Source organism: Cibotium barometz, chromosome 37, assembly GCF_041138505.1.
Source record: "Cibotium barometz isolate CiBa-2024 chromosome 37, ASM4113850v1, whole genome shotgun sequence".
NCBI classification, from domain to species: Eukaryota; Viridiplantae; Streptophyta; class Polypodiopsida; order Cyatheales; family Cibotiaceae; genus Cibotium; species Cibotium barometz.
In genome coordinates this window covers 43,200,431-43,272,519 of record NC_141082.1, presented here as the reverse complement: position 1 = coordinate 43,272,519, position 72,089 = coordinate 43,200,431, and the positions used below count along the sequence as shown (strand labels likewise).

At 42.6% G+C, this 72,089-nt stretch overlaps 1 protein-coding gene and 1 pseudogene across 3 annotated transcripts; both read right to left on the bottom strand.

Moving 5' to 3' along the window:
* Positions 1-15,953: 15,953 nt before the first annotated feature.
* Positions 15,954-21,018, bottom strand: LOC147617292 (zinc knuckle (CCHC-type) family protein). 2 transcript variants are annotated; one of them, XM_086776923.1, is made up of 5 exons: positions 20,606-21,018; positions 19,496-19,618; positions 19,325-19,400; positions 16,590-16,741; positions 15,954-16,430 (listed from the first exon to the last, which is right to left on the bottom strand). In XM_086776923.1, exons 1-5 carry the CDS (start codon positions 20,966-20,968, stop codon positions 16,236-16,238), a joined length of 909 nt encoding a protein of 302 aa, XP_086633049.1. In that variant the 5' UTR covers positions 20,969-21,018; the 3' UTR covers positions 15,954-16,235. The 2 variants fall into 2 exon arrangements, with proteins under 2 accessions (XP_086633049.1, XP_086633050.1); XM_086776924.1 differs by having other exon boundaries at positions 16,590-16,729.
* Positions 21,019-62,707: 41,689 nt separating this feature from the next.
* On the bottom strand, positions 62,708-68,665 carry LOC147617291 (callose synthase 11 pseudogene; annotated as a pseudogene). The gene has a single exon (XR_015262335.1). The product of XR_015262335.1 is annotated as a callose synthase 11 pseudogene (transcript).
* Between the last annotated feature and the right edge of the window lie 3,424 nt (positions 68,666-72,089).

Here is a 72,089-nt window from a genome sequence, read left to right as displayed (position 1 = left end):
AAAATCCTTTTATGCATCTATTTATGCATAAAATCAATTTAATAGGAATAACACTTTTAAAATAAAAAGAATTTCTTTATGCATCTTTTTATGCATAGAAATTAAATTCAATGAAAATAACACTTTTATAATAATAAAAAATTCTATTATGCATCTTTCCATGCGTAGAAATTAAATTCAATGAAAATAATTTATAATAAAAAAATTATATTATGCATCTTTCCATGCATAGAAATTAAATTCAATGAAAATAACACTTTTATAATTAAAAAAATCTATTATGCATCTTTCCATGCATAGAAATTAAATTCAATGAAAATAACACTTTTATAATATAAAGGTATAGATGTGGATGAGTAGGAAGAAATTCTTAACCAAAATCTGGATTTAGTATCACTCTTTGAAGTGGAAGAATATCTTACAAGGGCATGGGTACTAAGGCCATCGCTTGGATATTTTTGGCTTCTAGGTTTATGCGGACGGTAAGGTTTTTGGGACCCAAATAGATAAGTTCCCTTCATAGAAGCTCTGGGCTCTAGCAACTTTTGAGGGAATCCAATAGGATCCAATGGGACTTAGGGTTTAGGTAAAACTTAGTTACTTGGGATCCTCATTTTGTAGATCTCTTCTCAAGCTTGCTCAAGTAGTTGGTCTTTGGGCTAAATGGTGCACGTCTTTACATGGGCATCATACTTTCCTTGGCTAGCCGTGGTACTCTTGGGTACCTATGTCTTCTTGGTCACTTCCTTGAGGGGTTTCTGAGGTTGAGGTTTGGGAGGTGGTCTTCATCTTTGCCAGTGAGGTTTTAGACCTTCATACTAGTTTGAGGCATGGCTCGACACCGGGGAGGCGAGAATGAGGTATAACGTTAGGGGCCCACCTTACTCTATGCTGGTTTTTATAAGTAGAGGTCGAGGCTTGGGACGTTGATGGGTTTGGGTACCCTCATCCACCCATCAAGGGTACAATAAACATTCCAATGGGGAGCTCGAGCGTTGCAGTCCTCCTTCACCAGTGTTGTTGCGGTGCAAATGATGTAATCCATGGCGACAATCCATCCCCTCACAAGGATTCTCTTTCAATGTACCCATGGTGCGGGTTTCACATAAAACTTGCATGATGCAAGTTTAGATCCAATAATTAATTTCACTTCAAAACAATCGGTAAATTGGGAGTTATCTACCACAATAACGGTCACACAACAAAAGCTGTGAGGGTGGGTGACTTAGTTTTTGACACTATACATTAGCACCATGTCTCCTACCTCCATACACTTATCCTTGAGTTGGTGGTCAAACCACTGCTTGCACCTTAGTTTTTCAACCATTAATCCATAATAAGAAGATTGTAGTCTTTATTCACTAAGTTTCTCTAAGGCGGCAACAAATCTCTCTATGAGAGGGTTTCCCTTAAGGTTATGTCTAGCCGCAATTCGAAGGCTTGGAACCAAGTGTTCCATTGGCATGACTACGTCAAGACCGAATGTGAGCTAGAAAGAAGTTCTATTGTGAAATTACACCTTGTATGCCATGCAGTAGGCCCATAGACCCGAGTGCAGCTTATGCTCCCAATCACTCCACGATGCTGTCTTTAAAGTCTCACTTGGAGAAGCTTACGTGTAGTCGTGTCCCTGGTAAAGTGTCCTCAACCTATGCCAGAATGGGTTTGTTCAAAGAATAAAAACAAAGTCATCTTCATGAATGTGACTCGCATGGAGATGGTTAAACGTATGGTTAAAGGTCAACACCTTCCACACAAGTTTTGGATGGAAAAAGCAGTTCTTTGTGCTACCTATGTGCTAAACAATTACCCCACACTAAAGCTTTGAAAACTATCACTCCTTATGAGGCTTGGTTCAATCAAAAACCTAAGATTGAACACATGCATGTTTTTGGTTGTTTAGCATATGCACAGGTGCCAATACAAAGCAAAACTAAGCTTGATGAGACAAGACAGTGAAATACATTTTTATTGGTTATAGTGCTAAAAGCAAAGGTTATCGTCTCTACTATTCTCTCACAAAGAAGATTATTGTCAATAGGGATGTCATTCGTATATAAGTGACTAGTTTTCACACTTGTATATAGAATAAGTCTCGTTCAAACACCCCTACTTCTATTCTCACTAACAATCTCAGAGCACAAAGAATAAGTCTCGTTCAAACACCCCTACTTCTATTCTCACTAACAATCTCAGAGCACAAAGAATCATGTCTTTCATGCCAGGACCAAGAACATTGAAGTGTATACCACTATGTCGAAGAGAGGATCCATGCAGCTGAGATCAATCTAATCTATTGTAATAGACATGACATGTGGCAGATCTTTTCACTAAGACTTTCAAGCCTCTTCCCTAATCTATAATCTTTGTAAAACCTCATATTTGTACTACACAGGGTTAGATAGATATATGGTAGTATTGCACCGTGAGGTCATGTACTTATGCCATGGGCACTTTTGACCCATTAGGTTTTTCCCCATGGTTATCCAGGTGTGAACAAACAGCTTAGTATAAAAGCAATCTCATCTACAATTTAGGGTCACTGCTCATTTATATACTGTCCTTTGTACTTGTAGAGAGCTTCATCTCTCTCTTTTAAGCTTACCAATCTTCCTCACACTCTATACCTCTATGTTCTTATCTTTGAACATTGTGTGTGTATGAGTCCAGGTCCATTCTATGAGCTATCACTAATGCAAAATAACCCTCAAATAGAAATCAAAAGCACTAAACAAACACATCCAAGGCTCCAAAACCATATGTTTTTTGGAGTGTGACCTCCTAAATGGACACTGGGCAACATTGGGTGATCCCAATAGCTTGGAACGAAAAAATAGAGCTACACCTAGGCTCCTACCCGAAACGACACCAAATATATTCAAGTCAAGAGCTTATCTTAGCCTTGCCGAAGCATGTGTCATTGGGTCTTGTATTCAAGCTACAAATGCAACTTCCCAGTGTGGGTGCGGTAGCTCATCCGTCCTAGCTTCGTTGTCACATCACATTGGAATGCTCTTTGGTCAAATAGTGGGTGAAGAGAGAGCTCTCAATGCCTAGATGGAGGCAAGAAGAGGTAATCCTTTGCGATGGTTCTCTCTCACAAAAAGAGGAGGGGAAAAGAAGTTAATTAAAGAGAGAAGCCTATAATCAAACCTATTCAAACATACATCCATCTAGAAAGCATGAATTCAAAAGCATACAAACAAGTAAGAAGAGGAAAGGAAGAGATCTCGCAAGAAAAATATTACAAGGGAGTGATTATGTATTGTTTATTATCAAAAATGACTTATATACAAGTAACTAGTTTTTACACTAGGCTGACCAAACTTAAAAATGGCCCGACCTCTATTACTAGTCTTAAGCAACTATGTACACTAAGTCCATAGGCTTTTGCTATTTAACATTAAGCTCCCGTTTTATATGTTCCAGCGCCGTCTTACAATAGTTAAGTTCATGATAAGGCTATTTTATATGTTCTAGTCTCGTCTTATAATAGTTAAGTGTCTGTTGTCATACAGGTAACATGGCAAAGTGCCTTACAGTAGGTCAGGCACGTGAGATGATGTTAACCAATAGAGTGGTTAACAATGCTTTCACCCTAATCTTGGCTATGGTGGCTTCTCTCACTTGAGAAGAAGAGTGTGCCCTCTTCCATTGAGTGCAACCATGCAAACTTTGATAAATGGGTGTACTAGTGTGTTTCAAGCCTGTAAAGCGCCTCATTCCACCGATACCCCCAAGCACCAACCTCATTCAACGGACACCATCCCTTAATAGTCCATTTGTTTCTTCCCCAAGGCCCACAATGGGAACCTTCAACCGGCCCCCTCCAGGGTTGGCTCCAACCCAACCGCAACCTCAACCTCATGTTGCCACCTTATATTTTCCCCTATCCACCCCAATTGAAGAAGCTCCTCTTGGCTCTGTTGGATAAGTTTGAGCGTCATGACTTTTTCACCCCTAGGGGAGATGTGTGGAGTCTAAGATGCCCAACACCTAGCAAGAGAGTCACCCATTGACCCATGAAACAGCTCCCACCACCCTCCCCAAATCCATCACCCATTCTCACTTCTTCCCAAACTTCACCACATTCTCTTCAGTTGGGCTTCCACCCATGGACGCATCACATATCCACCATCATGACACCCTCAACGATGCAATTGATTGGTCTCTCATGGACCATCACTTTCCCCTGGAACCAGCCTAGGATTTCACAGCTCCCCTAAGTACGTTTGATGTTGACACTCACCGGTGGTGGGTCAGGTTTCGACCATGTCGCTGAAACCTCCAAGCACCACATCCTCTGATAAATAACAACAAGAGCTTAAGAGCCAGGATACCTACATCCGGGAATAGGACCGGAAACTTACCCATGCCCAACAACTACTTCAAGCTATCCATGAGAAGAGTGCCATGCTTGAAGTTGAACTCAAGAAGGCCAGGCGTGAAATCCATCAAATTATGGTGGCAACCGAAGCCACCCAAGAGGAGCTCGCCCACACACACAAGCAGGACAAGAATGTCACCCGCCATCAATGCTAAGCCCTAAGTTGCGATAGCCCAGGCACATGAAGCTGAAAGAGACCAACTGTCACGTTCATCCCGCAATGCCACGTGGACATGTCATCTAAACAAGAAGGTGCAAGACGTGGGGTGGAAAACTGGTCCCATGTGAGCCCAGTTCGGGACGAGTCAGTCAGGGTTCCACTCCATGCGTTCGAGGTCAGGTGTGCATTGTCCTGTACATGAAGTAGTGCCAGTCCGCCCTGTGAGTCTCACTTTGGAATGATGTCAGTGGTTCTGTGTATCTGGTATGATACTGGATGCCATATCTCTGTGTAGACATGTAGGTTTGCATGTAGAATAGGGGCTAGCCCATAGGGCTACCCCAGATGCCATATCTCTGTGTAGACATGTAGGTTTGCATGTAGAATAGGGGCTAGCCCATAGGGCTACCCCAGAGCCAAGCCTAAGGCTCATGTAGTGGGCATGGGGAGGTTTAGAACCACCCCCAAGGGGCCAAGAGGGCACCATGTTGTGCCCACATGCCCTAGCTTTGGGCTAGACAGGCTGTCGGCCAGCCCAAGGGGCCTGGCCAAGCAGCTCACAAGGCCTACAGGCCCAGCCAATCGGCCAAGTATGGGGACTGCCCAAACAGATTGCGCAAGGCTGCCTAACAACCAAGTTCATGTGCAGGGTGGCCGGCCAGGGGTAGTAGTGTGAAACACTGAATATAATAGCATGTAATTGCTATAAGACTAGGTCATGGAAACCAGGACTAGAAGGGGGTATAAATACCCAAGCCATGAATTCGGTACATTTTATCTCATATTTCACCAAGTGCTTAAAGATACTCAAGGGGCCAGGACAGCCAAGGAGGAGTTAATGCAAGGGTGCATTCTGAAGGTCAAGGGCAGAGGATTATCCTCAGCTAAGAAGGTTCAGGTTCAGTCTTTTATTTTCAAAATTTGCATCATTCTAATAAAAGCAAATACACCATTCGTGGTGGGGGCAAGGGTGCATTTTGAAGGTCAAGGGCAGAGGATTATCCTCAGCTAAGAAGGTTCAGGTTCTCAGTCTTTTATTTTCAAAATTTGCATCATTCTAATAAAAGCAAATACACCATTCGTGGTGGGGGCCCTCCTACAGAGGATATTCGGGACCCAATACTGTGTCCTCTTCTCCCTCTTTCTCTCTCTCTATTTTCTCCACATTTATTTTCAGTTTTGTGCATTATTCTCGTCATGAAACGTTTGCTGATTTGTGAGCATTGAAGCTACCGATCTCCCCCGAAGCTTCTGCATGTTACAGTGGTATCAGAGCCTACTTCAAGTGTAAATATTCAACAAGAAACCAGAATTTTTTTCTCGCTCGTGCGGTTGGTTTTCAGACTCCGGTGGACCACCCCTTTCGGAGTGACTCCTGTCCCTCGAAGGACGGTTGGTTTCATCCTTCGAAAGTCTCACACACACATAGTGGATGGTCAGATTGCGCTCCAGAAAGGTAGTGCATTTTCTTGCTATGGCGAGCTACAACCACGAGAGAGAACAAGAACCTTGGGAGACCAAGCAGTTTATCTAGGGCATCACGCATGAGTGTACCAGAGATGTTCCAAAAGATGATGGGAGCAATCGCAGAATAGAGTACCAAATTGGAAGAGCAGAAGGCGCAAATACTGGCTCTCGAAGAGCGCACTCGTTCTCCAGCTCCGCGTTTTCCATCTCCTCCCTCTCCTTCCGTTTCCCAAATTCCATATCCTCTACACAGGAACCCTTTCCAAGGGTCACGACCACAGCTGAGTTCAATGCTTGAGTTGCAGATGCGTGCAATGGAGATTCGACAACATGAAGATGATACCATGTGACGCGTGGAACATGAGCGATACCTTGCAGCTTTGGACACAAGACTGACACCAACAGTTTCCTCAAATCATTTTCTCGAGAAAATGAACTTCAGTAAGTATAATGGTAAACTCGACCCCAGAACTCTTTATTCATGGTTGCATCAATTTGAAGCTTACTTTGCCGCAATTCGAAAAAGTGATACTGACAGGGTGATCTTAGCTAGTTGGTACTTGGAAGGTGAGGCCACTCCTTGGTAGACCCAGTGGGCTCATGCCCACACTAGATTAGGTATGGCACCTCATATTTGGGACAAGTTTGTTCGTGACCTTAAGCAGCGGTTTCTACCGTGCCCACCATTACCTTGAGCGACTCGAAGACGAGTTTAGGAGAGTGCATCAGAACGCACAACCACTCCTTTAGTTTGCCAATAAAATTTCAAACTTATGTTTGCATTTGGGCTTATCTGATAATATGGACAAGAAAGGGCAATTCCTTTATGGCCTTGACACGCAAATCCAGTGGGAGGTGCGTATGTTTAGGCCAGCCACGTTTGAAGATGCACTCCCGCTTGTGCAGAGTGCTAAAATGAAGCACAATGGCGGAAAGCCCAAGACTTCCTAGTCAGCTACTCCTAAGGCTAACACCTTGGGGGGGAAAAGCCAAAACCAGACGAGGTCTTCCCAAGGACAGAGCACAGGAACCTCTGGCTACAAGAACTCGACCAATGTGCCCAAGCTTACTCCAGACCAGAAAGCGAAGGCAGGCAGAACCAATGGCAAGTGCTGAGGAGATCGCTCCAGTACAAGAAGGAGGGTAGGTGTTTCTTTTGTCATACAAAAGGACACACTTCTCGGGAGTTTTCTAAGAAGACTACCACTCCAAAGACCGCCACCCTAGCCTCCACGGCTTCAGTGGTGAGCCTAGCTTCCACATAGACCCCAGTGGTTTTCCCTAGTTCTTCGAATCCCAATGCTTTGATTGGAGCAATCATTAGCTAGGAGCTCGAAGATAAGCAGAAGAGCACCCATTTGACTAGGAGTATGAGCGCAACGAATAGGTGGCCAGAGAATCATCTTGTTTGATGACGGTAGCACGGAGGATGTGGTCACGGAACAGGCCGCTCGGAGTGCCCATTTCGTCCTGACGTCGGTGGACAAGCAAGTTGAGGGCTTTAACACAGGCATGACGACGAATGTCAAGTATGAAGCTCTAGGTGCTAAATTAGGCATTCAGGGCATAGAGTTTGTGCGTGATTTTATGGTCGCCCCTCTTGTAGGAGGAGACATAATATTGGGCATTCAGTGGTTTCACAAGTTCCTTCCCGATGTCAAGTGAGACAAGCACACTTTCTAGATTAGCCAACACCCTTGTGACCATTAAGTGTGAGCCAAGAAGAATCCCGAACTTTTCGCTCATAAGCCACTTTACAGGCTAAAAGAGCGATCACGAAAGGCACACATTGTGTGATGATTTACATCCAGACTACCCAGACGGTGGCCAGTGCTTCCAAGAAGTGTTTGGCTCTCCATGAAAAGTTCCAGAAGATTTTTCTTTGGGACAATCTCCCTCCCCAACTCCCCCCGTCCAAACCGGGGAACCACAAGATCAACCTCCTCCCAAGCTCGGAACCCCCGAGCAAGTTTCCATATCGCCTTTCCAAGGAAATGGAATCGGAGTTGGGGACCGCCAACTCCAAGAATTATTGTAATCTGGCTTTATCCGTCCAAGTGTGTCGCCATTTATAGCACTGATTCTGTTTGTCAAGAAGAAATATTACTCGTCTCTCGATTGTGTGATGCACTCAATAAGCTGACTATCAAGAGTAGATTCCCGATGCCTCGAATAGATTATATTCTTGAGAGTAGATTCCCGATGCCTCGAATAGATTATATTCTTGAGAGGCTGAATGGGGCTAAGATGTTCTCAAAACTCGATTTGAAGAGTGGGTACCACCAGGTGAGGATTGTTGAGGGGGACATCCCCAAGACAGCCTTCTGTACACGGAACGGGCCCACTATGAATTTGTGGTCATGCCTTTTGGCTTGACGAACGTCCCAACCACATTCAATCGCATGATGCGGGTATTCTGGGAATTAGTTGGAAAGTGTGTGTTCATATTTTTGGACGACATATTGGTATTTTCAGCTACTATTGAGCAGCATGACATTGATGTGGAGAAAGTCATGAAGTTGCTAGAAAGCAACGAGCTCTACGTCAATGAAAAGAAGTTGGAATTTTATTTGTTCGAGGTTCAATACCTTGGATATATAATTAGTGCAGAAGGCATTCGACGTGATCCGGCCAAGGCATTCGACGTGATCCGGCCAAGGTGGCCGAGATTGTCAATTAGGAAGTACCACAGACTACTTATGACATTAGATCCTTTGTGGGTATATGCCAGGTATACTCCACCCACATAGACAAGTTTTCAGACCTCTCGAGCGGACGTCACCGACCTGCTAAAGGGTGTGAAGACTAAAAGGCAACGGATTCGAAGAAAGACTCCACGAGCGTTGGAGGCATTTAAGAACCTCAAGGTGGCTTTGTCAGAAGCACCTTGTCTAGTGCTTGCCTCATGGGACGAGCCGTGTCCAAGTGATCACCGATGCGAGTAGCATCACAATTGGAGGTGTATAACAACATAATGGCCATCCCAGTGGCTTACATGTCTCGTAAGTTACTACCCGCGGAAAAGAATTACTCGGTCTACGATCGAGAACTCCTCGTAGTTATCCAGGCCTTGAAACATTGGAAACATTTTCTTTATAGCCGTGACTTTGAGGTTCGCACTGACCATCAAGCATTACGCTGGATTCAAACAATGCCAAGTGCACAATGGAGTGACCGACAACACCACTGGAGCCAGACATTCCAGCAATTTGGTGGTATGATTGAGTACCTTCCAGGAAAGGCCAATCTAGTGGCCGATGCTTTGAGCTGGAAGGGACATGTTACTTTGATTTAGACCACTTGTTGGTACGGAACTAGACAACATGAAGCACACGTATGCGGATTCCGAGGAATTCGGTACAATGGGAATAGGCATTGGATGCCACAGGACCATGCCACTTTTTGATACGCAAACACTTTTCTACAAAGGTCGACTTTGTATCAAGAAGTTGTTCAGGGTAGCTCTTATCCATGACGCCCATGATGCCATTACTGGTGGTCATCAAGGCATGAATTCGACTTTGGAGAAGTTAGAACGGTAATATTATTGGCCAAAGATGAGGCGAGATGTGTTTGCATATGTGCAACACTGTGATATTTGTCAAAAGGTCATGTGAAGAAGATAGGGTTGTTACAAACCTTACCAATTCCTGAGGGACCTTTTCAAGATATATCGATGGATTTTGTCACGAATTTGCCTCCCAGTCCGAGTAAGCGTAATACTCAGCGCTTGACTATAGTTGATAGATTTAGCAAATTTGTTATGCTTATTCCATGCAGGGCCAATGTGACTGCCGAAGATGTTGCCCATTTGTTCATTCGGCATTGGTACCCGATTGGCGGGATCCCTAGGCCCATAGTGTCAGACCAAGATGCCACGTTTACCAGTCATTTTTGGAGGGCATTGTTTAATAACGTTGGTACTAAATTGAATTTTTCCAATGCATTTCACCCACAGACTGATGGCCAGACAGAAATCTACAACCAGTTGGCCTTTGATGTGCTAAAGTGTTATGTCCACAATCAGCAAGGTATATGGGAATCATATTTGCCTTTAGTTCAAGCTGTTTTGAATGATTCTTTTTCTTCAGCTATTGGCAGGACTCTATATGAAGCAGCGTTTGGAAGACCATTCCAGTCGCTATTAACCAGAACCTCGTCTTCAGTACCTAAAGCGAACAAATGACGGAGTCTTACCAGGAGATTTTGGAGTCAGTAAAAGACAGGTTGGCTAAAGCATAGGAGGCCTACACTCGATAGGCTAACAAAGACCGAAGGGATATGAAGTTTTCAGAAGGTGATTGGGTTTATCTTCGAATTATGAAGCAAAGGTTGAAACAAGTGGGCAAGCGATGCCCAAAGTTGTCATTCAGGAGTTTCGGACCTTTTCCCATCCAGAGAAAGATTAACGAGGTTTCGATGAAATTGAAGCTACCTCCGAGCTGGACTATGCACCATGTCAGTTAGTTAAAACCATATGCAGGTCCGATCCCTTCAGAAGTAAAAGACAAAACGGAACCAGATATCATTGATGAAGCTGAAGTGATGGTTCCAGAACAGATCCTTTTGCACCGCTTCAAGCATGGCTCAGGGCAAAGACAAAGACAGTTCCTCACAAAGTTTCAGGACTGAGGGACCCACGAAGCGGTATGGCTTGACAAAGAGTTCTTTGACGACTATCCGGCTTTATTGTGGGAAACTATTTGGAAGCTATGCAGCTTCTATCAAGTTAAGCAGAAGGGGATGTCACATGCATCCTACACTTGGATGCCATGTGGACATATCTAAACAAGAAGGTACAGGACCTGGAGTGGAAAGCTGGTCCCATGTGAGCCCAGTCTCTAGGATGAGTCAGCCAAGGTTCCACTCCATGCGTCCGAGGTCAGGTGTGCATTGTCCTACACATGCGTCCAAGGTCAAGTGTGCATTGTCCTACACATAAAGTAGTGCCAGTCCGCGTTGTGAGTCTCCCTCTCGAATGGTGTCAGTGGTTCTATGTATCTGGCATGATATTGGATGCCAAACCTCTGTGTAGACATGTAGGTTTGCATGTAGAATAGGGGCTAGCCCATAGGGCTACCCCAAAGCCATCCCTAAGGCTCATGTAGTGGGCATGGGGAGTTTTAGAACCACCCCAAGGGGCCAGGAAGGCCCCATGCTATTCCCACTTGCCCTTGCTTTGGGCTGGGCAGGCTATCGGCCTGCCCAGGCAGCTAACAAGGCCTACAGGCTAGCCTAGCCAGGCGGCCAAGCTAAATGGCTACCCAACAGCCAGTTGGCCAAGTATGGGGACTGCCCATACAAATTGCGCAAGGCTACCTAGCAGCCAAATTCATGCGCAGGGTGGCCGGCTAGGGCAGCTGTGTGAAACACTGAATATAATAGCATTTAATTGCTATAAGACTAGGTCGTGGAGAAAAAAAGGAACATGCCGACCAGGACTAGAAGGGCGTATAAACACCCAAGCCATAAATTTTGTTCATTTTATCTCATATTTCACCAAGTGTTGAAGCTACTCAAGGGGCCAGGACAAGCAAGGAGGAGTTAACGCAAGGGTGGATTCTAAAGGTCAAGGGTAGAGGATTATCCTCAGCTAAGAAGGTTCAGGTTCAGTCTTTTATTTTCAGATTTTACATCATTCTAATAAAAGAAAATACACCATTCATGGTGGGGGCCCTATAGAGGGTATTCGAAACCCAATATTGTGTCCTCTTCTCCCTCTTCCTCTCTCTCTATTTTCTGCACATCTATTTTCAGTTTTGTGTGTTATTCTCGTCTTCATGAAACGTTTGTTGATTTCTCACATGCTGAAATTCATCACATGCGGACCCTTGCCTCAGATAATACCCCATTAGAAGGGCGTAACCAACGAAAGTCAAACATGCTTCTCTCATGGGCCCACCGTCGATATCAACACGTTGCCAACCATGAACCAGTCTCCCATGGATACCCTTACCCTCGCCAACCGCACCCTAGCCCTATACTTACTTTAGTTCAACATCGTTTTATCAAAGCCTATCTCCACCCCCACCTTCCACACCATTTCAGCCCAACCCACCCTCGTCACCCTGTTCTTCTTCGACCTCCTTCACGGACACTACATTGCTATATTCCATGGAGTCCCATCTGCTTGTGTCTAACCTCGCCATTTCGTGTCATATGTTTGTTAATTCCACACTCTTTGCTGACAGGGAAGACCATTTCCTTAACCTCATGGCATGACCTGGCCTCAACAACTATCCCATTCATCGAGACTCACTTCACTAACAACCCATTGGGCATCCTTTGTGACTATATCATCTAGTTTACTCTTACCTCGACCAAGCCCTTGCTACCAACAAAGACACCATTCAAACCCTTCATGTGGCTTACCCATAGAAGGACATTTCTGTGGACGAGGCATGAGAGGCCTTCGTCTTTTTTTGAGCCATATGCCTGAAGATGAGGAGGACGACCTCAACGAGTTCTCGAAAAGAACCTTTGGCACTGATATGCAAAAGCCCATCCTAGCCATTCAAGCCCCCTAGTTGGCAAGAACAGACTGGGTGCCAAAAAAATTCCCCAGAGCCAACCCCAATCACCTCTCCAACCAAACCAACTTCAACTCCCACAAATAACCCTCACGTCAAGCAATCTGCAATATCTTCCATGGAAGCCTCTTCACCTACCTCCCAGCCTCGACCTTCTCCACCAACTCAACCCCCTCCCGTCAAGCAATCTACAATATCTTCCATGGAAGCCTCTTCCTCTACCTCCCAACCTTGACCTTCTCCACCAACTCAACCCCCTCATTAACCGCATTCATGAGCCACCACGAGGGGCTAGATCTCAATGAGAAACCACCATAGAAGACTACTCCGAAAGAAGCCAATGAAGACGACAAGTAGGACCAAGGGGTGCAATTGCCAGTCCATGAGAACAGCAACTCACATACCCGCCAATCGTGCGAGATCTGACTTTCCAAGGCAACTTTCACAGTCAGCTGCATATCCCCTTGGACATGATCGAAATCCGGCTAGTGAACCACAACACTTGGATTCCTTATTTGTTGAGTGGAAGATCAACCACCCACGGCCAGAGAAGGCTGACATTCCGTTGACCCCAGGGACTACCCAACTGCAGATCACATATGAATCCAACCTGAGTGTGGCGTATGCCTTATCTGCTTGATGATCACCAAACGTGGCGAGCATACACAACCGCACCCAGAGAGAAATTTGCACTGACCCCCAATTCATGCCAATCAAAAGGAGGTGATCTTGGCACAAGTTTTTGTGCATGGAAGGCCCACCAGCTTACAACTTTCCTTACATTAAAGGCCCCACACCACTCATCGTCATGGAGATACGGCTCCGAATAAAGAACTTCAATACTACGCTAAGGTCCCTGACCCCACTATCGTCGCCACACACTAGTTCATCATCCTCATCTTAGAGGAGGTCTCGACAAACCAATGGACAAGCAAAGAGCGGTTGGTCTTCAATCTCAACCAAGATCCCAACTCCCGTTTCAGCAGCTCAACCTTTATGATATGGGTAAATACTTCCATGGCCACAAAGTGCTCACCTTCGAAAACATGCTATAGATACAAGGTTTTGGAAGGCCTTTGAGATCATATGCCAATCCCCGACTGATGGCTTTCCACAAGCCCTTCGCCACGTCTTTCTATGAGACCGACAGCATATTTGTTACCAATGTGGGTTAGTAAGTCTCACCCCACACCGAGCACGGCCTCCTCCTTGTCCAACAAAACCCTTGTCTAAAGGTACCCAACAAAAAAAACAAAAAAAAAAGAATCAAAGAAAGCATAATGAAAAGTGTTAAAGAAAGTAGAGTGTTTGAGTTTTCACTCGAAGAAGCTTCTACACGGCCCTACCTTTTGCCTAATGCCCATGCATGTCATGTGTAATATCCATAGGCTCTACATGTTATAAACAAATAGATACTATTGTTTCATGAACATGCATCGAGCCACTCATCACCAACACCCGTCCAGGTACATTTTTTAATGGGGGGACGATGGCAAGCATAAGCTTGGCCCATGGTACGACCCATCGCATGGACCTTCTCTAAATCAACAAGAAGGCCTCACTTTAATCATACTACCCATTCAACCCACCCTGCCCCTATCCCAAGTGCCTAATCCCACCAAATCCCTCAAGCCTTAGAGGCCGCCTTGCTCCATTGCAACTATGGGTATAGCCTTGCACCAAGTCCATTGCTATGCCTCAACAAAGTACTAATCTTGACTACCCTAGAAAAGGGATGTCCAATAAATGTCAAAGAAAGTAGCAAAGAGTCAAAGGAGAAAGATATGTTGGAGAAGTCCTTGTGTTGGCGAAGTGTACCCACACGGGCACACCTTCCACCCATTTCCCATGCACGTCGCCTGCATATTTCGCTGTGGGCGTCACATTTTTTTTACTTCTCGCAAATCATATCACGCACAAACACATGCACCTACAATTAACCTTGTCAACACTAACCCTCCAAGTACATCTCTAAATGGAGGGTTCATGGCAAGTGTAAGCTTGGCCCCCATGGTATGACCCATCGCTTGGAGAACCCTTGACTTGCTCCAATTTAACACCAGCAAAACCTCACCCTAACCAATGTATTTGTCAAGCAAAAGCCCAATCTCTCAACATCACTATGAGATCCGAACATTATACCCTATCACGCCAAGACATCCCGGACCTCCATCTACCCATGCCAATTATTCCATGGAATCCTCATTTCACCAAACACAAAAAGGTACGAACTACTTCTACCAACTACCTCATATTGAAGGATCCACACCACTACCACAACCAATGAAGGCTTGGCATGAAGAACCTTGACATCGCCTATCACTTTCCATGCTACCTCGACAAGTTATCTGTCATCCCTCGAAGACAAGACCCAATGACACATGGTTCTGCAAAGACAAGGTAACCTCTTAAATTGAACAAAAGACATGGCAATTTTCTGCTTCTTGGTTACCTGTCTCGTACAGACCCTTCTTAGGTACCTCCACATGTCATTGCCTCGAGCCTCTTCGTGGAGGTTTTGGTTCTTGCCGTGATAACCTTCTTGGCCTCTTCCAAATCAGCTTGGAACTTTGCAATTGCCTCTTTCATGTCTGACGCTAAGGCTTGCCGTGCAGACAATCCACCCCTCTATGGCAACATATGATTTCAGCTCATTACATGCTGCCATATACCATACCTTACATCTCCCTTGCATTGGGCGATTTTCAATTGGGCCTGTGATTCAACCTTGAGGATTGAATGGCCCTCTTCTATCTGTTTCTGCAGCCCTGTAAATTCATTTTCCCTTTGACACAGGATTGCAAATTTCGATGCATCTTAGAAATGAGGGAAGATTTCGATGTATTAGTGAATGAATCGAGGTCTTACAAAGCCATTTTGAATTTTCCAAGTCCGTATTGTTCCATGTTTCGGGCAGTGAGGATGTCATTTCTGCAATGCTTGCGCCTGCCAAAAAAAGAAATGATGAACGCCCTGCCCAACAAGGAAGCCAGCTATACACGCAAGGCATGAACAGTGGGAGAGAGAAACAGAGAGATTTTGGTCCACTGTATCATAGGATCTCCCAACATACATTGAAACTTGTGAGGCAGGGATTGTGTGATTGTTTTCCATGTAATTTTTAATTTTCATGTAGGGCTTTACAAGTCAAATTATTGAAGCAAAATTTTGCTCTCAAATCTAAGGATCTCATATAGAATACAAAATAACATATTTCGGAATATGGGGGGGAGAGACAGATAGACACAGACCCACTTAGATGAAAAAGTCTGCCTTAAAAAAGGGGAATTATTTCACTACACTGGTGGCATTGCCATGGGGTAGGTACTACACAGTCATTGAAAAGAAAAAGCAGTGCCACTTCAACACCATTGAGAGCAAAAATAGCTGATACTTTCAAGGGACTCCATAATTTAAAACCTTCCAAGACCATGAAGTTTCTTTCACAGGTTTCATTACAAAATCCAGCACTTGTCACTTCCCAAAGCATTATCCTGGCTCACACTGATAAGCTTTTATCAGTGAGTGCTTCTGATAGCCTACTGCAGAAACTAGTCACTCTGTACAACTTAAATCAGTGTAATTGCCAGCGTAATCAACCCACACCCTGACTATTTTAATGAAATCATTTAGTGAGTGAAGAGCCTAGAACTTGAGGTATGATCCAGCCATTACTTTCTTTAATGATCAGTCAAGTTACCACAGCTGCAGCCACTCGAGCTTTGGCACGCTCCAAAGCCCTGAGACGATTCGCTTCCATGCGGAGCTTTTGATCTTCACTTATGCAGCTTGGTGCCAACTTAGTAGAATCTAGAACTGAATTATTGGCAGCTGGTTCCACCAAGACCGCGGTTTGTGTTTTAGACTGTGGAACCGCATCAGAGCACTGTACGCACATTAATCAAAGCTCTCACTTAGAATCAATACAGAGTAACTACACATCTTCTGGTGGTTTTCTTGGCATTCACATCATTCTTCAAAGCCATAGATGAGAGATAAAGCACAAAGTAACAGCCTTCAAAGCCCAGAATCCAAGAAACAGTACCTCCTCGACAGCCTGCTTGTAAAACTCATCAAACATGTCTTCATGTATATCAGGAAGAGCATCATCATGAGGTTCTTCCCTTGTTTTGGAATTGCCTCCCTCGGTTGGCAGGTCATGATCAAATGTAATGTCCTCATCACCTTCAACACCATCTGCAGGTTAGCAGAGCAAGGGCTGAAAGGTAGTTCAAAGCACACAAACACATGAGGATGCATGCATACAGACACATATATGCTTCGGGTATAGCCAGAGTGGGGAGGAAATGCAAAAATTCCAAAGTCCATCACACACAAGACCTAAACTAGTACTAATATTGCTAAATTCAAGAGAGCATTCTGTCTCTTGTAACAATATGTAGACACCTATGCAAAAATCGGCATCCTGCAGCAAAATTTAACCTCTTGCAACACCTGCAATTTGGGGTTTTTTGAAATTGAGTCCAAAAACGACAAATTGGACCATCATTGGTACCAATTTTTAGGGGCTTTTCACAAAATTAACTCCCAACGGCTACCGGAATCGACATTTGATTAGTAATTTCTATCCCTACACTTGAAATTCCAATACATTTTCAGGTTTACACCCAGCAGTGGGCCACTCCGCAGCCATAGAGGTTGCACTCAATGGACATTCCATTTGCAGTGTGTTTGGACACTTGCAGCATTTGGGTCAGATATTTTGTGAGGGTTATTATGACTCGCAAAATGGGTCTATGGGCTTACATGGTTTCAGGTGAGGAGGCCCGACCTCCCACTAGTTTTGCAGCTGCTGCTCCTACTCCTACAAGTTGTTAGAAGTCATCTCCTATCCAGTTTTATATACCAGGGCCTTTGTTGTGGGTGTGCCCGCCCTTATGAGGTGTTTTATCATTTTTCCACACTCTCCGTATTTTTTCCCTATTTTTTTCATTTTTCTATGGCTTGGGAGGCAGCCATGCTAATTGGACTGGTTGTGCTGATTCTCAACGATCTACTTTTGGATATTGTTTTCTACTTGGATCTAGAATGGTTTCTTGGAAGTCTCAAAAACAAAGAACTGTTGCTACATCATCTACTAAGGCTGAGTATAAGTCTTGCCTTCTCTCCACGAGTGAAGCTCTATGGATTCATCAAATTCTGGAGCATTTATAATGTGCACAGAATTCTCCTATCACAATCTTCTCGGACTCCCAAAGTGCTATTGCTTTGGCATAGAACACGGTGATTCATGGTCGATCCAAATATATCGAAGTGCATTATCATTTTGTTCGAGATTGGATCGAACTTGGTCTTCTTCGCTGGGTGTATTGTTCTACCAACAAGGACAACCTTGCAGACCTATTGACCAAACCACTCCCTTGAGCTTCTTTGGAGGTCTTACTTCAACGTGCCGGCATCAGTCTGCCCATCTGACGCTAAAGATGAGGTGTTGGAAATATTGTTCATCCCTAGATGGACTCCTTGCATGCTTGAATCTGGCCCATTTATAAGGCCTTGCATTGCATATTCTATCCACTATTTTTGCACCGTTTTTTGGGAGCCTTTTTAGCATTTTATGGACTTTTGTCCTGGTCGGCCTGTAGGACCTGGCCGACCAGCTCTAGAGGACCTATATAATAGGTGCCTCAGTCCTCTTCATGACCATCTCCCTTTTCAGCCCTGATTTGTACATACCAACACTCACGGGCCTCCGTCATGCTCTACCTTCATTCTTAATCAGGGTCTTGATCATCTGTAATGTATTGTCTACACATATATGCTGTTTTATTCTCTGTTTTCAGATTTACAGAAGTAGCACATAAATCTCACAACCAACCCTACTACACTAGCATTATGGTGCACTCTATCATCATAGAGGATTGTGCCTCCTCCTTGCTCACGACTGCTTCACTATGTGTATTTGTGTTGTGCATTGCTGCAAACCCTAAAGGCTAATCAAAATCCCAACACAATAGAGGAGAGACTTGCTGTAAACAGGCTGTTTGTGGCAGGTAAGAGAGAAGCGATTATTAATCCTGTACTGCACAACCTCCACAAGCGAGTTGAAAGGACAATAGGCATGGCACCTTATAAAGGGCTGGGGCCCCTAATGCTGGGGCTGCCAATCAGCCGCCCAGATTGGACCCAAGCAGGTTTCCCAGGCTTTCAGGAGTCACTCTTAAAAGGAAGCTTCGCATCTCTTTTTGGCTGCTGCCACTGTATCTATTCAACTGTCCTAGTCACATCTAACACTGCCCACCGCACACCTTTTGCAAAGTGCCCAAAAAGTTTCTAAGAAAGAGAAAAGGAGTGACCAAAAAGCAGCTGCAAGGCTACGACTACCTTGTTAGATATTCGGAGCTTCAGTGTGTGAACACTCCCTACATGTCCCACGGTTTGCCGACGTGTCCTTGTAAGGGTTGTAACACAATCAGTCAATCTGGTGGAGCTTGTCTACTTATTTCATACTATCTTTTACAACCTTTGCCTTTGTCAACTTGAATGACCATGCACTCTATCTAGATGGTGCATTCCCTTGCAATGGAATTCCTGTTAGCCTCACTTTCTCCAAATCCTCGTTCATCCCTGTTCAAATTTCCAAGATTAAGCTTTAGGTATGTGGTATATGCATCTGGCCTCTAGTCACTAGTGTGAATCTTCCACATCGGATTCAGAGCAGCCAGACTCGCTGCCTGTCTTGGGTAAATATATGTTTATTGGTTAAATGGCAAGTAGCAAAAGAAAAGTTTTAACGTGGAAAAGGAAATGGCAACAAACCTGGGTTCTTTTCTTCAAGGGTTAACTTCAGTTCATCACCCATTGACACCTTGTTCCTTAAGTCATTGACACATGTCTGCACGTCATGAGAAAAGAGGATGAAACCTTTATACAATACCAAGAGGCAAACACGTATAAACCGCATAAAGCAATGTGTGGGGGAGGGAGTACCCTAACACGTTTGGTGGAACCAACTTTCTCAACCTTCTCCACAAACTGATTAAAGGAAAAGTACGGCAGGATGCGAGAGTGCCAGTGGACATAGGCTTCCAGCAAGCTCTTGAGGTCATCTACCTGTACATGGAGAAGAAGCTCAATTTTCACTTGATGTGAAGTAAAGAGGGTCTTGACCTATCTTTACCATTTAAACAAATCCATGAGAAAAGGGCGAAGTAAAAAGCAGGTCTTGGCCTGAACAAGAAGCTCAAGGTTTCAACATTTAGCGATGCAAATAAACATGGAAAAGTGCCTTGACCTAGACCATGAAAACTGGCACTTAACCATACATGACACTGGGGCATAGAGCTATGAAAACTTAAACAGGTCTTTCAACGAAAGTAAACAGAACTTGACCAAATCTGAAAGCCTTTTTTAACCTAACCTGTGAAAAACCCAAAAAACACAGGTCTTAACCTGAACCATGAAATGGAGTTCAGACTTGAACAATGTTAACCTAACTCATGAAAACAGGTTCAATCCAAAACCATGTAAATTAGACGTAAGGAAACGGAGGGGGTTTCACATAGCAAATTTAAAGGGCACCACCTGTGCCCCATACTCATCTTGCAAATAACTGTTACACCATCTTATACAATAAAACCTACATTTAATGCCTTTGTTGTCTGCATATGTCAAATGTTGGGGAACGAACTCACGCCCCCTTCTGGGAAGCGTGGTGTGATAGTCATTTGGGCAATGGCTCCTCGAAATAGCCCTGTTTCACCACATAAGCATGGGTTTTTGTACTTAGAAACCCTCCTAACACTGTGTATAGGCTGTGTCCGAGCTCAATAAACCCACACTGTCGAATACTCCGTGAAAACAGGAATTGAGCTGATCCACGAAAACGGATCTGTGCTTAAGCCATACAAGCTGATTTTGACCTAATCCATGAAAAGGGATCTCAGCCTAAACCATACAAGCTGATTTTGACCCAAATCGAGACCATCAAAGCATATCTCAGCCCAAACCATGAAAGAGACATTAAACTGACCCGATAGAACAGAATCCATGGTTAATTTAACCAAATTAACGAAAACAGAGGAGGGCTATGCCTCCTACCTCATGACCAGGGCCTTGGATCTTGACCATTCGAGGGAAGTGCTCCAGCACGTAGCCCAGGCCCTCATTGGAGAGCAGAAGTTCCGGAGTTAGCTTGGGCCGCTTGCGGGGAAGCGTGGGTTTTGATGTTGCAGACTTTGGGGGAGCCTTGCTTGTCTTCCAAGCAGAGGAAGACGCAGGGTTCGATGAGGGCTTCCAATTGCCACTAGAAGCAGCGGCGTTTTGTTGTTGGGACGGCGGTAATTTAGCAGCAGGATCAGAGGAGGATGCAGATGAAGGGCAATCGCGTGACCAGTGGCCTGGCCTCCCACACTTGAAGCACCCGGTCGGAGCTCCAGAGGTAGGGTTTGCAGGAGCCGCCATGGCTGCTGTTGTGTGTGTGTGTGTGACAGAGAGAGAGAGAGAGAGAGAGAGAGAGAGAGAACTTTTGGCGGGAACTTCAAGTCTTAAATGAAATTTTTTAGGTTATATTTTACATGGTAACATTTGGAGACGCCGCCCTCACCAATGTCAAAAATACACCTTTTTTTCTACAGTAAAGAAAAGGATAGACCTTCAAGCTCAATTGGTTTTTATTGAAGAAATGCATAGGTTAATTGGTTTTATAACTAAAATTTTGAATCTTCAAATTCAAAATTAGGTAAAATTACACCAGTTTTTCTCAATTTGAGCAATGAAAAATACACTGAAGGATGGTATTTTTCAGACACTAGCTCTCACCTCTTTCATTGTTCAAAAGAGTTCAATGCTTCCTCGTTACATTCACTTTGCACATAGCTTGCAATCATTCATTGTTCATAGACCAAAATTAGTAAGAAGGTGCATTAAAATCCTTTCTATATTGAGGAGCATCAACCATGGGATTAAAGGGTCTACGGGTTTTGTGACACTTGTGGCTCTAGAGACGGCTTTGAATCTAGTGGTAAACTACCTACAAGGGTTTGTGACACTTGTGGCTCTAGAGATGGCTTTGAATCAAGACAAATCATGGGCGAAGGTTCTCCCTCACCACTATCCTGCTTCAAATATATGCTTGTCTTGTTCTTCGATTATTTGAAGTGGATGTATTGAAAGGATGGTGACAGTGTTTGGTAATATGGCACCACCATCATGTCGCTACTCTCTTTACTCACAAAAATCAATAGCAACAAAGGACTCGATATCTATGGTAGTGGTGCTTACTACAAAAAGGTGGTGCTGGCCTATACAAGGTGGTGGCTCTTTGATGTTCATGATTGCCCAATATATTGTCATCTCGCTTTATGCATCTCTGAGCTTGTTTTGGTGGACAAGGATGATGCCACCACCATGTTGGCATAGCTGGTTGAGGTTCTCATTTGCCATAGGGTGAACAACGTGCTATAGCCCTTCATCAAAAGTATTGGAACGTATGAGAGGTTGCCCATGGAACAAAAGATATGCATTGTTTCAATCTCACAAGTTCATAAGAATATGTGCTATTCTCTATGAATCTTAGGATGTCACAAAACAACCAATGAGTTCTTTGAGGGTAGTGTTTGCCCTAATTAAGGAAAATTTAAAATGCTATCGTATAGTAAAGTATGGATTCTACATTTGTTAAAGTTAAATGAACATTATTTTGAAGATGTGCCTTACAATGAAAAAAATTGGTTGCTCGAGAAGCATCATCCCCATAGGAGCATCCTTGCTAGAAACATAAGCTCGTGATAGAGATTAATGTCAAAAGTTGCTTGTTTAAAAACAAGATGTGCATCAACTCATATCAACAATTGTCAACATAAAAGAATTTGTGAGCAGTCTCTCTACTGTGTGTGGAAAAAAAGAGAGTAAAAATAGAAAAGACCATAGGAAGTGTATGATGGCAGAGAGGTGGCATAATTCTCTTATGAAAAGATGTGCATCAACCTCATATCAACATAAAAGAAGTTATATGCACTCTCTCTACTTTGTGTGGAATAAAAAGAAAAAAAATAGAGAAGACCGTAGGAAGTGTATGATGGCAAAGAGGTGGCATAATTCTCTTTCAAAATTTATAAACATAAGAGAATGTGCCATTCACCCACTTTTAGTGTTGAAAGTGTAGAGAACGGATTCCATTTTACAATGATACATAACAAAAAAAATTATAATAACGTTGTCCTAGGGTGCCTTTTTCTTGCCATCATGTAGTTTTATTTTTTGCTATCTCAAGTGCCTTTTAAAAACAACAAAAATGTAAATAATTAGATATATACACATAATAATTAATAAACATTTTATTAGAAAACTAAAACAATCATAAACATATTACTATAAATTTGTTCACTTGGGTTTAAAGCACAACTAAAACAAGTGTTCATGGCCCTCGACTCCATCACAAGCAATGCATACATCCCATTAGGCACTATTCGGCCACAAAAAATCTCTCTCTTGTACAGTAGGCTATAGGAACCCTAGCCGGCTCTAAAATAGCCCTGGTCGTTCACACATGTCCGGACTCCCCTGAAATGCCCACCTAGTCCTACTCGTCCTAACACTACTCCCTTCTTTTGGAAGAGTTTTTGTCCTTGAAAACAAAGGTAGGATATCGGGTCTTGAAAGTACTAACATCCTCCTAAGTTGAACTTTCTTCCGGTCTATCCTTCCACTTAACTAGACACTATTGTCTAATTCTATGACGAGTTAGCTTCTCTTGAAAATCCAAATGCGCTCAAGCTTGTGTGGTAACACTAGAGGCTCAATTAAATCTACAAGAACACCTGTATCCACCACATTGGCATCTTCGCCTACTCGTTTTCGCATATGACTAACATGAAAAACTCGGTGAACCTTGGAATGTTCTTGCAGAGCTAGCTTGTAAGCAACTTCACCTACACGCTTAAGTATTGTGAAAGGTCCACAATATCTAGGCGACAACTTTGGCACTTTTGCCGTCTTCAAAGTTTCCGAACTGGGGGGGAACTTTGAGGAATACTTAGTCACCTTTTTCAAATATGACCACTCTCCGATCTTCATCCGCATAATGCGTTCGATCTTTTCCTTAGTGATTTTCAGTATATCATGATGATCTTGCAGAAAATCTTTCACTTTTTGTATTCTTTCAATAGCTAACCCCACAGCTACTAGAGATCGGGGTTGAAACCCATACATAAGCATGAAAGGACTAAAGTTGTAGAGCGACATGCTTAGCACTATTGTAGTCAAATTCTAAAATTGGTCAGTAATCTTTTCAATTCATTTGCATTTACTCACATATGCTCTTAGCATATCCTCGAGTACTTGGTTGACCCTTTCTATCTGACTATCACTCTGGGGATGGTTAGCCGTGCTTATACTGAGCATTGTGTCCAACCTTTTGAACACTGCTCGTCTCTCCACATAAGTGACTATTAAACTTATGGTCTCTATCACTGACTATATTGGTTGCCAGCCCATAGAGTCGATAGACATTCTTAATGAAAAGCCTAGCTAACTCTCGCGTTTTCACTATGGTTATAGTTGGAATAAACCAAGACATCTTGGTCAACCTGTCCACTACAACCCAATAAATGGCATCATGGCCTATGCTAGTTGTAGGTAGACCTACAATAAAATCCACAAAGATGCTTTTCCACTTACCATCATAGATCTCTAATGATTGTAATAGCCTGCCTATCTTAAGACGCTCAGCTTTATTGACCTGGCATTTTTGACAATGCAAAACATATTCTTAGACGTCCCTATGAAGTCCAGGCGAATAGAATTGCCTTCTAACTAAGGCATAAGTCTTCCTAATTCCAGGATGACCTGCACTTGGACTATCATGACACTCATAAAGTATTTGGCGTATAGTGTCGGAGTCCGAGGGTACACACAGTCTTCCTTTGTGTAACAAGTACCCATTATCAATGGAAAAATGCTTCCAATTATTAAGCTCGTCCCTAGAAAGAGAAGAGGTAGGTGTGGAACTATCATCTACACTCTCTATTGCGGAGTGGGAGGGATCCCTGCTTTTAACCACTTTCCACACTTGTGCATAAGGTTGATCATGTTCGCACTTGTCTTTGAGTGAATCTAAAAAATCGCTTTTCAACTCCATGAAACTCAACGAGTTGACTTGAGGCATGCGACTTAAGGCATTAGCCCCACGACATTGTATCGGCCCTTGCCGATACCTTAATTGAAAGTCGAATTCTTGTAGGATTTCTATCCACCAAGCTTTACGACCTTTCAAATCAATTTTGAGTTGTCAACCATTTGATACTCTCACCAATCTCAAACTTAGTACCATAAAGATAATGTCTCCACTTTCCTAGAGCATAAATGATGGCATAAAGCTCATGCTCATACACAGAATAATTCCGCTGAGCTCTATCCAACTTCTTGCTCTCAAAAGCTACCGGTCTTCCTCCTTGAAGAAGCACAACACCAACTGCATGGTCACTAGCATCCGTTTCAGCCACAAATGGTTGATTAGGATCTACTATTGTCAACACAGGTGCGGTAGCTATGGCAACCTTAAGGCGATCAAAACTTTGTTGGTCCATCATGAGAACCGCTAACTTAGCATAATCTCGGATGAATTTACAATAGAATCCTCCCAAACCAAGGAATATCTGTAATTCCTCCAAATTGGTTGGATGAGGCCACTTAAGGATTGCCTCTACTTTCGCAGGATTCATCTAAATTCCCTCTACCAAATAATGGATCTCTAAGGCAAAGAACTCACACTTGCTCTCTTTAGCATAAAGTGCATTTTGCCTTAGCAATTCAAACACTAATCTTAAGTGTTGACAAATGCTCTTCCTCGGTGCAACTAAAGATCAAGGTATCATCAAGAAATACTACAACAAATTGACCAAGACACGGGCGTAAGACGCTATCCATAAGCATCATAAACGTAGCTAGAGCATTAGTTAGACCAAACAGCATAACTAAAAACTCATAATGCCCAAATCTGGTACGAAAAGCTATCTTAGGCACATCCTCCATGCGGCGGGATGATAGCCCAACCTTAAGTCAATCTCGCTAAAGTATCGCTAAAGTATCGCGCACCTTGAAGTTGATCAAAAAGCTCATCAACTCGCGGTAAAACAGATACTTATTCTTTATCGTGATTGCATTCAAACCACGATAGTCCACACACAAACTCATAGACACATCTTTCTTCTTCACCAATAAAATTGGCGATGCCCATGGAGAATTTATAAGCCTAATGAAGCCCCTGGCGGGGTAGTCAGCAAGCTGACGCTCTACCTCACTGGCTTCACTAGTGCTAAGCCTATACGGAGGCTTACAGACTAGCTTTGCATCCTCAAGCACTTCAATGGAATGTTGGGCATTACGCTCAGGGGGTAAACTAGACGGCAAGTCGCTTGGAAACACATCATGAAATTCATGCAAAAGACTTTGCAAAGAATTTAAAACTTGTTGAGTGAGCTCAACAAAAAATTTATTTTGTTCATTGTTATGCATAGCACTACCATGTTGTTCACATATGACAGAATTGCGATATTCAATATTCAAACTGGATTAAAATCACCACCACTAGCATCATCATGAGACAAAACTGAAGGAGACATGTAACACAAAAAGAGATTTTCCATTTCATCAGCATGTACAAGGCGGTCCACTTCACCATAACAAATGAGTGGAGATGGGGGTACATCACGCTCACCTTGCAAATGAACTTGTTTACCATTGACCTCAAAATCAAAAGTATTATCTAGATAACTACAAGAAAGAGATGGTCCTAAATGAAATAACCATTTCACAACCCAAAATAACATCAGCTCTTGTAATATGCATAACGTGAAACTCTAAGTGCATTTCATGTCCCCTGAATAGTGAGTGGTACTTGCTTAACCACCGTGTCCTATACATGCTTATCATGCCCATTAGTAAGAGATACCATGTATTTATGATCACTAGGGCTTTGTGGTAATTTTAAATTTTTAACCAAGTGATAATTTAAAAAGTTATGTGTAGCCCCATCGTCAATCATGACATGAACTCTTCATCCATTGATGTGTCCATGCATTTGAACCAAATCATAAGGCCCGAAAGAGGGTACCCCACATCGTAGAGGTCACATAACACTTGTGTGGCATCGATATGGTATACTTGAACTTCAGAAAACTTTTGAAAAGCTTCAAGTGGCAAGACTTGCACCGTGTGCACTGTCTTACTACTGCCCTTATCGACATCTTTGCCATGGTTGGTGTCTTGGTCGTGCGTTTCTTCTTAATGTTATCATCAAAGATTTGCGCACTTTTTATGGCCTCTTCTAAAGTTTTAGGATATTGAGTTTTAACCTTAATTTTATATTTATTATCTAAACGAAAGCAGAAAACCTCGTACTTTTTGGAAATCATCCAAAGCTTGCGATACTTGGAAATATATTGGGTCAACATAAGACCTTCCATCTTACAGTTGTCCCCCAAGCATCCCAATTGCAATCCTTCTCATCTTCTTAGGTAAGAATTCTTTCCGAAAGAGTGCCTCAAAAGCAACCCATGTCGTAGTTCGATCACTCTCGCCGAGACTCATCTGCCACTTGTAGGCCTTGCCCTCAAGCGTGAGACTTGCCTCAAGCACGCATACAGCATCAGGATAATGTTTTAAAAGGTGCAAGGCCATCCACTTTTGTAAAAAACTGTTCACTGCATTTTTATTACACTCCTTCTCTTCCCCACGGAACAGAGGAGGCTTCATGCTCTTAAGCATGGCTGTCACTTTTTGATTCTTTGGCGTTTCAGTGTCTTGAGTTGACCCCCTAGGAGTAGATGCCCAAGGAGTATCAATCGGGACACTCCGAAACCTTGAACTAGCGAAAAGAGTGTCTTGTATGGTCTGTAAACTTTGAGAAAGACTAAGTAGATTTTATTCAATATGCTATGTGCATGATTCTAACAAAGTATGCGCACGTAAATCCACAAATCCGTGATCACACGCATCCAGATCAACCATATTGGTATTCAAGGATGGATGACCCCATGCTGCTGACCCTCAGAGTGCTCGAAATCTTCTAAGGTCATGGTAACAAATCAAATTTAAGTGCAAAATGAAGATGAATACCTGACCCCAAGATCGACTCGTTTCATTGTTGCTTGTTTGAGGCCATGTAGAGCCTTCCGCAAGCCTTCCGCAACAATAAATAAACATGATCCGTGTGTCCTTGAATCTCAAATCTTGGAGGTTGCTCAACATATACCTCCTCCTCTAAATCTCCGTTGAGAAAGGTAGATTTAACATCCATCTGAAAGACAAGGCCATCCAAAATGAGTAGCCAAGGCTAAAACAAAATGTCTCATCAAAGTTATTGCCAGCTTTCGGAGCATAACCACCATCAACTAGGTGAGCTTTGTACTTATCAAAAGTACCATCAAAATGAAACTCGACTTTGAAAATCCGTTTGACACCGATGACCTTCCGATGTAATGGGCATGAAACTAACTCCCAAGTTTTGTTATGCTCCATATAGAAGACATCTTTGCTTCCATAGCCTATTGCCAATTGTGGCAAAGAAGGGCCTCCTTGGGAGTCTCGGGCTCATCAATATCCTATAAGGTACTCATGAGAGTGTAATTCACGATATGACAGAAGAAACAAGCTAAGAAGATCTCTGAGGAGGTCTGGAAGACAGAGCAGATGCCTGAGCACGCAACTGGCTATCAAAAAGGCCAAAGTCGTGCAATAATTTCTAGACCCACGAGAGACCTCCTCTCAAATTTGAAAGAAGAGGAAGGTACTGCTGCTGAAATGGATGCGTCCAAGATAGCAGTGGATGAAGAAGAAGAAACCAAATGTGGAGAAGATAATGGAGAAGATGCAAAAAGCATGTAACATGCAACGGAATTATGCATAGATGAAAGGGTCCTATCACACAGTCTCACACCGCCTTCTGTATCTTGAGTTTCATGAGTCTTTAGCAATCCACTTTATCACTCCAAACTTTAAGAGTTAGAGAGAGAGAGAGAGAGAGAGAGAGAGAGAGAGAGAGAGAGAGAGAGAGAGAGAGAGAGAGAGAGAGAGAGAGAGAGAGAGAGAGAGAGAGAGAGATTTGTACATAGTATGGGGTCCCAATTACCCCCACTGAAGAGCCCCCTCCTATTGCTAGGAGTATTTGCTTTATTTCTTTGAAAAGAATGATTACAGGATTGACTTTGAGACTGAAGATGACCCAAACGCAAGGCCTGGAGAAGACCAAGAGTAGGGTTGACTGCACATTGCTGTAGAAGCACCAATGATGACCAATCTCGTTGCCAATGCACTCTTTCAAGGGGTTGTAGGAGGACTGCAATGTGGCTGAGAGAAGGGCTGAATTGGGGACTATTTCTATGGCTGTGAGGGGTTGAATATGCAAGTGATGGATGGTTGTATTTGCAAGCTATGAGTGATGCATTTTTTGCAAGAGAAGGGATGGTAGAAGAACCATGGATTAAATCCCATTTAATTATGTGCGTGATGTAGATTATGGTAAGGACTGCGCTGAAGTGAGCAAGATCGCATAGCTCTGATACCAGTGTGAGATCTCTATGAGACCTCCATGAACCTTCTAGAAGAGAATAGGGCAACTCTCCACCCCACCGCTGAATATAGGAACCCTAGCCGGCTAAAATAGCCTTGGTTGTCCATATATGTCTGGACTCTCCTGAACCGCCTGACTCCCGCCGTCCTACCCGTGTCTTGACACTCTTGCTAGCCCCACCAGTCACTCTTCAATCAACATAAACTACAGTGCCTATCTATCAAAACCCCTTACTAAGAGGTATGCATAGACCCCCACAATTGCCATATCCACCTCTGATACTATCACTCCAACCGATTCCTTACAATCGCACACCAATACAATAGTACTCATTGATGAATTTGTCTACATAAACAAAAACTTAGGAACAAGAGAACTATGAGTTAATGAACAGTAAGACCCAGACAAGTAGCAACAATAATATGATTCCTATGGCTATCATGAACTTGCTTAAGCCATAGATAAGGCCTTTTTATTTGAAGCATGTTGCAGCAAATAGAAAGTGACGTCAACAATATCATACTACGAAGGCCATTGATGCAATGCTTCTGATGTAAAATCTCACACCGTGTATTGTCGAGAGAGTCCTCACACAAAGACCTTGCACCAAATCCCTTGAGTGCAATGCTTCCGATGTAAAAGGCCAAACCCAAATGCAATTCCTTATGGAGGCACATGCTATAATTATAGATTTGACCATGTTACAAGGCATGTTCCAATAGAGTATCAATCAGCCCAGGAAGAAGCATCGATTACCACATCAACGAGCCTTAATTTGTTGTGAGTGGACTTATTCATATAGTCCCCCTTAATGCCAGCACAAGACTCTAAGCTAGCACGAGGATAACAGTCAAGGGAATATCCAAGGCTACCAATGGGAATAAATCTTAAGCTTTAACTTTAAAGTAAGATGCAAAAGAGTCGATGGTGCAAGCCCCAAAAAAGGCTAATGAACTAGAACTAGAGGTCCAAAACATGTCAAAGAGCTAATGGAAATGCAAGAGCATTGGTAAGTCCAAAGGGTATTACCAAACACTCATAATGACCTGATTGTGTCCTAGACACGGGCAATTCCGCCAGGAAGGTGAAAAATCTTTTAACTAGGAGATTACCATAGCACGTCAAGTCCTGACTAAATTAAACTGATCTGACCAAGCCTGAAGTCACATGGTCAGATCAAGAAGAGACTTGCACTTGGTCCATGGAATCACCACTTTTTTCCTCATTTCCGAAACACAGCCGATGATCCCTTCCCACAGAACAAGGTCTTCTCAGGATTTAAACTGATTAACATAACTAATCGTATCTAGTTGTTTCTCAGGAATCCTCTGATCTAGCCTAACCCCATCTGGCCCATGGGTTATCCCCGACCACCACTGAATTGGTGGGATTCCTTTATAAAGATTTGATTGGGTTTTTGCCCCGGTACCGAGGAAAAGAGTTCCCAGGCCCGGTGATTCATACAAAAATCAAATAGGCACACCACATATGAAATTGCCATTTATAACAGATTTGACTGGCTTTAAGACAATCCTTGAATAAAATCATAATATTTCCGATCATCATTTTCCAGAATTCCAAGTCCATTGTATTACAAAAAATGAACTCTTCGTTGAAGACCAGCTGGCCAACCAATGAGATCCAGTATCAAATTTTTGTTCCCAAAAACCTTTCCTTTTTGTCCATCAAATATCTTCCTTGACGTATGCCTAGCAACCGCGAGCCTGTGCATCGCCTGGTCAGAACCCTCTAGGATCCTCCTTAGGTGTCCTAGCACTTCACTCAGGGACCACTTCGTCGGCCCTCGCCCATCGTATCGGAAGCACACCATTTTAACCGTACCGAGGTTGGTCAAGACCTCGGCAGGCTTTGCCATGGGTGACGTCCCTTGACGACTCCCCGCCAGCTGTTCCAACAAACCTCCTTTAGAAAAACATAAGCCAAATGCTTCCTCCAGCATTCTGGCATAAAACAGTCCTTTGAATGAAAAACAAAGTGTCCAATGCAAGTGAGATTCCAGTTTGAGATTGGTTCGAAAGACCCTTTTTTCCAATAATTCCCAGTTTCAATAATGAGGTTCCTTGATCTCTCATGAGGGTAATCTACTCGACATTTTATCCATTTATCCAACTAGATTCTTGGTGAGATTGGTCACGGAAAAACTAGATTAGTTCTAGTAGTCTATTCTTTGGATTTAGTAACTAGAATTGGTCACGAAGTTTTTGTCTGATTTAGTTTGAGAGAAGGACAATTAGGTTTACTGTCCGACCTCACGTAGTCTAACTAAATTTATTCAGTTTACTTCTACCAGGATTACTTTCAACTAAACATCTAGCTTTTTGGGTAAATACCCATTTAGTGATTTTTCTAATTCAATTATCCAAGATTTTCTTTTTCCCACATAAATTATCAACCTTAATTCATTAGGTAGAATTATGATGGAAATTCATCTTTTGACATTAGAATTTAATTCAAATCCATCTTTTCTCAATTATCATGGAAATTCATCTTTTAACTAAAATATCAATACCTATTTTTTTTGAATAAACTTGAAATCCTTCTTTTTCTCATTTCAATGAGTGCAATCCAATGGAAATTCTCTTTTTCCTAAATTAAATCTATTAAAATTCTTCTTAAAAATTACATAAAAATAACCATTAATTCCTTTAATCTAAAAATTCGTGTTTTGGTAGCTAATGAGGACTCAAGCCGACACCTGTCGCCCTCTCAGCCTCCATCGCTTGATCCTCTTGGGGATGTCATTATGATAGGGTGGGTTTATTCACCGCACTAGCCTGGGCCCTCATAACTAGGCAACTTTCATAATACTCGCCTAAACCGGTGAGTCTCATCTTCCCAATGGTAGGAGGGATACCTTGGGCCGACGACTCCGCCGAGGCCTCACTAATGTCGCCGCCCAGCTACATAAGCATGGAAATGGGGTGAGCATCAAGGCGGGGAGAAAATGTACTTGTACTTTGACTTAATCAAGATAACAAACAATTGCTTAACTAAACCATAGGATAAGAGAAACAACATCATCTTCTCCAGAAAGCAACAATTTCACAAGAATTTTGGTATTTTCAAAGCAAGGAAAAGTAGCACCTTCTTTATTACTTAATTAATGCTAACATTAAAAATCAATCCAAAAAAACCTCTTTTTAAATAATTATTAAGCTAACCTAGCCATTAGCTCCTTGTGGGACTTCCAAGGGGAGAATTGGGGCTGCATGCGGGGCATTCCCTCTAGGTTCATTGTTATGCACGCTTCTTAAGGCGGTATTTTGGCATCTTCAAGGAGGAGCCATTCTATCCACCTTGTTGTAGCCCACACCGCCCACGAACTCAACACTTCAATCGGATCGCAAATCAGAGTTTGTTTGCTCACTTTATGAGCATAAAACTCTCATGTGGGAGCCACCTCTAAAAGCCAAAGTGTGCTTAAGTCACCCCAAATTGGGGGAAAGGTGTCCTTAAACTCAAATTTTTGGGGCAAAATCTTGAACTTAGAGGGAAAGAAGGGGAGTTCTCCCTTAAGTCTATTCACACGAGGGGGAGGGGAGAGTAGTTTAAGACACTCTCTCCTCAACACAACAATGGGATGAAAAGAAAATTTCTACATAGCCTACTTGGAGATGGGTTGAAAAGGGCTTGCTCTAGGAGAGGGACTATAGAGGGGTGTCGGGTACACTCCTCGCACATAGTGTCGGGTACGGTCTCTACAGAAAGTGTCAGGTATGGCTAGCAAAGGGTGTCAGGGTATCGGCCATGGGGGAGCTGGGGGGGTTATATAGGGGTTGGTACAGGTACGGGTGCAGGGAAAGAGAGAGCAAAGTGGGGTGCAAAGGATGGTGTGCAGTGAAAGTACACTAATCTATGGCTGCATGAGTTTGGGAAAAGAGATAGTGCCTATACGCGGGCCAAAGGTGAGGTACGCATGTACCTTCCAGGTTAGTGGTCACATGGGTGTCCTCGTGGCACCAATGGGACTGAATGGTAGGGTGGTTGGCCTTTGGTCCTTACGCGGCCATTGTAAGGGCACCCGAGTATGTGTACAGCATATTTTTGGGGTCGGGACCCCTTTTGGGACGTCACCTCGATATGCAAGCTAATGGGTGTCCTCGTGGCGCCAATGGGACTGAATGGTAAGGTGGTTGGCCTTTGGTCCTTACGCGGCCATTGTAAGGGCACCCGAGTATGTGTACAGCATATTTTTGGGGTCGGGACCCCTTTTGGAACATCACCTCGATATGCAAGCTAGTGCACTCGAAAATTATTTTTCGGTGAAATTGTCTGGGGTGTTTCCCCAGTTGTAGGGGTGTAGTCCATTTGTCAATCAGACACCCAAACATGCATTTATTAAGGTCGAAAGTTTATCGTACTTTAACTAAAAATCTTTGTAGAGGTTTATATGGCTTCATCACTCTCGAAAGTATGCCCCATCCACATGACTACCTCCCAAAAAGTGGCCCGCTTCTGCCAAGGCAACCTTTGGATTCCCACCTCAAAGAAATGAGGCCGAGCACATTGCAAGATGCTCTCATACGAGAAAAACCTCTTGTAAAGGAGCTAAGGTCTAGCAAAGCTAGGCCTCAGAAGAATCTCACCCTACATCAAACCCTAAGGATCAGTCTTACAAGAAGCCCCAGCAAAATACTCCCTACTACAACCGAGGTCGGCAAACCAAGTCCTTTGTTCCCTTCTCATATGTTGCTTCTTCTAGAGAGGCCCTTGTGTGTTTCAATTAAAATGAGCCGGGGTACTTTAAGGACAGCTGCCCCAAGCTACAACATCCTTCCCTCAAAGTGGTCGAGCAAATCAAGGCCGTGGAGCCCCCATCCACCAAGGTGAGGTGGTGGACATGGCAGAGGTCACGGAGTAATTGCCTGCGCCGCCTCTGCTATAAATGAAGAACCAACTTTGGAAATGGCTGAATAAGAGCATGCCACCATCCATGCGGTGGTTGAATATCAAGGTTCTAATCAGCAATTTGGTGTTATTCAAACCCCATCCACTCATCATGGTAAGCCATTCGAGGTTTTGATTGCTTGTGGCAATACCCATTCATTTCTTTCTCCAAGATATTTACAAAAATTAAATTTGGATCAAAAGCCAGCTAGGAAAATGGTTGTAGAGGTAGCTTGTTATGGCTCACCCTAACCACCCTTAAATACACACCAACAAGAGATTACCTGGTGAACCGCAACTGTTGTGGAAGGATCTTTCCAATGGCCAAGCTCATAACCCTTTAGGCCTCCAAGCTCTACAACTCCTTGAGAAGCAATTCCATCGCACCTCCCCGTGAGCGTTGTCACACCCCCGCGTTGCACTACACAGGTAGACTCAATTGCACAATGGGAGAGTATGTTATATTATGAGAGATATTCACTTATATACATGGCCATAAGTGTTCACACTCACTTAAACTGTGGCCGACCGGGAACTTTAGGCTCATAAGAGGCCTAATGCTATTACAATGACTACTCTCATAATATATCCATGAAGTACATCACTTAGGACTTCATCCTAACTTGCTACCACATGCTCTTTAAGCAAGAATAGCCATAAATACTCCGTCATGCCATTATAAGCGCCCGTCTTGGTTGTAGCTTTGGACACTATTGCTTCATATCTTCAATGTATGACCCTTTGATGTAAGATAATGGCGGTAGATCTTGTTAACCCTAGAATTGGGTTATCCCCCCCTTCTTGATGGCAATCACATCCTTGTGATCATGTTGAAGACCTTTGTGTGGGAGAATGAACAAGCTTTGTCAATGGCTTTAATGTTGATTGACCCTCTAGGTCTTTTTCCCACACCAAAAGGAATAAGAAAAGCTAGTTAGTGTATGGTATCGTAGGGGTTGCCTAGTCTATAGAGGCTGGAAGGTGAAATTCTAGATCATCGACATAATAAAGCAAAGGAATAAGAGAGCCTGGATCTGGCTATGGATAGATTTAGGCATTGTATCTATTTTTTTTAAATTAAATCCCTTGTTTGGTAGCATGGTTGTATCATTGTTAAGGGCTGTTTAAATGAACACTGTGTGTAAGGTCATTAATTATGGAACTTATTTATATATCTCACACGCGGTAGGACTAATTAGAAAACAAAATTGACGCATGAGTTGGGTAGAAAGTGGGAGGATGGAATGCCCTAATGGCACCATCCTAGGGACAGGTGGACCCGCTTTCCAATAGAAATATTTAAAAGCTCTACGTTAGGTAAGTAGGTCCTTGTTGGGAAGCCCTACTCTAGAGGATTAGGCCAGCAGAAGCTGTGCCTTGCTGTGCCTTGCTGTGCTGGGAAAAAAAGTGAGGTTTCTAGGAATCAAGAATAGAGGTTTCCCAAGTTAAGGTCAATCACTCTATGGGTGATTTGACTTTAAGAGTCATTTAGGAGACCATGCTCCCCTGCAGGATAGAAGTAGGTCTTACATATTAGTCGTATCTTTGCATCCTTACACGGTCGAGGTGTAAGGACGAGAGTAGGAAATGTTTCTCTTGTTAGACTTAGTAGACTACCTTAAGGCTTCCCCTATTTAGGATTGGGGAGACCTTACAATTATTTTATCAATCAACATTATGTTAGGTAAAACATACATTCCAAAACAACATGAAATAACAAATCCTAGGAACTAAGATTAGCTCTAATACCAATTGTAAAGTGAGGGCTATAGCGCCGCACACCTTTGAGTCACAACCGCAGTTACCCAAGGCCCGAGCACACGAATGCACGCTGACAAACCAAAAGTGTGTGCCTTGAGAGGTAATGATATGATTATGCCTCTCGACTTAGAAGTTCCAACACCCTTTCTCAAGGTACAAGGTTGAGTCTTTGTACATCCATGTTGCTCTGGTATACCATGTCTTTGTACTTTTGGAATCGTGGGCTGAGGTACTTTATCATCGGAGCAAATTGAATTGGGAACCTCACCACTAATTTAAAGTGGGTTTGTTGGATCAAGAAGCTGAAGATGGTCCGCTTATTTTGGTTCATGGGTACTCCCAGACTCTACAGCTATGTGACTATAGAGGGGAACTGTATACCACAGAACCACTTGTTATATGACCAAGTAATACAAGTCTTACCTATCGATAGAGTAGCCGTTATGGAACACAACACAATCTAGAGTCTACCTCCCCAACCATCAGTCTTCCATATCTTCAAAACCACGATGTAACCCCCATATTTCTCCTACATGGATTGCTAAAGTGTTATGCCTTAGTTAAGCCTAGGATTCTCTTTTATGATGAATAAGACTACATTAGCCTTAAATCCTTGTAATCAAACTTTTCCTTGTAAATATTTGAATTGAGAAATAAAGTGATTTCAAGGTTTTACTTTAAAAAAAATCGTGAGCGGTGTAAAGTATGAATCTTGTGATCCTAAAATTTAATCTTGCAATGATGGCTAGGACGATTAGCCTCCCTCCCCAATGCGCTATACACAAATACATATAGGAGAAGAAGCTTCTACTCAAATAGATGTAACCTCTCTCCTTTAAGGGGGAGGTTCATAAATTGAGAAGGATGTTGAAGTATGGATTGAAGTAATGAACAATTCTTTCTGGAGATGCCAATCAATCCATGCTTTCATGATTTTGCCTCACTAGGGATGCTAAACTCTAGTGGAAGCAATGGTGCCATTGACAAGGGAGACATTGAACAGTCCCAAACATGGCATGACATCAAATAAGCTATGAAGGAGCTGTATCGCCCCCCATCTCATGAATCTATAAAGATGAATGAGTTATTTAGCCTCAAATAGCATAGTTTAACGCTGGAAGAATACTGCTCTAAGTTCATCACTCTTTAGAAGTATGCCCCATCCATTACTTCCTAGCCCGCCGCCTTCTGCCAAGGCTTGAATGAACCTTTGGATTCCCGCCTCGAAACAACGAGGCCGAGTACATTTTAAGATGCTCTGATACAAGACAAATCTCTTGTGAAGGAGTTGAAGTCTAGCAAAGCTAAGCCTTAGAAGAGATCTCACCCTGAATTAAACCCTAAGGATCAGTCTTACAAGAAGCCCCAAACAAATACTCCCTACTACAATCGAGGGTGACAAACCAACTCCTTTGTTCCTCGCTCATATGCTGCTTCTTCTAAAGAGGCCCTTGTGTGTTTCAATTGCAAACAACGACCCAGGACACTTTAAGGCCAACTACCCCAAGCTAGCAACATCCTTTCCTCAAAGTGGTTGAGCAAATTAGGGCTGTGGAACCCCCATCCACCAAGGTGCAAGAAGTGGTGGATGCGACGGGGCAGAGGTCGCGGAGGAGTTACCTCTGCCACTTGTGCTATAAATGAAGAACCAACTTTGGAAATGGCTAAAGAAGGGTGTGCCACCATCCATGCGGCAGTAGAACATCAAGGTCCTAATCAATAATTTGGTGTTATTCGAACCCCAACCACTCATCATGGTAAGCTTATCTAGCTTTTAATTGATTGTCTGGTAGTACCCATTCATTACATTCTCTAAGGTGTTTACAAAAATTGAATCTGGGTCACAAGCCAGAAAGGAAAATGGCTGTAGAGCTAGCTAGTGGAATATCTCACCACTCTATAGAAAACCTTGACTTTGAATTGGGTAATGAACAAACTCATTGGCCATTTTAGGGTCTTACCATTAAGTATTTATGATGGGATCCTTGGGATGGATTGGTTAATCCCAAACAATGCTAGTATTCACTATAACTAGTGGAGTATCACTTTTAAAAACAAGCACGACCAAGTAGTATTAGTTCATGGGAAGAGAGGTAAACCCAAGTCTAGGGTAGTCAAAGAAAAACATCTTCTCAAGGGAGCACGTAATAAGGGACAACAAGTATTCCTACTTAGACTCAACAAAGCTGCTGAACCTAGTAAAGAACCAGAACCCTCTTGGCTCCAAGAAATTTTTGACATCCGAAGCATTTGTTCTCGCTTCAAAGTTCTTCCCTTTGCATTATGGAGAGAACCAGAGTTCCTGAGAATGTACTTCGGGGGAAAGGTCTTCCTTCATTTCTGAAGCTTCCCGTCTCCACATTCTGGTTAGGACCTTGGTGTCTCTTTGGAGGCGAAAAGTTGGAAGAACTTCCCGGTGTCTGAAATCTTTTAAAGGATGAGGGAGCTAGCTTTGGCGGGACTTTTACGATGAAGGCTTTGGCAAAGTCCTTCGCCATTCTGACAGCTTCAGCCATGGACACTGGCTTGGCATTTTTGACCAGTGTGTCCAAGGGTTCGTTCATTCCCCAAATGAACTTGGCCATGAGTTGCTCTTCATCTAGAGGTGGTGAATATTTGAGTAGAAGAGCGAAGGCCTGGTGATATTCCTCGATGGTTTTGCTCCCCTGCTTCAGCTCTAAGAACTCATTCATTTTGGTTTCCAAAAATCCAGGGGGACAAAATCTCTTCCTTAAATAGGTTTTAAGGTCATTCCAGGAGACTGAGTATTTCTGTCTAGACGGTTGGTGTCACAATGGTTTCTCCATGCCACCCTAGTTGTTTCCACTATCTTTAGCCTGGCAAGAGCCATTTTGCTTCGCTCATTATAGCCAGCGACGTCAAAATATTCTTCCATGGCTTCCACCCATTTCTCCCACAACCTCACCCAGGTTCTCCCCTTCTCCTTTGAAGGGTCCTGGCTGAGTTCTATGAAGAGCCTTGCGAACATCAGGGTCAAGCTCATCATCTTCAGAGAGAGGGTTTGGCAAATGGCCACGGTTTCCTCATCTCATGATTGTGCCAAAAATGACATATTATTAAATTTTTATTTTTGATATCGTCCACGAGATCCTAAGACTTAAGAGGTTCGGAAAACAATTTCTTAAACAAGATAAATGATCTTATTGGAGATCTATGACATATGTCCGCCGGTAACAGACTCTTCTTTATCAATTCGTCCATAAACAATCACTTATACAACAGGGAATTTTTCTCCAGAAAACATTTCTTTATTTATATAAAAGTTCCAATATGTACATAGAGCAGCTCGGCTCCAGAAATCAAAATCTTCTCGGGAGACGCATAAGACGGTGGTACTAGGCCATAGCCATGTGTCAGGTTTTTTTCTGTAAAGCTGTTTTGAGTCAGTGTACATATGGTGTGTGTGGTATGTGAATAAAATTTGCCCTGAATGCCCTGGCAATTGTACAGGCCGAATGGTTTGGTTGAAAGTTGGTTTATGCACGTGTTTTTTTTCCGGAGAAAGTGCTGGAGATCTAAAGTTTTTAGTGCAACTGTGTGGTGTACAGATGGTTACTAAGCAGGGCACCGACTGGAAATTGATGGGTTTAGTAAGTAGGTGATGATGATGATGAGCGGTGGTAGCTCTCATATAGTTTTGGAAAATTGTGGATCGTCATGTGAAAGGAGCAAGAGAGTTTTTTAGCATTGGGTGGCCATTACTTTGTGGCTTGGAGATTTTTAAAATAAATAAAAATATATATCCATATGGCCAATAACAAATAGCCACATGGAAGAGTGTGTAGGCTGCCACCAGCGCAATCTCTCGAAGACTCGAAGGTCTGGAAGGTGGCGGAATTCTGGGAGGGGAAGCCGCCTCAAAGGAATAGAAGCCGTGGGCAGAGAGAAAAAGAGGGGGACGTGGACACTTGCTGCAGAAGGTGGTGGGCTGAAGACAACAGCGATGAGTGAAGCCTGGAATGACGCTGCAGCAGCACGAGAGTTGTAAAGAGGGTCGCCAGAGAAAAGTCGCGCTTGCTTGCAGGGGAGTCTGAAGGGTAAGCGGCCGCCTTGAGAGGAGGACTGTGTGTGCAGCCAGAGGGCAGAAGGGCTTGCGGGGTTGCTACGGAGGCTGGACCGACTGCAGTTAGGAGGAGAAGGTGTTGCATTGGTCAGCTTGCCCTGGTTGGCGCACTGGCTGGTGAGATTTGGTACGGACGAAGAGCTGGTGATTGGCGCTGCTGCTATAGGCATCAACTGAGAAGGTCGATGGGCTGGCAAGCTGAAGTGAAGGGGATAGATGGGTGAAGCTGCACATACACAAGGGCTTCTCAGGAGAGAAGCGCGTGTGGGAGCCGAGAGCAGCGAAGACAGTTTGTGTGTTCATGATTGCAGGCAATGATAGTTTCAAGGACTGCCGGCTGTGGAAGGCGGCCTTGGTTCGTTGTTTTTTTGAAGCAGAGAAGCTGAACACGCTAGGTGGTGTTTCTTAGCAGATGGTAGTTGGACACAGAGTCGAGAGGCTCGGATTGATGGGAGGTCGCCGATAGCTGAAAGAAGAGAGAGAGTGAGGGATTGTGAAGAGCTGGAGGCTCTGGTGTGTGGACAGACGAAGCTCCTGAGAGAGAGAGAGAGAGAGAGAATGAGAGTGTGTGTGAGAGGCTTGTGCATGTGTGCCACAGCGTACTCTTGGATTTCTCCCCGTGTGAAGGTTGTTTCTCTGTATCTGCTCATTGGAATGTAAGCAATAGTTGATGTGCCCTATCTGTTTGCTTCTTTGAGTAGTGTAGCAGTGTGTGGTGTTGCTCTAAGCAGATTGTGTTCCAGCTGTTTAGCTGGTGGTGCCCCCCGTGCCTGTGAGTGTTCTGAAGGTGGTGAGTCGGCGAGCTATAGAGGCCTTCTTGTGTTCCTGAGCTGCCTCACATCTTTCTGGTGCCCCCACTGAGGAGTGGCTCATTCCAGACATTGTTTCACTGAGGATTGCACTGTTATTTCCTTCTCAGTTATTATCAGGGTGTGTGCCCTAGGGTTGAGAGTTTCAGTGAAGGTGCTTTCTTGGGATCTGAGGTGAGGTTTGGGGGTTAAGATGATGTCTTATCCAGAGTTTTATGGTAGCCCTAATGAGGATGTGGCAGACTTTTTGGAAAGGATGGAGGTTGCATGCATCAGCAACCATATTAATGAGTCGGTACAGGTGTTGCGGCTTCTGAGCATCTGTTTGAAAGGGGATGCAAGGACCTGGTACAGGACTTATGAAGAATCATTGAGGGCTGTTGTTCCACATCTTGATATGACTGAAAATGGATTAAAGACAGCACTTAGCAACAGGTTCAAGAAGGTGGAAGACCCTGATAAAGTTTGGCATGAGGTGCAAGCTCTGACACAAGGTGAGTTTGAATCATTAGATGATTATATGAAGAAATTTTCTTTGTTATGGGAAACTCTACGCAGGGCTTTAGGGGAAGACCAAGTGCCGCCTGATATGATGAAGAAGAACAAGTTTGTAGCCGGGCTTAAGAGGAGTATCCGCTGGAAAGTGGAATTGAAGAAGCCCAGGTCTTTTGAGGATGCGGTAGAAATTGCTAAGTCAAAAGATTGGAAGCTGCAACGAATGAATCAGTTGGGGATGATTCCAGTTGTAGCACAGCCGGAGATTCGTAGAGTGGAGGCTACACCCATGAGTGCAGTGATCGAGAGGATGAAGCCCACTGAAGCCCAAGCTATGCAGATGGTGCCACAAGCTAGTCAAGGAGTACCTATGGTTCCTGCAGGTTCTGATGAGGGATTGCGGCAGGATATGAAACAGATGGTTGATCTTATGAAGAATTTGAGCTTAAATTTAATGGGAAGTACAGGTGGTGGACGTGGTAGAGGCCGTGGCCACAATCATGAGGGGGGAGATGGACAAGCAGGATATGGACGTGGTCGCGGTAGGGGCCGTCGTTTTATCCCTACATGCTGGAATTGTGGTGAGCTTGGTCATCTGAGTACAGATTGTGATAAGCCTCAGCGTATGGGTGGTGATATGTACCCACTACCTTCACAGTTTCCTGATAGGACAAATGATTATGGTATTGATATCAGGGATCAAGCAGGCCCCAGTGGAATCACAGCTGAGGAGAAGGGAAAGGCAAAGGTCATGAATGTTGTTACTCTGGAGAATGTTCAGGTGAGAGAAGAAGGGGATGTGATGCCTATTGGCAATCGCACCACAGATGAAAGAGAAGGAAAAGGGGTGGCTGGACCCAGCCGTAAGAAGGGGAAGCAGCAGGAAGGAGAAGATGTGAAAGCCAAAAGGAAACGGAAGCCTCGTAGAAGGTTCCAGGTATCAGATTTCCCACTGGGGGATGGGCAAACCAGCTATGACTTGAAATCTGATTTGGTGAACAGGAAGGCAAACATCACCTTTGGGCAGTTGGTGGAGATGGTACCAAAATTGAGAAGACAATGGAAGAGACTGGTGAATCCAATGGAAAAGGAGTCAGAGAAGAGGTCAGTCAAGGTACTATCTTTAGAGGAGCTTCCAGATATTTGCCCTATTGTGGAGGTGTGGAGTAAAGGCAGGAGCCTTGGTCAGGCCTATATAGATGGAGGAGCTCAAATCTGTGTGATTACCCAATCATGTGTGGAGCAGTCAGGCTTGAGGGTGTCTGGGGTTTCTGGTTTTCGAATCAGGATGGCTAATCATCAAAAGGTAAAATGTCTTGGTATGATAAAGGAATTGGAAATTGAAGCTTTTAATGTCAAAGCTACTGTTGATTTTCATGTGATGCCTGCGGGTCTGGGTGCTTTTCCAATCATCCTTGGACGACCCTGGTTGCGAGTGGTAGGTGCAGTACAGGATTGGAGGTATGGGACCATTTCTTTGCATAATAAGCAGGGTAATAAAAAATCTTTTGAGATGCATAGTAGGAGATCTTTAAATGATGTGTGGGAGAGGCCACAGGATTCAAGTGAAGAGGAAACTACCACCACTACTTCTGAATCAGAGACGGATTCATCAACCACTGCTTCTAGTGGAGAAGGGGCAGATGTGGCTTTTCTTATATCAGAGCAACAAAGTAATGAAGATAAAGAAGTGCATGAAGTGGGTGCTGAGGGAGAAGATACTATGGGGTCATATGAAGTGATCGAGGAATTATTGCAGCCAAAGATAGAAGTGAAGAAGAAGCAGGAGCTGATTGAAGGAATGCTGAGTCCGGATCTCTCGAGTGGAGAAAAGGTTAGATATGTTAATATGCTTTCTCATTTTCCAGAATTGTTCATCACTTCTTATAGAGAGATTCGACGATTTAAAGGGCCAGACTTGAGGATTGAATTGAAAGAAGGTGTAAAAACAGTTAGACAGAAGCTTCGCAGGATGGGATGAGAACAAATGCAGGCCCTGAGAGAGGAAGTTGATAAGCTGTTGAGTGTAGGTTTCATTACTCCAGTAGATACAGCTGAGTGGGTAAGTCCTACGGTGGTGAGTCCAAAGAAGGATGGCAGGTGGCGTATATGTGTGGATTTCAAGCCTTTGAATGCTGCTACGAAGAAGGATTCTTACCCCCTACCCTTTTTGGATGAGATCTTGGATACTGTAGCTGGATATGAAAGGTATAGTGTTTGTGATGGGTATTCAGGTTATTTCCAGTTAAAGATTGCAGAAGAAGATCAGCGCAAGACGACTTTTGTTTCTCTGTATCTGCTCATTGGAATGTAAGCAATAGTTGATGTGCCCTATCTGTTTGCTTCTTTGAGTAGTGTAGCAGTGTGTGGTGTTGCTCTAAGCAGATTGTGTTCCAGCTGTTTAGCTGGTGGTGCCCCCCGTGCCTGTGAGTGTTCTGAAGGTGGTGAGTCGGCGAGCTATAGAGGCCTTCTTGTGTTCCTGAGCTGCCTCACACCATGCCCTGATATAAACGTTCACTTACTGCCAAGGGAGCTATTATCTTCTCCTTATTAGGAATAAAGTGACTGAGTCTATAGATTTGGCATGAGAGTTTTAAATTATGAGGTGTTGAATGATATAGAATGACACCATGTACCACTTTTAACTTTATCAGAATCATGGCCAATGAGAGGTTTTGCCTCAGCGTTGCACGTCGGTCGCAAGAGGCATGGACATACTGCCCTGCAAACCACTTATGCTGTTGTCTCTCCACTGGGTCAGGAAAATATAAATCCTTGAAATGGCATGCGAGTTTGACTCAGCTTGTTTGAGTTGCAGTAGTGGAAGAGATGAGATGCTCAAAGGCGAACGCAGTCGACTGGTGGGTGAGGTTGGGAATACCAGATAAGTATGGAACTTCCATCTATGAAAACAGTTTCTTTGATTAAAAATTCATCATTAAAGAAGCTTACGGAATGAAAATAGATTATGAAAAATGTCTTTTCTGAGTTTTTGTTATCAATTTCTAAAAAGAATTCGTTTATCCTTATTAGCTTTCAACAAGTCTCTGATACCAGCTGTGAGGTCCCCCTCCCGCTCCGAGGCTCCTGCCCGACGGCGAAGCGGCGTTGGCCTCTCGCTCGGGGCGGGATCCACACACTTGGGGCCTCGCCCGTGGATGTCCGGGAGGCTAGCCTGGCCGGCCCCTCTGAGAGGCGGGCCTGGAAGACTCCCCTCGCCTGGAAGGCACGGGCGATTCCGCCAATTGGGAAAAATCTTCTTACGGGAAAATTACTCCTCTAACGAGTCGTCTTAACTAGACAAACTGATTTGACCAAACCTGAAGTTACATGGTTAAATCAAGAAGAGACTTGCATTTGGTCCATGGAATCATCGCTTTTTTCCTCATTTATGAGGCACAGTCGATGATCCCCTCCCACAGAACAAAGCCTTCTCAGGATTTAAAACTAAATAACGTAGCTAATCGTATCTAGTTGTTTCTCAGGAATCCTCCGATCCAGCCTAACCCCATCTGGCCCATGGGTTAGCCAACCACCCGACCACTGAATTGGTGGGATTCTTTTATGAAGATTTGGTTGGGTTTTTGCCCGAGTATTGAGGAAAAAGGTTCCCAGGCCCCCTAGCCGGCGATTCATGCAAAAATCAAGGTAGGCATACCACGTACACATCAAATATGAACTTGCCATTTATAACAGATTCGACTGGCTTTAAAAACAATCCTTCAATAGAAATCATAATATTTCTGATCATCATTTTCCAAAATTTTGAGTCCATTGTATTACAAAAATGTATCCTTTGAACTCTTCGTTGAAGACCAGCTGGCCAACCAACAAGATCCAGTATCAAAATTTGGTTCCCAAAAATCTTTCCTTTTTGTCCTTCCTCGATGTATGCATGGGTGTCCTAAAAACCGCGAGCCCGTGCATCGTCTGGTCAGAACCCTCTAGGATCCTCCTTAGGTGTCCTAGCACTTCACTCAGGGACTGCTTCGTCGGTCCTCGCCCATCGTACCGAAAGCGTACCATTTTAACCGTACCGAGGCTGGTCAAGACCTTGACAGGCTTTGTCGCGAGCAATGTCCCTTGACGACTCCCCAGTAGTTGTTCCAAAAACGAACCTCCTATTAGAAAAACATAAGCCAAATGCTTCCTCCAGCATTTTGGTGTAAAATAGTCCTTTGAATGAAAAAAAAAACAGAGGTTCCAATGCAAGTAAAATTCCAGTTTGAGATCGGTTCCGAAAACCCTTTTACAATAATTCCCAGTTTCAATAATGAGGATCCTTGATCTCTCATGAGGGTAATCTACCCATCATTTTGTCCAACTGTCCAACTAGATTCTTGGTGAGTTTGGTCAAGGAAAAACTAGATTAGTTTTCGTAGTCTATTCTTTGGATTTAGTAACTGGAATTGGTCACGAAGTTTTTGTATGATTCAGATCGAGAGAGGACAATTAGGTTTACTGTCTGTCCCTCACGTAGTCAGGGAAAAAGTGCCCCGGCGGTCCTAAGTGTGTTTACACACATCACTGCCTATGTATATGGCAACAAATCCCCCTTGGGAGTGATGGTGTGAACGAGAGCTGGCACTCATGTATACGGGAGTGCCATGCCCGAAGTAGATCAATTTATAAAGGGGAGCAAGCCCAAAGCTTTGCGGAAAGCTTCGAACTTCTCACGAGGAAGCGCCTTTGTGAAAAGATCGACGAGGTTGTCCTGTGTTGGCACATAGGCCAAGCTGATCTCTCCTGCTGAGAGTCTCTCCCTGACATAGTGATAATGCACCTCAATGTGCTTTGTGCGAGCATGAAAAACTGGGTTTCTCGCAATTGCCAATGCGCTCTGACTGTCAGTGTAGATAGAGGTGGCAGACTCCTGTCCAACGCCCAAATTAGCCATAAGCCGTCTGAGCCACACACACTCAATCGTAGCTGTGAAAGCTGCCCTGTACACAGCTTCACAACTAGAAGTGGCCACAGTAGGTTGCTTCTTGCTCAACCAAGATATGCATGAGCTACCGAGCATGAAACAAAAACCACTTGTGGACACTCTTGTGTCATAGCAACCAGCCCAATCTAAGTCCAAAAAGGCATGTAAATTTGGCGGCAACGATGATCCCCCCTTGGGATAAAACAACCCAAGATGTATGGTGCCACTCAAGTAGCGAAAGATGCGTTTAACTACCTTCCAATGCTGAGACCCTGGGCTATGCATAAACCTGCTCACCTGTGAGACTGCAAACTGAATGTCCGGCCTCGTAATGCATACATAAATGAGGCAACCAACAGCTGTCTGATAGAGTGTGACATCAAAGTGATCTCCAGCATCATGAAGACTCAACTTCAAACCTGTCTCCATTGGAGTAGCAATAGGCTTGCAGTCTTCAAGGCCAAATCTCCGCAACAATGTCTCAATATACTTTGTCTGACACAAAGCAATACCTCCATCACACTGCTTAAATTGTATCCCCAAATAATGATGCAAATGCCCCAAATCTGACATCTCAAAAGAGGCATTCAAATCAGCCTTAAAATCAGCAATATGACTCTCATTTGGTCCTGTGAGCAGCATGTCATCGACATAGAGAGCAATGATTAGATGTACATCATCCACACATTTAACATACAAAGTGCTTTCTGTTGGACTATTCTGAAAACCATGTGCAGTCAAATATGCATGTATCTTTTCATACCAAGCTCGTGGAGCTTGCTTTAAACCATATAAAGCCTTTTTCAACCTGCACACTTTGTTTTCCTGCCCTCTTTGAACAAAACCACGAGGCTACGATACATACACCTCCTCATGCAAATCTCCATTCAAGAACGCAGTCTTTATATATCCAATTGATGTACATTCCAACCATTATGAGCTGCGAATGCACAAATGCTACGAATGGTAGTCATACGACAAGTGGGAGCAAAGGTCTCATCAAAATCAATGCCCTTTTCTTGAGCATAACCCTTTGCAACAAGTCTAGCCTTATAGCGATCAACACTGCCATCTGGCTTTCGTTTCAATTTAAAAACCCACTTACATCCAATGGCCTTTTTACCAATAGGAAAATCACACAAAGACCATGTACCATTCTTCATTATAGCATCATATTCACTTTGCATTGCAGCCAACCAATTTTCTGAATTTTGTGCCTTATCAAATGAAAGAGGTTCTTCCTCTTCACACATACTAGACACAGCCACATACTAGACACAGCCAAAGCATAACAATCTGATGTATAAGAGGCATGCTGAAAACCTGAACGAGTACGACTAGTCATAGGTGCATCAATCTTACTATCACGCAAGGTTTGCACCAGCCATTTAGGCATACCTCTAGCCTACTCATTTTCAGCCCTATCCTCATGAATTACATCCTGTAAATGTGCATCAGAAATAGGCTGATCTATGATGTCGTTTGAAATCTACATATGCTGAATATTTGCCTCATTAGAACTTACATTTGAATTCCCACCTGTAAAGAGAGGCAACAACATATCAAATATATCCCGTGAGCTCACACCTGTCTCTTTGGTACATGATAACAAGGGCTGCACAGCATCTTCCACAAAAACAACATCTCGACTAATCAAGATACGCTTTGACTGCGGATGATACAATCTGTAACCCTTGCTTTCAGCACTGTAACCAACAAAAATGCATTTGACAACCTTATCATCAAATTTTCTGCGTTGTTGCACATGCACTAAAGCATAGGCCAAGCAACCAAAGACACGCAAGTGACCAATAGAAGGCTTCCTGCCGTGCCAAGCTTCGTATGGAGTAATAGACTGCAAGGCCTTAGTGGGACACCTGTTGAGTACATATGCAGCACACATGACAGCCTCAAGCCAAAATGCATGTGGCAAAGCTTGGCTCTTGACCATACATCGTGACATCTCCATAAGTGACCTGTTTTTTCTCTCAGCAACACCATTTTGCTGAGGGGTATACGGCACTGTACATTGGTGTTTTATCCCACGACTAGCCAGAAATGCATCAAACTCTTTAGACATGTACTCCCCCCCTCGATCAGAACGAAGGGTGCCCACATTACAATTAGATACATTTTCAACCATAAGCAAAAACTGTTTGAAGCACAAAAACACTTCGGACTTTGCCTTTAGTGGATATACCCATGCATGCCTTGAGTAATCATCAATGAAAGTCACGAAGTACAAGTGTTTACCAAATGACGGAGTTTGCATAGGCCCACATACATCACTATGTACAAGTTGCAATTTGCGAGTGGCCCGCACAGAACCATTCTTTGAAAACGCAGAACGCTGCATTTTGCCCAAAATACAGCCTTCAAAAACATGTTTCAATGGTGCCTCAAGAGGGGGCAATGAAGGAACCATATCAAATTTCTGCAAACGCAGCAAACTAGCAAAGTTCAGATGACCAAAACGAGCATGCCATAGTTTTGCATCTGAAACTGCCTTTTCATCAGAAACTGCATTTGCTGAATCTTCCACACACTTGTCATAAGAATTGAGCCTATACAGCCTACGAAACAAGGTGCCAGATACAATAATCATATCACCAGAAGTCAAATCATGAACAGTATATCTGTCATCCACAAATTTGACTACAAGTCCAAGTCTAGCAAGCGCAGAGACAGACAATAGATTCTTCTTTATTCCTGGCACATACAAAGCATCTGAAAGTGTGAAAGCGCTGCCATTTGCAGTCGTAACCATAATTTTACCAACGCCCTTCACTGGGTAAGAAGCATTATTGGCACATGTGACAGTATTAGGGACAGCCTCAAGGGAAGTGAACATATCACGATGCGAGGTAATGTGCTTTGTAGCACCACTGTCAAAATACCATACATGAGAGTCAACAGAAACTGCCAAACATGCATCATGTACAGATGGGTCATACTGGCAATACACGCTAAACGCCCATTCTGTATCCTGCACAACATTTGCAGAATCTGCATTTGTAGAAGCATCCGCTATTGTGGCTGCATTTGACTCTTTCTTCTTTGCCTCTTTAGCCTTTAGCTTTGGGCAATTCTTAATGACATGATCATTTGCCTTACAATAGTTATACCTGGTCTTTTTCTTGCCTTTATCAAGAGCCTTCTCAGACTTATTGTTGCTACCTGTGGAAGGAGAAGAAGTTGCAGGCCTACTAATAGGAGAAGAAACAGTGGAAGGGGCTGCCTTACCACTTCTTCTCTACTGCTGGGCAGCAATAAATGCTTGATCAACTGCACGCTGCCTGGCCCTGTTTTGCATGGATTGCGCTTCTTGCAAGAGCTTGTTGACTAAAGTATCATACTTGACAGCATCAGGTCTGTCCTCATTAAGAAGTCTCCACGTGGAAGCAAAAGTCTGATATGTCTCAGGTAAAGCATCAAGAATAGTCTGCACAAGAGAATGATCAGGAATAATCTCACCTGCAAAAATCAACTGTTCTTTGAGATCTTTAATCTCAGCAAGAAAAACATTCATGTCATCATCTTCTTGCATAATCTTCAATTCTAGCTCTTTACGCAGATAAGCGATTTTTGCTTCGTAACGACCTGCATACAAACCAGCTAGAATATCCCAAGCCTGTTTTGCTGTTTTAGCTGAACGAATATGTGGAGTGATGTTACGTTTGACAGAAAGTGCAATCAAGGCATGAGCGTGCGCATCTTTACCATCCCAACGAGCTTGTTCAGCAGTGGGTAAAACAGCAGCAACAGTAGAGCTGCTAGAACCTGCAACATCCTCAACAGATCCTACATCCACAGAACCTGGACGTACATCCAAACCCTGCACAATGTTCCACACTCCTTTTACAACCAAAACATGCTGCATCATGTATGCCCAAAGTGGATAGTTGCTATCTCCATCCAGTTTGTCTTCAGCAGACAACATGCGAAATACATCATTGCTGTTATCAGCCATGGCCACTGACTGAAACTGATGCAAAAGCTACCTGTAATGAAGCAAAGATTGAACAGAAGACAACTTGTGCTATGTAGCACAGTCCACAATAGAACAGGTATGCCTGTTTTGCAGAAAACTGCACTGTCAAAATTTTTGCAGAAAATGACGAAAACACCTGTGCAGAACTTGAAATGCGAAAACAGAGCCTGAAACGACCTCAGATGCAAAGTCTGAGAACGCAAAGCCCCATGGGCTTATTTGCAGAGTATAGGGACCTCAATCGGAGAACGTGAAAGCTCATGAAAGCTCACCTCAATCGGAGAACGTGAGTCGGAGAGTGCTAGCGGTGTAGCCCTGGGAGCCGATGCCTGCTCTGATACCAATTGTTGGAATTAGGGTTGCAGGAAAGCACACAATGCTTGGAGAAGAAGAAGCAAGAATGCACACAACACAAAGTGTATTAGATTGTGTCAATGTACAAAAGATAAGTTAGCCTTAGAGTGATGGGCGTATATACAAGCCGGGGGAAAAAACCTCCTAAAGAGGGAAAAAGTGCCCCGGCGGTCCTAAGTGTGTTCACACACATCACTGCCTATGTATATGGCAACAATAATTTCTCAGCCTTAATTCATTAGATAGACTTATGGTGGAAATTCATCTTTTGACACTAAAATTTAATTCAAATCCATATTTTCTTAAATATCATAAAAATTCTTCTTTTAACTAAAATATCAATACCTATTTTTGTGAATAAACTTGAAATCCTTCTTTTTCTCATTTCAATGAGTGCAATCCAATTATCGTGGGAATTCCTCTTTTACCATAAATTAAATCTACTTAAATTCTTTTTAAAAATTACATAAAATATCCCTTAAATCCATTAAGCTAAAAATTCCAATAACAATTATCGTGGGAATTCCTCTTTTATCATAAATTAAATCTACTTAAATTCTTCTTAAAAATTACATAAAATATTTCTTAATTCCATTAAGCTAAAAATTCCACTTTTCTCATTTAAACATTTGAATTCCTATATGGTGGGAATTCCTCTTTCATCATTTAAACTTATCTATACAAAAAGATAATTTATCTAAATTTTCTCTTAAAATTTTAAAAAAAATCTTCATTAATTCTTTTACACTAGGAATTACACTTTTCTCATTTAAATATTTGAATTCCAATATGGTGGGAATTCCTCTTTCATCATTTAAATTTATCTATACAAAAAGGTAAATTTAACTAAAATCCTTCTTTAATTTTTAAATAAAATAAACATTATTTTAGCATCACAATTTTTCTCCTGCTTCATTTGAATATATGGATTTTCTAATTACTCTTTTAACATAAAAATGGATTACTAGAAATTTCTCTTTTTTCTAATTAACTATTTATGCATAAACATAAAAATCAAATTTTCATGATTATAATGAGAATCATTCAATTAATCTAGGATGATTAATCCTAGAATATGGTAGGAAGTCCTCTTTTCATAATATAAATGAAAATGATTTATGTGTTTATTTTTTAGAAATTTTGCCATAGCTCCGCTCTGCTATTACTGATAATTCTCAATAAATTTGAAAGAATAAAGTTTAGTATGATTCATGTGATTAGAATAACCACTAATTGGATCATTATCCAATTATGGATTGATTCTTAATTTTACCATAAGTTAAATAGCATAAAAGTATTAAAAAGCCATTATTTTGGCCTCTAATTAGACAAGCATAGAAATTACTTTTAGATTAGAATTTATGAGAAGCTTCATTCAAATTGAGAATAGGTCATAGGAATGACCATTCTTTGGGGGAGAGAGAGAAATGCTTAAAAACCATTATAAATTAAGCATAAATGAAAATTTATGTGTTTCTTCATTACAATACATTAAAGAACTTTAATAGTATTCAAAAGCCATTCAAATTAATGCTTCTCAAGTTTGAGAGGGGTTGAGAAGAGAAACATTTGGAGATTTAAGAAAAAGAAGATAATAATCCACACTTTACCTCCTAAATTACTTGATTCTTTGATCACAATAGAGGTCCCCAACCAATCAATTGGTTTGGTATGTTGTTAGAGTCTCCAAGGAAGATTGAAGAGAGAGAGAAGCTCCAATCTCTTCAATTTGTAGAGGGTTTTTAGAGGATAATAGAAAATAAGCTTAACTTAGAGTAATACCGACATAGTTTTGTTCACAGATGAGAATACAAAGGAATGAGGGTCTCTTTATAGGTGAGGGAGGCCACTAACTGAGTCCAACTGAGTTCTAGAATTTTCCAGCTTCAGTTTGGCTGAATTTGGACAAGTTTTGGACCAGTTTGGATCCATTTTTGATTTGGTTTGATCTAGGAGAGAGGAGAGATAAAAATATCCTATTATTTTTGATTTAAAACTCATTCACACATGTGAAATAGGCACCTCCTTGAAGGGCCCCCTTTTCCTTACCCATGTGTCAAAAATGAATGATTACTCTAAAATATCTCATTTTTTAATTAATACTTCATAATTTTTAACTAATAAACCTAGTACTTAGTCAACTCTTCATCTTATGTGGGAATTTAATTAATACTTCATAATTTTTAACTAATAAACCTAGTACTTAGTCAACTCTTCATCTTATGTGGGCATTTACTCATTTTTTGGGTATTTTCTTTTATTCTTTGGATTTATCTTGTCCCATCACTTGGATTAATCTTATTGGTCCATAAGAACCTTAATTGGACCATAATCAAATTTTTTTCGAAAATCTTGACCCTTAGGCTAAGGTCTTCTAAATCTAAATTTTATTAATTTCAATTGCACCTTGAAAAATCTATTTACCCTTAGCTATAGTTATCTGCCGAATAGTTATGCATTTATCCATATTCCTTATTCAACTGGCATACTGGAAGTGTGTGTCACATTGTATCAACTGTTAACATCTTATGGTGCAAAGCACATGCATATGTATGATTGAGAGAGAAGAAGAAAAATATATGTGGATACTGACGGTTTGCTGACTACTTATCTTTTTTGTTACTTCTGTTTGTGATGTTATTCATTTATTTTCTTTGTCTCTATAATGTAACACGTTAATATGAATAATGTTACACGTTGGCTATCCGCCAACAAAACTGAAGAAGGCATTAGCAAGCGCACCCATCCTGAGATCCCCCCAATTGGGATCTAATCTTCCACGTGTACATATAGATGATTTAGTCATTGTTATTGGATGCATGCTAGCACAACCGGGGGAGCATTAACAAGGACTTCCGTGTGACCTATGCTAGTCATCAACCTAATGACACTGAGCACAACTACACAACCACTAAAAGAGAGAGGTTAGTTATGGTATATGCCATGAAGAAGTATATGCACTACCTATAGCTACCAAATTTTGTGCATTGCTGTAGTTAGTGAACATTAAGCCTTGCACCATAGGGTGCATCACCAGATGGTTGCTTATTCTTTTAGAGTTTGATTTCACCATCACAGTGCAAAAGGGATCTGTGCATGTCCATGCTAACCACCTTTCCAAAATTCCAAATGCAGAACCCCCTCTAGGGGTGGAAGATGATCTTCTCGAGATGCTCCACTATTCCACATTAACCACATATACTAGAATGGAGTGAAGACATCACCCATTTCTTGGCCAATGGATTCAAAAAGGATAACGTCAAATGCCTCATTAGGAAGGCGCCCCCTATCAAATTGATAATGAGAATGCTTTACAAGAAGGGTTTTAAGATGGCATCATGAAGAAATGTTTTCATGAAGATGACATTGTTGCAGTTCGAACAAGCCCATTTTGGCATAGGTGGAGGACAATTTGCTGTGGACATGACTACCGACAAGGTTCTCTAGGGCTAGACTTTGGTGGCTTACACTCTTTGGAGATGCAACTGATTTTATCAAGTGTTACAACAAATATGCTAAAGGTTTGCTATAGTCCATGAGAAGGATCGAATTCCCCCAATCCTAGTAGTTTTGGAGCAACCCTTTGAAAAATGGGATTTAGATTTTGTTGGTCCCCTTAGCCCTACTGCTAAGGGAGCTGAGGCATGTTTTATCATCATCAGCATAGATCTATTTTACAAAATGGTATGAGGCCAAAGTAACACAAAAAGTTAATGCGAGAGGTACTGCCAAGTTCCTCTATAAGAGAATATGATTACTCATTTTGGTTACCCACTAGAAATAGTGAGTGCTTATGGTACACATTATATCAATGAAGTAGTGGAGCTACTACCAAGTTCCTTTATAAGAGAATATGATTACCCATTTTGGTTAGCCACTAGAAATAGTGAGCGATCATGGTACACATTTTGTCAATGAAGTAGTGGAGTTCTTGCTCAAGGAATCCCTTGTGGTGCACAAAAAGTCGATAGCTTACTACCCACAAAGCGATCGGCTAGGCCAAAAGCACAAACAAGACTTTTGTGCACTATTCTCACCAAGATGGTAGAAGCATTAGGGAGTGATTGGGAGCACAAGCTGCACTTAGCTCTATGGGCGTACTGCACATACAAGAAGGTGGTTGTTAACAACACACCTTTCCAGCTTGGGCTTGACGCAGTCATGCTAATGATACACATGGCTCCCTCCCATAGAGAGATTAATTTCCTAATAGTGAGAAAAGACTGTGATCTATTTACGAGATTGATAATTGAGAAACTAAGGTGCAAGTAGTGGTTTCATGACCAACTCAAGGATGGGTGAGATTAAGATAGAAGGTTACTTCAATGCTTGCAAGTTGAAATGCTACTATGGACCTATCACCCATGACATGCTCTTCCAAATCCACAAGAAAAATGAGGAGAAAATCTAGAGGATGATAATGACAAACAAAGGGCACACCTTGAGGTGGCCACTCGATAAAAAAAGACCCAAAGAGCCTGTAAACCCTCCCCCCCCACATGATGCAGCTGAAATAGATACACCTGTGGAACCTACTTGTCTTTAGATGGAGTTCCCCCAAGAAGACCATCTAGTAGTGGTGTGGCTAGCCTTGGTTGACATTGAGCCCATAATGTTTAGTCTTAGGAGACGTGGGCCTCTTTAGGCCACCCACCCGATACCAACCCAAAAATTGATGTCTCGTTGGATCTCAACCAAATTCCTAGAAGCACAAGGATTCTATGAAGGAAATCCCCACTTTTGGGTGCCAAAGATCAAAGAAAACCGTGACCCAAACACTCCTGCAAACGCACCCTCAAAATGTCAAATCCAAAGACATGCCTTTGCTGATGCCAACTTCAAAGTCTTAGTAGGAATCAAGGAGCAGTGGAATCACCCCTGACATGTATGCTAGTAGACGTGCTAATGAATTTGGTGAAAGAACCCTTGCTTGGTTGTGCCACCAAGCCCATGTGTTTTGGTTGCATCCAAAACAGTTCCGAGTCCTTATGAGCCACAATGGGGTACCATGTGTTTCACTACACCAAAGTTGCACTCCAATTTCATAGGGATCCCCATGGTCCCACAACACCCCGTGCACCTCACCATAACATCATCTTGCCAGCTGCTGCTAGAAGGCCAAAGTTTAGACAAGAACATGAGCCAAGCTAGTCGTGGGATGGGCAAGTGTCTCTCCGTCCTCCATCCCCTGAGTGCATGCATGGTAAGTGTTGAACCCTAACTCACTTGTACATATAAAATGTAGCCTCCTTGCTCAAGTGTATATATATATATATATATATATATATATATATATATATATATATATATAATCACTACCTTATAGAGCTGGTACAATTGGGATTGTTTGCAGGTACATCATCAAACAACCCAATTGCTAAACCACGTACAAACCTCGAAGAAAATCTCACCACCACCAAACCCAAACCTGCTTCCACTTCCAACCAAACCCTTTTGGAAGTTTTCGATTTGTAGTCAATCCTCTTCACTCACATCCGTTCGTCGTCGCCCCACCGGAACTTAAGCACATAGGATTGAACGGTCCTTCCTACCTTGTGGTCCATCTGACACCCATTCACACACCAATGCCTTCAGTCAATTTCATCCATGGTCTACACCACACCTTTTCAAGGCACTCTGACATTGGATTTGACTCTTGGGCATAGTAATCTATGCCCCATGCCAACACATTACATGCTTGTCCTGGATGTGGTTGTCTTGCCTAATCTTCTTTCATTCAATCTTGTTCTTTCTTAGTTTAGCCCTCTTTCCATACATGCATGATGCATTACATTTTTAATGTCTGCACAAGTTCACAAGGGCTACTAGCTTTCCATCTATGCCCAGCATGCTGGGACTTCATGAAGTTGCCATCCTCCATATTGCCCTATCACATGGGCATCCCAATCACGATCTATGGAACTGTCGGAGCCACACACCCAAAATGTGATCTTCACACTCATTAGTGATTCCATTAAGCATGCTCTGCATCTCCCTCCAAGGCACAAAACTGGCCTATATCTATGCTAATCAAGAGAGGAAGAGATACCCAAAAGGTCAAAGCGATGCTGCACGCCCAAGTGTCCATTGACATTCTATCATTTTACCCCCAAGCCCACGATAACACTTCCATTCTTCCCATTGACATTGCCATGCTTCTAGCAAATGGGCCAAATAGCCACCACCAATTCAACACAAGGCTTAAAGAGCACCCAAACCCATTTGGCCATGTCTAGCAACCTATCGATCGTTCACGAGATGGCTTCCCAATGTCCTTGCGAGGGTGTCCTCGATTATTCCATCCTCATGGACACTCTAACCTTAGTCACATGCGCCTTATCGGCCATCCTTGTTATACATCCACCACCACCAATTACATATCTCAAATCATGTGTAAGAGTCGAAGAAGGCAGACAAATAACTGGTAAAGAAAGTGGAGCGTTGGATTTTTCATCGAAAGAAGCTTCTACATAGGCCCACATTTTGCCCAATTCCCATGCATGACACCTATAATATATTCACGGGCTCTCCATAAAGCTCAAATGATCAACGTGAGCGAGTGGAAGAGAGGGTTATAGCCTCCCCCATAATATATGGTGGTTTTTTGAACATTGCCAAAGGGATATTTGAATTGCAGATCAAGAGGCTTATTTAGATGATGAGCATGAGGCTTATTTAGATGATGAGCATCACATAATGACCAATATCTAAAGGTTCTTAATAGGAAGAAGGGTTGCGTAAGAAACACCTTACATACATTTATACAAAGGGAAACCTTTACCCATCCAAGCGAGCAAGTCTCTTTCACTCCTAGGGTTAAGAGGGATTCAAAAGGCATGCATCACAAGGATTGGAGACACCTTTTTGCCAAACAAGTGAGGATATGGAGGTAGAAATAAAATTTAGAGAGACCCAGAGGCAAGTGCAAATCCTAAACCATAAGAAACAAGAACTAGATACAAGAAGGGCCTTAGTAGAACAAAGAAATCTTAAAATGATGTAAGCTCTAGAGCCGGATACCTAAGAAAGGGAAATAAGGGAGGTAATGGCACAAGCCCAAGCCCTTGCCCAAGCCTTGGCACACAAGGGATGCCACCCTTAAAACCAAATAGGGAAGATTCAAAGGAGAATGGGAAAAAAGGACCCTTCATCGCTTAGTAGGATGCTTAGTAGGACTCAACCTAGAAAAGGAGGAAAAATCCTAAGGAACAACTCTATACAAAGGATGACATCAATAAAATGATAATTGATCTTGAATTTGTCACTTGTATGTAATCAACGCATAAAATGATAATTGAATTTGTCACTTGTATGTAATCAACGCATAAAATGATAATTGACCTTGAATTTGTCACTTGTATGTAATCAACTCTTTTTCAATGACAGGAAAGGGTTCCCCTAGAAGAGAGGATGCCTTGAATATAGAAGTCCCTCCTTTTCCCTCACCCCTGGGTAGAGATGAGTATCATCAAGAAACCAACCAAGGATGGCTAAGGGGAAGAGGAAGAGGAATAACACTCCCCACAAGACTAGCATATGAGCGAGCTCCATTCTCAACCACAACAACCCCGACTGATTTATTAAGGATGGAAAAATATGTAGGGGTGGAAAGGGAGTTAGGGGCTACTCAAGTTCATGCCCCATTATAAAACCCTATGAAGCAATATCACATTTCAAAACTCTTTCAAATATTCAATGGAGATGGTGATCACATCCAATACATGGAAATCTTTGAGTCTATTTGTGAAACATGTTGACCCATTGACGAGCTCACAAAGATCCATTCATTTTTCCTAATGTTAGGTGGGAATACAAACCAATGATATAGAACTCTAAGGCTGGAGGATAAGGTTAGTTTTACTTGGCTTAAGAATATATTTATGCCAAACTTTGTAAGCAGCGATGATAAGTGGAGCCCAGTAGCACAACTCTATAATATTATATAACACAAGCATGAGTCCATGAGAGATTATGTCTGTCATCTCAAACATTTGAACTCTTGGTGTAAGCTTCAGGAGAGCTTAACCAATGAATTATTATTGCTATGCTTTCTTTTGGGAAGGGAGTACGAGATCTAAGAATCCATGACTATATGCTCTTATCAAGACTAGCTACATTTGATGTGTGCTACAATATGGCCATGGAATCTGAAGATAACATGTTGGAACTACCCTTAGGCTAGCCTAAAGAAAATAAGACTCCATCTTTGGCTCTGCGTAGTTGACATGCCTTAGACACTAGGGAAAGGCATGTAAAAAACATGATGGTTGATTAACAAGTTGACCTCGGCCATGGCCATGTGACCTCGGCCATCCTAGAAAAAGTTAAGTTGAAAGAGGCAAGAGAACTTCCAAACAATGCAGAGAGCTAGTTTGGTGTTGGAAATGTAGACATAAACATATGAGCCCTCATTTGTGACCCATACCACCACTCTTCTATTGTGCACATTTTACGTTCATGTGTAGATACAGTGCTTAATCTTCTAGTGCAATTACCAGTAGCTAGATCAACTCTAGCTTTAACAGCACCACCAGTCTAACATAATGGTAATACTGGACCACCACAAACACAAGGACAAGGTTATGCACATGGAATGTATAGGTTATCCTTATCACCATCGGTATTACCACCCCAACCACCTCCACCAAAGATAACACCAATAAATTAGGTTGTCTTGGTTGGAAGAACCAGTGGTGGAAAGTGAATATTCTTGTGAGTTAGAACTAAATCATGACTATTATGAGGAGACACAGGATATTGTGCCTAACTTTTATGCTATGCAAGGAGCTACACTAGTGCTAGTATTTTAAACCTCTATCCGATGGAAGGGGAGAAAAATGAATGGAATAACTCTCGGAGGGCCCCATTATAATGTTCTCTTCATCAAGGACCTCATTGAGTAGTGGAGTGCCTACTCAAAATGGCTACTCCTTCTCAACAGAAAGCTCCCTAGCAAGAAATAACGGCTCCATCATTCTTAGAAGGCATTTCAAGCTCTTCTTTTGCATATGATTCTTCTATTTGCTTGGGCATCTCCTCTTTATGATCCTTGTTCATGGCTTATGGCATTAAATCATTTGATAAGAAGGGCTTTGCTTCAAATGGCATACACTCTGGTCTAGTTCTTGTGTAATTATTGTCATTACCTCTTCATGTGTGAGCATTTTTTTTGGTGGCTCATTGTGGCTTCTTGTGTATGCATGTGTTTTTAATTTTCATTTCCCACCACGTTTGGAATTTGGCTAGTTCTTTGGGAGTTCACCACACTGCACTCAAGAGCATACAATGCTCAAATTGAGACCTAATATACCATAGCTAGAACACAAATGCAGAGGGTGGGTATATCACTTACCTCGTGATAGCTTGAGCTGGGGATTCTTGTAGGTAGCACCATTGATGGAGCATGCAAGAGCTCATGCCGTCATGTCACCAATTGCACACTCCTCGTAGCTCAATCGCCTCATAGCTCGATCCCTCACTTACTCACTCACACACACATAGACAAGCAGCTAGAGAGCTCAAATCATGCATACAAGCAAGCAAGAGGCAAGAGGGAGATCCTTGTGTAGGTTCTCCCAAACATTAAGCGATCCATGGAACACATCCTAAAAAACCTAAAACATCCCCCCTCCCCCCACCCTCACCCCTCATACAAGCAAGCAAGAGGCAAGAGGGAGATCCTTGTGTAGGTTCTCCCAAACATTAAGCGATCCATGGAACACATCCTAAAAAACCTAAAACATCCCCCCCTCCCCCCACCCTCACCCCTCATGTTTTTCTTTTTAACTGATGATCTCTCATTCTCTTGCTTAGTGATCATTAAATCCCCCTTAGCTGCATGTGAACCTCCATTTAAAACCCATGGTCACCCTACAAATCCACTTATATGAACCCATCTTAGTGCCTCCCAGTTTTACACTTTAACACCACCATGTGACAATTCCCTTTAACTGATAAGTTAAAGTTGCTTCTTTGACACAATCGCCTTGATGCCAGCTATCTCCCTGTTTTTACTTATCTCTTCTTCATCTTGGTCTCCCAAGCCACCATGTGACAATTCCCTTTAACTGATAAGTTAAAGTTGCTTCTTTGACACAATCACCTTGATGCCAACTATCTCCCTCTTTTCACTTATCTCTTCTTCATCTCGGCCTCCCAAGACACCTCCTACCCATATTTCTTTGCAACACTCATTGGAAGGTTCTTCTTTAATGCCCCTACTCAAACAAAGAGAGATAAAACCTTGAATTACTCCTTTCTCTTAGCTTGACCTTGCAATATTCTTACTATAAACACCCTCAACTTTGTTGAGGGTTGAGGATGCAAAACCAAACTCATGAGTGTCTGTTCAGTTTTTGGAAGTTGTTAATGACTAGCTCGGGAGTTTTTATATATAGTCATGTAGAGTAGAGAAATAACTAAATTTCAGTCAATAAGGTTATGGGCAATCTTAAAGTGATTCTAGAGAGTAGAATAATGCAATTTGGATGGTTCAAATGATATGTATAGTGGGCAATCAAAAGATAGCATAAAGAGCATGCAAAAGTTTGGAAAGCATAAGCCAAAAGTTGTAGAGAAACAAGCATGGGAAATATGTAGCCATAGGAGAGTCATTTGCAAAAATTAGAGAAGAGTGTTTAAGCTGCAAAAATTAGAGAGTGTTTAAGCTGCAAATTCATTGTATTATGTGTGCCCAATCACATTAGCAATCACATTAGCAAATTCATTGTATTATGTGTGCCCAATCACATTAGCAAGTGATGAGTATTTTTTTGGGTGTATTTTCTCTCTCTACTGCTGAAAATTTAGATTTAAAAAAAAATTCACTTATCTAATTATCATCATTAATCACCATATTAATCTCTAATTAATATGCTATAGCAATCTCTAATTAACTTTTACTCCTTGTTTAGAGATTGCTATAGCATATAATTTCTATTTTGTGTAATTTTTCATACTATTTCAATAATTTAGGAGTCACTTTACTCAAGTGATCTATTGGGCCTATGAGAGTGTGTGGGTTCATAAATCTTTTCATGGTATTAGAACTATGACTAGCTCTATTGAGAACTAAGAAAAGTGATTGAGTGATTCTTTTAATTTTACAGCTATGAGAATGTTTAAGCTACCTGAGAACTAAGAAAAGTGATTGAGTGATTCTTTTAATTTTACAGCTATGAGAATGTTTAAGCTACAAATTTATTGTATTATGTGTGCCCAAGCTACTAGTGATTCTCAGTGATTGTGAGCATTTCCTATGTGGTTTCTCTCTCTACCACTCATGTTTTCTCTCTTTACTCCTAAAAATTTCAATTTAAAAAAATTTACTTGTTTGAGAGCTAATTATTATCACTATTCACGATATTAATCTCTAATTATTTTTTACTAGTTGTTTAGAGATTGCTACAACATATATTTTTCTATTGTGTGTGACTTTTCAAATTATTTCAATAATTACTCAAGTGATCTATCGGGCATGTGAGAGTGTGTGGGTTCATACATCTTTTCACTCTTCATCTTTATTGCTGCAAGGATCCAAACCAATCCGGCAACCCCTCCATTGCACCAAACATCAACATAACCCAACCTCAAAACATAGCTAATGTACTACCCAAGCCCTAATTCCTCTAATGAAATCCCTATTAATAACAAAGATTTAATGTGAAATAACCAAAGACACCCATAATCCATTGCTAAATTCAAAAATCAAGCTCATGACAATTTTGAAAATCAAGTTCAATCGCCACCTACCCTCGTCTTCCATTCTTGGAATTTGTGAAGAGATAGGCCACCTTTTATACCACATGAGCCAAGGCCTTGGTTTTTTCACCCCTATCTTTGGCATTGGACCTTTGTCACTTGGCTCTACCCTTTGTGCCTCTTGCTCACCTTATCGTCTTTCGTCGGATATTAGCCCCTCTTCCCTTTCATACCCATTTAGCCTTTTGCCCATGTCCACCTTGAGCTTTGGCCCTTTGGCTCTATCCACATCCACTAAGCTATAACTACAAGGCTACATAATTCTAATACATGCTAAATTTACACTCACCCACCATTGTAACCAATCGGGTGATGATGTTGGCTTGGCATTGCTTGGTGATGACTTCACTTTTGATAAACCTTTTTGCGTTTCATACACTACTTGTCCATTTCAACACACACACTTGAATTTTTTAGGACATGGTAAATAAAGTAAGCCACACTTATTAGTAGATAGTACTGAAAACAAAAACGCACCTTGTAAATGTAAGGATGGCCTAAGATTTATGAGTTGACATGTCACTCTAAAACTTTAGCTGGAAGTAATGAATTATGCTTTATTGCTTACATAAAATTATGGGGCCAGTACATCAAAAGTCAGCAAATTAGAGTGGTACATCCAACAAGATCCCCATGCTGCATAAAAAATGCTATTGAAATTTATAAAAATATGGCTTGGACATCAAAATTGAGCACCTTTAAGTCACAACATTATGGATGAGCCATAGAAGAGAAAATATGCCAACCTATCATATCCTTGGACTGCTTAATTCCCGTGGGTGGTATATGGGTGTTGATTGAACGACCACTCTATCACATCACTATGGAGTTGTGAACGACCCCTCAAACCCAGGAGAAGTATTTCACACCTAAAAAGGAAAGCTTGGCCAACAAGCCGAGCTATTTATTTAGGGTTAAACTTATTTTTTGCGGTTAATATTATTCAAACCATGTAGATATGTAGGGGTGATTTTTTAAGGGTGATTATTATTCAAACCATTATTATTAGTACTGACCTCGGTAAGTAGCCTTCTTGCCTTGTAGGAGTCGAGAGATTTGGAGGCCTCTGCTGAAGGCTTGGTTGAAAAGGATGCGGGTCTGCATGGATTGGAAGCCGGGCAACCAGGAGAGGATGGCCACGGGCGCCATGACCATGAGCCCCATGGCCAGGTCGTAGAGGCGGGCCACCTCCACCACCACCGCCCACACGGGCGTCTCTTCCAGGTAGGGCTTCAACACGGAGCCCATGCACAGCAGACCCCACCCGGTCGGCAAGAACGCCAGCAAGCTCAGAAACAGATCCACAAACTGGAAACCCGTCAGCTCCACCAGCAGCACTATCACCATCGCTATGAACAGTATCACAAAACACTGAATCGACCTGTAGTATATGTGCTGCTCGGCCGCATACTTCTCCCCCGCTCTTGCCACCACTATGTACACCACAATGGCCACCACAATGTAAGTCCAGGACACTAAATACACCAGAATGCTCTTGTTGTGAGCCGCTATGTTCAGCCTGTACACCATGCCGTACTGTATCAGAAAGAACCTCACGCTAATCACCACCTCTAGAACCCTTCCCCAGAAGCCCGTAGTGCTCAGATGGTCCTGCTCCTCATTCCACCACACCTCCCAGCTCTCATGTGCCTTCATTGACACTCCCCTCTTCTGCCATAGCCATGTCTGGAAGTCCTCATAATCATATACTGTCTGCAGCCAGTCGAACCCCGATGGATTGAACAAAAAGGGCCCCAGTATCCATGACAGTGCCAAGAACCAGTAGGAGAGTGTCATTAGTGCATAGACTGTGGTGTTTCTGGCTATGGTCCCATATGTCTCATAGATGATCAGGAGAATGATGAGCTCAATCCCTTTGACAAAATGGCTCCTAGAATGGTAGCGGTAATTCTCTGTAAATGTCTCTCTTTTCACCACAAAACCCCGGCCAGTGGCCTTGTATTTGGCACCCCCATGGAGCAGGGTCCTGCCAAAGTAATGTCCTTTTGTCCCCAAGGAGAAGGTGTAGAAGATAGAGCAGAGCTGCAGGTGCATCAAAAGGAATTGCCACACTGCATCTGTGAAGCCATGCTCTAGGGAGTTCTCGACAATCATCGGCAGAGAGCTGAACAATCCAACCTGCACGATGAACTGCTGGTCAAGGGAGGCTGTTAGGGCTGAATTGCTGAGGCTTCCGGCAGAAATGAAGCTTTCTATTCCACTGAGGCCGAGATATACTCGACCCCACAAGAATGCATAGGCAGCCAAGATGATAAGCAGGTTACTGAAGTAGAAGCCCACAGCTGTATAGTAGAAGGAGAACATGCGGAAGAAATCAAGGTGATGGCCAAGGCGGTAAACATCTCTGCTCAACATCTGTTCACCATTGCCACCAGAGATCTTGGCCTCAAATGTAGCAATCTGATTCAAGCCCACATCTCTTCCTTTCCCTACCTGTATGTATTCATGGTGAGTGACATTCCCTCCTCTCAGAGTGCAGTTGAATCCTGCATAAATGTCCTCACTGATATTGATCTCCGTGGAGGCCTTGCTGATGCCTCCCCTTGATAAGAACCATAGCCTGTCAAACATGTCTGGGTGCCCATAATGCATCCTGATTTTGAGAGGGTTAGCAAGCACTCGCTGGCCGAGTGTGACAAAACTGGTCTCTTGAGAAGACATGAAGAAAGCCAGAGAAGAGACAGAGCCAGTGAAGACATGCTCTCGAATACCAAGGATGCGAGGCTCGTGTTTCTTTGTAAATTCTTGAAGCAAATTCCGGACTTTGAGAGCCTCCTCAAAGTAGTTGTCTTGGTTCATGTCGATGGTCTGCACCGCCTCTCCTCTGGTGAAGATGAGGGCCTGATTTTGATTTTCAGGCTTGCCTTCCCCCAGCTTGAAAGGACCAGGAAGCAATATTCTGTATATCTCCACTTCTTTATGTTGTTCTGGATCATATTTCACCAAAACAGAGTAGTATTCCTTGTTTTTGCCAACCTCTTCCACATATGCAACCCTTACAGCTGGATATCTCTTCATCAGGGAAAGTATGTCATTAGCTTTGTCATCTTTCTGATCTTTTAAATCCCCATAGGCCTGGCATGCGACAACAAATGTGAACTTCAAAAGAGCTGCAGCTTCCTCTTGGGGTGTTATTGTCAAGTCACGCAAGCGGCTAGGAGGCCTCGGGTTTTCCAGATGTGTGGAAGTTGTAGCAAGTTTGGATTGTGATGTTTCAGTTTCAAGGTGAGCCAGCACCTCTAGAGCACGCTGGTAGTACATCATGCCCCGAATGGTGCGGCCCAGTGTCTGACCTCTATAGGAAGCCCACAGCTTTAGATCTAACTGTTTATCAAGTGGAAGAGACTCCATTCTCTCCTCGTAGTTTACCCATTCATCTGGAAAGATTTTCTGAAGATAGAACTTGATGCTTATGCCATCCTCATTCATAGCTTCCAACTGATCTAGACTGTACAAAACGTCCTCTTTATGGTAAGGAGTGAGGACACTGAAAGCTAGCATCCGATCCACTGAAGGTGCATGGGGCATGGTCATGAAGAGGGAGTTACTGAAGAAAGCAAGGCGGCGGCGGGCCTCCAGGTTCTTTGGAACATTTGTCATGTTCTCCTCTAGCATAGACTGGAGCCTCCTCAACTGGCGGTGGAAGTCTTTATCTTCCAGGACATTCAACTGAATTGCATCTTGAAACAAGCTTTCTCCCACATCAGCACCGCCCTCCCTTGTTGGAGACACACCAGCAGCACCCATCAACTCTTTCATAGTGCGCTTGTTTGTGGGAAGGTCTCTAACCAATCCATCTATCAGGTTCAGAAGAGCCTTCACTGTGTCAGCTATGTGAGCCTCTTTGGACACTGGCTTCCCCAACAGGACCCGCAGCAAGTCCAATACACGAGAATGCACTTCTTTCAATTCTTCTGCTTTGTATTTTTCAAGGAATTTTCCCTCCTTACAACTGTCTTTAATCTCGTTAAGCACCAGATTCACAATCTTCCTCTCCAGCAGCCCGTGATCCCTGTGCTCTTCGCCTTCCTTCTCCTCCCGAATGATTCTCAAAAGCAAGCACCTCAGGCTGTAAAAAGCCTCCATCACAGCACATTTCCTATACTCATTGCGGCTGATCTTCTTCCACAGTTTCACAGTGTTGTCTTTCTTATTCTTGCGGGCGACACGAAGTGCATTTGAAACCTCATTGGACAAGAGCACCGCAGGCCACTGAACCACTGGAATGTCCAGGGAGGGTGGTGGTAATTCGAGCTGTTCTTTTTCCTTATTGCTCACCAGGTCTTCCTCCCTCAAGGAAGAGATTATGCAGTTCCATAAAACTGCAAACTTTTGACCTGGCAGTGAATCGTATCCAGCTACGTTAGTGTAATGCCTATCCAACCCATATCTGATCTTCAGCCTCTTCAACATGTCCCTCACAGGCCTCAAGTGCCTGTCTCTGTTAGATTTTTCCTCAGGCAACAAATTGAATGTAGTAGCACTAGCAAAGAAGGGGAATCTTAGCCTGAATTGTTGCAGATTGCGGAGCTCTCCAATGTTAGAGAAAAGTCCTACCATTACTCCCACCACTGATGAGAGGATAGAGTACCAAATCTGTGTATCCATCAAGTAGATCAAGAGAACAGGCGCCCAGAGCACAGCCACCACAAACCTGTTGTGGTTGCTAAAGAATTCATGCCATTTAAAGACCACCCTATTGAGCCTAAGAAACTCGCGTGTTGGCTCCACTAGGGGCCTTAGTTGAAGGAAGTAGCTGAAGGAGATCTTGGCAGAGAGAACAATGAGCCAGAAGAGGGTGTATTTGAGGGTGGCCATGAGGCCTTGGTGCAGGCCACGGCCAACAAAGGTTCTAGTGCGGAACCACCATGAGAGGGCATGGAGGACCTTCCATTCTGATTTCTCTATGAAGTTGGCAACGCAAGGCATGAAGAACAGCAGTATTGATAGAATTTCTGGGAGCAAGAAAACAGCAGCAGCCACGAGAAACTGGAACAACTTGAGGTTCGCTTCTGCTGACCAGCCGCCATCATTGGCTCTCTGGTAATGAACCCTGGCCAGCATGATGGAGAAGATGGCGATCCATGCTATGGATGCCAGAAGCTTGAGGACCATGCGCAGAGCAAGCAGCTTGGCGTTTCTGGAGATCAAGGTGAATTGCATGACTATGGTGAGGAGAGCTTGCACCGCCCGGAGGCCAGCCCATGTGATGAAGGCATAGAGCAATTTGGCTTGGATATCCCTGTCATACAAGGCTGTCCATGGTGTGCCATCCCCGCTGCTGAAGGCAAGAGTGATGAGGATTTGCAAGATGAGGAGCTGAGCAAACCAGAGGCGGTGGAAGCTGTGGAAGATGTTCCAGAATGATCGCTGCTCCACAAAACCGACCTTGAAGCCCATCGTGTTGTATTTGCGGATCACCTTCCTCTTCTTCTGCTCCCTTTCTCTTTGCCTGGTTGGTAGCTTCAGCAAACTGGCGCCGAATGACTGCTGCCGCTTGCTGTTGGGTTGCCCCTGCAACGGCCCCATACTTTCATTCTGTTGTTTGCCCTCCTCCCTTTTTTTTCCATCTGCTGGGACGTAGATTGGGACATTGACTAAGTAGTCACTGCCTAATTCCAACCTCCACCCACTGCCTGATTTGAACTTCCCAAGCTGAGTGAAGCAGTGCTTGGACCAGAAAAACTCATTCATGTCATCATAGTTTCTCCATGAAGAATGAGGGGCTCCTCCATCTCTGGAACCTTGGGCTTCAGCTCTCACCGCATTGTAGATGCGTGTGATTACTTTTGTCAAGAAGCAGTTCTTGCCGAAAGAGAAAGGTGGTTTGTTGTCCTCAGCCCCCCGTTGGGTACCGCTGATTTCAATGCTAATATGTGGCGAACGCCCCAACACGGCAACATAGAGCTCCTCGGCCATGTTGTGGAAGATGTAGCAGAGGCACTCTGGCATGAAGCGAAGGTTCGCTGCCTCCCCCCAGATGAGAAGGTAAAGGCAAGGGTAGGCAAGGAGGGCAAGCTTGCTGGAATCATGGAGGTTGTGCTTTTCACCCAGGAAGGAGCACCACTTCTTGTAATTTTTGAGCAATTTCTTGTGTAAGAAGCCGATGGAATGCTCCACCTTTGCATCATTTCTGCCTTGCCTTGCATCAACGTTATCTTGCTTTGAGCGCAGCAGATGGTTTGCGAGGAGGAGGATGACATGCTCACGCTGGTTTCTGACATTGTCTGCTTGGAAGCCGAACAGGGTGCCCAGCCTATCCATGAGGTCCAGGGGGGGGACTCTAGATGATGATGATGGTGATGAGTTCAGGTAATCTGGAGACCTTTGGGAGAACTCTTCCTCAGCAGATTTCAGAGCTCTGATTGCATCTTGGACCTCGTCATAGCTCATCAGAGCTTTTTCTACAGGAGAGAGAGCTGACGCGACCTTGTCGTGCAAGGGCAGGATGTTGAAGTGTTTCTGCTGCGGCTCGGCCATAGCTGCAATTCCTCTCTAGATGGAGGTACTTGACTCAAGACAGCAGCTGTGAACGCATCTTATGTGTGTGTGCGAGAGAGAGAGAGAGAGAGAGAGAGCAAAGGCAGCAGTTAGTGTTTCCGAGTGCAGGGACTCCATGGCAGTTGGCTGTTGTATGTTTACACCTTTCCTTCATTTTGAAGCTTGGCTTACGACTTTTTTTTTTTTTTTTTTCAAAGTTGGGCGTTAGGAAGCGGGCTTAGTACCCATGGGACCCCCTTATCCCACAAAGCAGGCTACCCTGATTGATGCCTCACCCTTGAAGCTTGGCTTACCACTTTGCTTGTTATGGACTCATGGGCATTTACCAAAAAAGAAGAACAAAACCGTTTATTTACCTCTTCTCAAAGTTATTCCTTTTACAAACCTTCCTTGGTGGTCCACTAGCTTAACAAATGTTAATTTCAAATTGGAGTATTAAACTAACCGCCCAATTTTAATTTCAAATTGGAGCATTAAAGTAACCACCGGGCCATAATGCAATCTTTAGGGAGAAACTTATTTCACTTAGTTTAGGGAACACTCTGGGGCTCCATCACTTTTCTAGGCTTGGATATCAAAAGAACAAAGAAGAATCAAAAGCTCCAAGATGTCAACTCTCTATTCTCGGGGAGTGGACCTCAATTGTAATACATAGCTCAGCTTCTAATTAACCAATGCAAGATTTCTTTTCAATAGTTTTGGTTGGTGGTCAAACTTCTTCTTGCCCATTATTAAAAAAAGACCTAAAATGTTAACATTTGATTGAGAGCAAGAAAAAGAGTAATCGTGTTGAGAGGGATGCCAATAACACAAGCAATTTTGGAATCAAATGTAATATAGATACATAAAGAATATAACAATTTAGCATAACCAAAGATTGAATTTTCTTTATAGATACATAAAGCATATAACAATGAAGTGAACTAGAAGTTGTTAGCATAACCAAAGGTTGAATTTTCTTTATAGATAAATGTAGTGTTGAAAGCACACGTATGAATTGTTTACAAAACATATAATTTTATAAGTGGAGTGTGAAACAATGAAAGAGAACAAATCATCTTTTTTTAAAAAAAGGCTTAAGGTTTTGCAATGGTAATAAATGTACCACTTCTTTTAGCTATTATGAAAGAAAAAACTTTGTATTGGTGGCTAGTATTTGAACCTTTGTAAACATGGTGTCGCAAATAATGAGGATATTGATTTGGAAACACTCAAGAGATGGTAGCTAAGAACTAGCTAGCCACTAGTGTGAAGTTTGCCGATTAATCTTGATTAATGTAGAATTTCAAAGTTGATAGGTATATAAGCTACCACATAAAATATTGTTAATGGATAAAGATCACGTCATGGCTCTTAGGTGGCATGTGATTTTCAACTTAGTTGATACCATTTATCGAGTCAATGCCATTTCATCGTCTAAACAAATGTCCAAGAGTAAGCTGGGTCCATGAGATGATAACTTCAAAGTTTTGATACAAAAGTTCCCATAAAACCAAATGTCAATTTTGTACATTGCCATAGCATAGAGATTAGGATGGCTCATGGGTATGCTTGTTAATGATCCTAGGTTAATTTTTTTTGCTAAATAGAGTCACTAAAGAATAACATCTTAGTCATATGCTTGTTAATGACCCTAGGTTAATTTTTTTTGCTAAATAGAGTCACTAAAGAATAATATCTTAGTCATATGCTTTGTTACTACACAAAGTATCACTTTTGACAACCTAATATATATCAAGAATAATTAAAATGCATATAAATAGAGTCACTAAAGAATAGCATCTTAGTCATATATGCTTTGTTAATACACAAAGTATCACTTTTGACGACCTTATCTATCAAGAATAATTAGAAGGAATGTAAACTTACACATAATCTCATCTCATACATATTAAAAATGAAGCTTACTAAGGAATAATGATAGGGTTGGACCACTCAAGTGATGGGTCATGGACAAATCCTTCTATGAAAGATTAGAGCTAATAAAGACACCATAAGACACATAGATTAAGTAAAAAAAGATAAATAATAAAATGAAAACACACATAACATGAGGAAACCATGTGCATGGGCAAGATTTACAAAGCAACAGAAAGCATATATTAATCCACTAATAGGTCACACATAAGATAGGCTCTCAGTCACATCAAATGAGTGTGTGGACCTCATAATATAGGCCTCATATAGGTAGGCACCTAGATCCACAATCATCTCCTAAATCTACTCCACCTCCCCCTACATTAATGGGAGGTGCCTAGGATTAGGGGGATAAAAAAATCTTCGTAAAAAAATCACACTACTATAAGGATATATGGATGCTAAATCACCCATATTTCTCAACACTCTCTTGATCAAGCATCCAGACCACATAGGGTATGCTTAACCAAGAACTCACAAAGAACAAAATGCCACTGCCTATATAAATGATTGCATTACAAAATTGGCTACTAGCTATAAATGACCACCGGCTATAAATGATTACATTACAAAATTGTTGTATAGTCTGAATAACTCCATAACTTTTCCTTCATATACAGTAGTAGGGGTGTGAAAGGTAGGGAGTACAACACATGAGATATAATCATTGCCATGAGTCATCACTATAGTTGAAGTCAACACTCTTCCCAAGGGCCTTGCTATTTATGCCACCAAGTTACCATCAAAGGAAATGGAAATGTGTGTCGACATAAAAATGAATAAGTTAATGATGTGTCTTCAAATGACATGTAGCTACTCATGCCACAATGAAGAGCCAATAAGGCCCACCAAGGATGACATGTTGCATGGGACCCATGCTCAATAAGGACTTCTCTATAATGCACATAAGAAAGAATCCAAAATGTGTCTTCACAAAGGGTTGTTGATGACAAAAGTATTTCCATCTCACACATGGAATGCATAAGGTCATCATAGAACTCATAAAGATAAACACCACCAAGAAGAAAGTATGCATGACATACATCACCACCAAGATATCGATGAAGACAAGATGATAAACAAGGAAGTGCATTCGCCCATCTCACACATGGCTTGGATACACTTTAATTCACCATAAATATTGGTTATGACTCACAAAAAATGTTCACAAACAAGGGTGTGGAGCTTTGAGATTTCACTAAGGCTTGCACACACAAAGTAAAATTTCTCTTTATAATTAGGTGGGCATTACATCAAAGGTTTAAAATGGCTAGTATGCACCACCAAATAAATATTCACAAAGTATTAATTTCACAAAGGTTTGAAATGACTATTATGAGCCATCAAATAAATGTTTAAAGGGTAAAAAGTCTCCCTCTTTTCAAGGAGGGAACTTTGATTTTTGAGTAGGAAATGATGGGGTGCCTCTCTACCCATTTGTTGCCTAAAATGCATATTGATTTTGCTGTTAATTTTGTGTCCAAAT

Coding starts and splice junctions, on each gene's coding strand:
- LOC147617292 (XM_086776923.1), bottom strand. CDS start 20,968: ATGGCGGCTCCTGCAAACCCTACCTCTGGAGCTCCGACCGGGTGCTTC. Junction 19,619..20,605: donor TCCAAGGCCCTGGTCATGAG/GTAGGAGGCATA, acceptor CTCCATGTACAG/GTAGATGACCTCAAGAGCTT. Junction 16,431..16,589: donor ACAAGCAGGCTGTCGAGGAG/GTACTGTTTCTT, acceptor ATGTGCGTACAG/TGCTCTGATGCGGTTCCACA.